The sequence below is a fragment of the Mercenaria mercenaria genome, chromosome 3 (assembly GCF_021730395.1).
Source record: "Mercenaria mercenaria strain notata chromosome 3, MADL_Memer_1, whole genome shotgun sequence".
Taxonomy (NCBI): domain Eukaryota; kingdom Metazoa; phylum Mollusca; class Bivalvia; order Venerida; family Veneridae; genus Mercenaria; species Mercenaria mercenaria.
Genome location: NC_069363.1, coordinates 59963899 through 60018898, shown reverse-complemented (window position 1 = coordinate 60018898; position 55000 = coordinate 59963899). Strand labels below are relative to the sequence as shown.

The following is a 55000-nucleotide window of genomic DNA, read 5'->3' as shown; positions in this document are numbered from 1 at the left end:
ATGTACCGGAATCGTCAAGTCATCACATATGAAAACAATACCATAAAGTTGTCGTGTAATGTTTTTTTATGCAAGAGTAGTGACAATACACGTTTGTTTTGTGTATTAACGTCTGCAGAAGCCCTTGGGATATGTTTGTGACCTCGACCTTCGGTTTCGGTCACAAACAATCCCGCGGGCCTCTGCAGACGTTAATGCAAAAAAAAAAAAAACGTGTATTATCCCTACATTAAAAATCAATAAAATCTGTGAAAAGGTCCTTTGAAAGCATAAAACTCAACCATGCAACATAATAGCTGACTCGGTTTGAGTCTGTTCATGAGAGATAATGATATGTGACACCCCTTACGCCTCCTAGCACCGGCTTAAGCGAAATTCTATTATAGAATGAATGTACTCTATGATCTTAAAGGATCAGAAAATATGACAACACTGAGTCCAAGTACGGGGAAACTTTTAGAGTCACGCGTTTCTTTGACTATTCAGAAACTTATACAAAAAAATAACGTTAAGATAAGCTTACTTGTACCCCATTCTCTGAATACTTCTGCGTCAAAATTACCAAGACACAGACATCTCGTGCTAGTCCTTCAGCCATCTTGCAAAATGTTCAGGGTTAGTTGAACATCTGTGCATCTGTTCGTTGATCTCAATATAATTACTGCAGTATTTGGAAGTATTTGAAACATATCACTCTCAGTCTCTCTATATCTCTGAAAAGAAGGCTCACTTCTGCCCAAAATGGCCTAAAAACTGGAAGTCTCTAAATGGAATAAATTCCAATTTTTCTTTCATCAAGCATATATATCAAAATGCATGCAATATTTTCCAATTTATTTATATCTAATTTAAAATGAAAAATGTTTTAACATTACGGGTATGGGAAATATTCAATTTTAAACCAGTTTTTAAACAAATTAAAAATTTTCAATACTGATATACCTATTGACCACAACCAAAAATGACCATAAAGTCTGTTAAAGAAGCTGGAACTATGATCCATTTTTTGTGGTCCTTGACTATGGTCACAATTAAAAACATTCATATGTATCTAATCTGGCAAAAATGTCTGTTTTCTCAAAAATGTACGATTTAAGCAATATTAAATGATATGCTTTGAACAAATTAATAATTCGGTTTTAAAAAAGCTAAATTCAGTATAGGAGATAAATATTTTGGCACCATACAATGTGTTTTTATTTAAATGAATTATCAACAGTTTGAAAATTTTCTAAATAAATGTCGGCCAAATATTAAGTAAACCTTGTCCTTTCAACTAAAACTCATTTGTCTCGGAATAACCTTTTAACATGCGTATATGTTTAGTATTATTACACAAAAAATATGTAAGAAATAGATAAAGCGAAGAACTAACTCCAGAAAAATACTTTTTACTTCAAAACTAACATGTTTCGTCCATTGGACTTCATCAGAGTATCAAAAAAATATGTAAAACATGCTTTCTATAAATTCGCTCCCTCCAAAGTAAAAAGGACGAGAAGAGTAATAATAATAGCAGTAATAATAACAAATTTACATTATTTGAACATTCGCCCCAAGTATGTCATGCAAATTATTACTAAAGACATAAGGTAACATAAAAATAATTTCTTGCTGCGTTTTAAGCTGAGGTTTTACGGGCACTTTCTAGCTCTTGGCGAAAAGGAAGACCGTCTGAGCATATTTTGTTGAACCGCCGACTTTCTGAAAGCTACATACATCGTATTATTAACTGCAATGTATTTATTCATTTGCTTCAATTATTTTATTAGTTTTTTTTTAAATTTTCAAATACACATGTAGCTTTTATTGTCACAGATACTTTGCATGTAAGGAGGTTTTTCTCAAAAACTACTGCGTATGCTTCCAAACTTCACACCAGTCTTCAGTGATGTTATGTTTTTTGATCCTTTGGGATCATGGAGTCCATTCAATATATAATAGCATTCCACTTCAGCCGGTGCTAGGGGGCGTGAGAGGTGTTGCACTTTCCGTTACCTCTCATGAACAGACTCAATCAATCCGAGTCTGCTATTATTTTGCTTGGTTGCATTCTATGCTTCCAAAGGATCTTTTTACAGATTTTATTCTATATCATGAGATGATCTCACAGGACAAGTAAGGTAACTCTAGCTTATATTTTGTCAAACTAAAGCTTCATTTTAATTTAGAAACTTTGATTAAAGTATTAGGTGTATGCAGTTTCCTCTGAATGCTTTCAAGATCAACAAAATTTTCTGGCATCATTAGACGACTTCACAGGGAAAGTAAAATAATATGTGTCAAAATTATGCCCCATTTTCACTTGGTAATATATATTGTACGTAAGCAGGTTTCAAAGAAACTAAACTATCGAATGTTTTAAAACTCCACACAAATCTTTGTCATGAGATGGCCATACATGACAAGTTACATAATTCGAACGTCTATTTTGTCAAAACAATGCCCCCTTTTTACACAGGAATTTTGTGGACGTTTTGCATGTAAGCAGTTTTCTCAGAAACTACTTGACTGAATGTTTCCAAACTCTTCACGCGTCATAAGATGATTTCTGTTTACAGGTTTTACAGCTCTTGCTTACAATTTGTGAACGTTATTTCCCTTTTTTTTAATACATATATTTTGCCGAAGTTTTGAATGTAAATATGTTTCCCGGAAAGTACTGGAACATTTTTTTAACTTCTTACACATCTTTGGCATCATGCGATTACCTGGCATGCCAGGTTTCATAAGTCTGGCTTGCACTTTGGTACAGTAGGTTTATTATAACAGTAGCTCGATCTGGGATGCTGTATTCGGCTCGAGTGGATTTTTGGGAGATCGGATCTCACGAGGCGCGCAAGCGCCATGTGTGATCCGACCTTGCAAAATCCACGAGAGCCGAATACAAAATCCCAGATCTAGCTACTGTTATAATGACCCTTTTATTATATACCTCCACCATTTGCTTGGTATTTTATTATTGAACGAAATCGTCAATGTTTAACAGTGTTAAAATGGAACTTAGTGAAGTTTTTATGTGTGCTATTTATATAACTGTGTCAGATCATGCTTATCAATGAAAGTAGTCCGGTAACATACAATACAAAAGGTACAATGCGGATTTTTTTTCAGCCTGTTCATATTTACTTGTAAAATTCAAGCCGATTTTTTACAGTATTTATAGTAGGTATATAATAAGAATCTGTATCAATATAGCTGAGTAATGTTTGTGAAAGTTTAAAATAACGAATTACGAACAAATTATATAATCCTTAGTGGTAGAAACTGACCAAAACAAGCTCATTTCATCGTATCTAGGAGGCAAAAATGAAGAAATAGCATTTATGAGACTTACATCTGGAGGCTTCTTTAAACGTAACTGATAAGCCACGTAGTGTTTTAGCTTAGATTTCCAAGACGCATTACCAGCTTTCATAGCTAAATCGCTGGCTTATTGGTGAAATTGTCTCCCTTGAATATACGCTATCGGCTTTGTTTTAAACCACATAGATCTACGTTGCACAAAAGTGCAGTTTGGAAAAAGTAAACAGTTCCACTTTTCGGACACAGTGAATGATCATCTTGTATAACAAAAATATTTAAACCGTCTCATAAAGTATGTGCAGTTGAAATTTTGCTAGGAGCAAATATCCGTAAACATAATTAATTATATCATTGTTAATTAAGCAAACATGGCGGAATACAATGAATACTACGAAGAAACACAGGTAAGATTTAAATTTGTCTTCTAAAAATGTTTATCGATCTTTGCGGTGCAATGCATAAAGAAAATATGAATAGATCTATACACATTTTGTAGATATTTGTATATGTACAGTTAATAAAGACAAATATAGCCTCAACATATTTAGCACATGCCATGAATATACTACCACTTTAGATTTCATACAGTTTGCCGGGTTTTAGTGATGAATATAGCCAGTCTATCCCTCTGATCCATGACATTCCGTGCAAAGTATGGTTGCAAATTCATTCCGTGCAAAGCATGGTTGCAAATTCATTCCGTGCAAAGCATGGTTGTAAATTATCTAAATACATGTACACTGCATTAAACCAACTATCAGTCAAACAGGACTCAAATCGAGTCTGCAATATTTACTATTTGTTTTGTCCTCGTTGCTTCTGAGGGATCTATTTTTCAGATTTTATTTAGGGCCTAATGTATTATGTTGTTATTAAGTATACAGTATATCTATTTCAAGAATTAATAAAAAAAAACATTTCATAATTTTAGGATTTTATTTAATGATAACATCCTTACATCCTTTAAAGATGTTTCAGCAAATAACTTTTTATTTACACTACAGTATGTTCTTTGATTTTAATGCCCCCGAAGGTGGCCATATTAAAATCGCGTCCGTCCGACCGTAACTTTGTAAATTCTTGTCCGGGCTGTAATTCTGTCACCCATGAAGGAATTTTGAAATAGTTTGGCATAAATATATTAACCTTAATGAGACGACGTTTCATGTGTAACACTCTGACCCCTTTCTACAAGGTCAAGGTCACACTTAGAAGTCAAACAGTCTGTTTTGTGTCCGGATCGTAACTTTGCCACTCATCAAGAGGTTTTAAAAGCACTTAGCATAAATGTTTATCAAAATGAGAACCCTAGCTCCAAGGTCAAGGTCAGACTTCGTGTTCAAATGTTAACAGGGTTATTTTTGTGTCCGATCCATATTTCTGCTATCCATGGAGGGATTTTGAAATATCTTGGCATAAATGGTAACTATAACCAGACAATGTGTCACGCGCAAGACCCAGATCCCTTGCTCCAAGGTCAAGGTCATATTTAAAAGTCATATCATAATAGATCTTTACGTGTCCGATATATAACTCTGTTTTCCATGAGGGGATTTTGAAACAACTTGGCATAAATGTTTACCATAAGGAGGCAATGTGTTACGCGCAAGACCCAGACCCCTAGCTCCAAGATCAAGTTTACACTTAGAAGTCAAGTGAAAGGTTAAAAGGGTCTGTTTCATATCCGGTTCGTAACTCTGTCATTAATCATGTTACAATCTAAATATTTCTAGATTTTGTACCAGTTGCAAATTAGCTCAGTGGTAAAGCATACAGTCCAAAACAGATCTTTTGCCGTGTGGGTTCGAAACTCACCATAGACATTATTTTTTTTCCCTCGTAAACATTTAGATTTCTTCATGAACTATGTGACAACACAACAGAGAAGTATCATAAGCCGAAATGGCAGATCAGAAAAGTTTACCATTATATCAAAGATGATATTGACTAAATGCATGCATTTAAGCCATGCAAATAATAAACATACTGTTGTTTTATATAAAGGCATACATACAAATACAAACCATCAAAGAAAGAAACAAAAATACGGGAATGAAAATGAAAACGAAAAGAAACACACACACACACACACACACACACACACACACAAAGACAAAACATGAAAAAAAAAACTCGCGTAGATTCGACCCCACAAAATGATTACGCGCAAGACCCAGACCCCTAGCTCCAAGATCAAGTTTACACTTAGAAGTCAAGTGAAAGGTTAAAAGGGTCTGTTTCATATCCGGTTCGTAACTCATTAATCAAGAAATTTCGAAATTAATTAGCAGAAATATTCCCCGATAACGAGGAAACGTGTCGTGCATAACAACCAGACCACTAGCTCCACGGTCATATTTAAAGGTTAACGGTTTACATGGTGTGTTTCTTGTCATTTCCATACCTATTCCGTCGATGAAGACATTTTAAAATTACATGGCATAAACGTTCCCTATATTGAAATGACGTGTCAGACGCAAGTCCAAAATTTCTAGTTTCAAAGTCAAAGTCAAACTTAGATTAAAAAGTTAACATTTATGTTTCTTGTCCAGCCAATAACTCTGCCATCATCAAACATTACTTGTCACAATTTTCCCCTATGATGAGTTAGTGTGTCATGCTCAAGACCCAGACCCTAGCTCTAATTAAGGTCAAGGTTACCTTCGGAGAATTCTTTTCTCTTGTCGAAAAATTAGTCATACCTCTATTCTGGCATATTTTGCGCATTGAACTGTAGCATTCTTGGACAAACCTCGGGGGCGTTTGTCACTAATAGTGCCATCTCTTGTTTGAGCTTCAATTCTAACTTTGAGAGTTATATATATTTGTACTTATCCCTTTAAAATGTCAAGGTCAGTAGTGGCTATTGTCAAGTTACCTTAAAGACACACCACTAACTAACTGTAACCTTTTGTATTTCCATAATGCTGCTGACTAAAGTACATCTCCTATTAAGCTATACTTAGGATCTGAAGACGTGCTATTGATAGCCTCGTTCTGACGACCATTCCGTTAGCCAGACAGAAGGCTTACTTACAACATTTTGTAAGAATAAAAAATCTATATTTAGACTGGGTTTTTGATAGTTACATTTTGTATGACGTAAAGTGTCAGATAGCCGGTTAGCTCTGTCGGTAAAGCGTTAGCTCTGTCGGTAGAGCACTTGCTCTGTAAGGACTGGTCCCGGATTCGAGTCCCTGACAGCCTACACATTTTTCTTAATCTTTGACATTCGAACAAGTCGTCTGATTGGTTAAAATAAAAAAAAATAGATTTGCGAAAATAAAAATAGCAATTCAGGAAATTAAAAATATACAGAAGACTATTAGCAGACCAAGTACTTCAGTCAGATTGTTCCTTAATTGTAATTATACATTTTTATATGGAGAAATGAGAAATAACAAGTGTCTAATTACAGTTTCTAACCAGACACTAATCATACGTAAAACATCCCTAGTTTTAAAGATATCATGCCCAACACAAGATACAAATGTTGGCCAAAATATTTTCGTAAAAATCATATTGTGTTTTACTTCTTGGCAAATTTCCAAAATATTTTTTTGATGAGTCCTTCCTTGACGATGATGTTCATGATAGGTCTGGATCTTCACTGCTTCCAACAGAATACGCGTTGCAATTGTCAAATTACAAAATCTTCTGACTACTTGAACCGTGGCCCGTAATGACCATTAGAACCAACTGGTCGTACACACTAGGCCTCTGCATATTTATCAAAAACAAATATACGCATTCAGCGGATGATATACATCTTGTATGATGCGTTGTAAGCTAAGCATAAACATATCCTTAACCCTCACCCTGATAAATTTCTAAAATGAACTTGTCCATCTTTCAAATTGGACAGTACCATTAACTGTTATAAGGGGTGCTAACCTACAAGATACTTACTGAATGGCGAACAGTGCAGATCTTGATCAGACTGCACAGATGTGCAGGCTGATCATGATCTACTCTGGTCGCAAAGGCAAAATCAATCAAGTTTCTCTGACGAGGAAAGTGCTTTTAACATAGGTGTTTTTTTGCCATGAGAAAACCTGATACAAAAATTGTTTTAAATGTGTGTTATATTTAATGAATGTTATATGCTTTTAGAGAAAGTAAGTTCAAAACAAAACTATTCTCGATTTAAGTGTTTTATATATTTTAAATTTAAGCAAGGGTACATTAATAATTCCTTGTTTAGATCTATATATTCAGTGATTTCCCCAGATTCAGTTGTTCCACATTGCTTAGGAGAGTAAGAGTTAGGTCTCGCTGTTAAATTCGTATTATTTTTTGGACACGTTCAGTGCGTTATAGATATAGATCTATACTCTTTCAGAATTAAAAAGTATGTAGGCGCGGGCCGGTGCGACACATGGTATCACTTTTAGAGCTGATTAAGTTGTCCTACATCTGCTTTTACACTGAACCTTGAAGGTCATTGACCTACTGAAATGATCCAGAGCGGAACTACAGAACCTTTTTTTTTTTGTAATTATGTAATGAGACACCTGTACCTTGCGATCTTGTTATTTTGATTTTGTTGACAACCAACTGTGCTATAGGATAAAGGCTACTGAATGTCAACAAAATTTCACGATACCTCATAAAAAGCAAAAATCATACATTTGCCTTATAAAAGTTATATTTATATGTTTGCACCTCTTTAGAAATGCATATAAGGGCTGTAAAGAAAATTTATCACCACAACAGCTTTGAAAAGTTGTTATTATACCCCTGTAATATTTCACAAATATTTGATATCCATATTTTACAAAACCTTAAACCTATTGCATATAACTAATGTTTGATTCAATAATCCATTTACGCATATTAATTATGGATGTAACAAACCATGTCCTTGACTTATATTTAACCAGAAGTCTTTTTGTCTTTAACTGTCGAATTACTTGTCTATGTTAAAAAGTGTTTTCAAATAGAAAAGTCAAAATAATACAAAAGCTTGTCTTCGTATGTTTGTGTTTAGTGGGTGGGGGTTCGGGGAAGGTATGTGGAGATTGGTGCTTTCTAGGAGACACAATTTCTTAGCTGAAATGATACAGTTATATTTTAACGTACACTGATGTAAAAGTTTATTTTGCACGAAACTCCGAGTGGGTGACCAGTTCAAGAGCTGCGGAGCAGTGCTTCAGTGATTACACTGAGCCGCACCATGAGAAAACCAACATAGTGTGTTTGCGACCAGCATGGATCCAGACCAGCCAGCGTATCCGCGCAGTCTGGTCAGGATCCATGCTGTGCGCTAACGGTTTCTCTAATTGCAATAGGCTTTGACAGCGAACAGCATGGATCCTGACCAGACCAGACGCAAACGCACTATGTTGGTTTTCTCATGGCGCGGCTCAGTCACTGTCTGACTATGAAACCAAGGTTCGTAGGTTCCAAACCAAAATTATTATTGGGATAAGGGTCCTTTGTGCGGGTGCTTTACACCGGCACGCGAAAGAAATAGTGAAGTTTCTGGAATTAGAGCGTCTTCTGACTACACTCAATTGGAGGAGGCGCACATATGGGTTTCCATTGGCACCTATAAATAAGCTTACAAACAATCCGAATCTATATTCAAGTTACTACATTATAATTATGATTATTATAATTATTATAATTATTGATTATAGTGATGTTTTGTTCTTGAAACTTCATTTCTTCGGTTCAAATATGCTGCAAATATAATAAACTGAATGGTAGTTTATTTTGAGTTCGTGTTTGTACATTGAAGTGGGGCAGTTTTCAAATTGTCGCTTAAGCAACGCGCTCCTGAAAATATAAAATTTGCCTCACTTCTCAGTGTGATATATTCCATATTCACTAAAAAACATATCTTCGCAGTATATTCCATTTATTTTTTCATTCTGAACATGAATGTTAATACTTCAGGGGACAGTGTTTCCACGTGACCCGTTTGATCCAGAAGGGGCAGCTGCTGAATTAAGAAAAGCTATGAAAGGCTTTGGTAAGAAATTACCTCTTTAGTGTTCCTGTATTTCATTTTGACATGTGTTTTGTATGATTCAGTGTTGTCAAAGTAGTTTAATATAGGCTGAAAATACAGAATCCGTAGATTCTATATACGTATCTAGGTTTGTGAATTTTCAATTTCAAATGCAGGCACAGACGAGGATGCGATAATAGAGGTAATGTCGACCCACACAACAGAACAATTAGCTGAGATAGAACTGGCTTTTAAACAACAGTATGGAAAGGTAGTTTGGAAGCTTATTTTCATTTTCATACTTTAAAATCTGAATGTCTTTAACTCTTACAAAGCTTAAGTGATGTGCATAAATCTATGCAGATAGATCTGAGATAAAACATATTGTCAGGAAGACAGACAGACAGACAGACAGACATAAACAATTTTGCTACCTTTACTTTAAATTTTATTATGTGACATAAGTAATTGCAAAGGACGAGTCTTTTAAGAAAGATTTTTTTTCTTCAGGATCTTAGAAAAGATCTGAAGTCAGAGATCGGTGGTAAATTTGAAGATCTCGTACTTGCACTTTTTGAAAAACACGAGGTGTATGATGTGAAAGAAATCCATCGTGCAATCAAGGTAATATACACTGCATTTGTTGACTTTTTATGTATATTACTGGATATTATAGTAGTTGTGTATACTATTTAAAAATATACTAGCTGTTTTGTGTAGACAGCCTTGTATTTTAACGTGCCCGTTATATAGCACCAACACACGCAAATCCCTCTTTTATTTGAAGACCCAGTATTGATCTCTGATATCTGTATCAACAGCAAAGCTTGTTACCATTACACCAACGGTCCAGCCATAATTACTGTTTTGTTCTTAAGGATTCTTTTATCAATTTTTATACGCCCGTTTGAAAAACGGGACGTATTATGGGAACGCCCCTGGCGGGCGGGCGGGCGGCGTCCACAGACCTTGTCCGGAGCATATCTTCTACATGCATGAAGGGATTTTGATGAAACTTGGCACAGTTGTTCACCATCATGAGACGGAGTGTCATGCGCAAGAACCAGGTCCCTAGGTCTAAGGTCAAGGTCACACTTGGAGGTCAAAGGTCAAATTCAAGAATGACTTTGTCCGGAGCATATCTTCTTCATGCATAGAGGGATTTTGATGAAAGTTGGCACAATTGTTCATCATCATGAGAAGGAGTGTCATGCGCAAGAACCAGGTCCCTAGGTCTAAGGTCAAGGTCACACTTAGAGGTCAAAGGATACAAGAATGAAAACTTTGTCCGGAGCATTTCTTCTTCATGCATAGAGGGATTTTGATATAACTTGGCACAAATGTTCACCACCATGAGGCGGAGTGTCATGCGCAAGAACCAGGTCTCTAGGTCTAAGGTCAAGGTCACACTTAGAGGCCAAAGGTCAGATACAAGAATACAGAAAGTAACTTTTTCATTACTAGTCGTAGGGAAAACTCGAGACCACTTTTCTGTAGTACAACATGCATGCTACATCCAATTTTGAGGTGTATTTTGACCAGTCTCTACCTGGTAAAGATTTTAAGATTTTTGTGTGGACTTACAATTTTTTTTTTTTTTTTTTTTTTTTTTAAGATTAACTTCCCTTAGTTGTTACTATAAATAACTTATATTGTAACTTTTTTATAATTGACCGTAGGGAAAAACCAAGACCACTTTTCTGTGGTACAACATAGTGTTACTTTCCAATTTTAGGTGTATTTTAAGGTATCTCTACCTGGTAAGGAGTTTTTTTGTGGACTTAGAAAAACAAAACACTTAGTTATTACTAAACAACCACAAAATTAAAATTCCATTTGCAAATACAGGTGCTAGAGTAAAGAAATTTGCTGTGACGGGCGTATATTGTGACATTCTTGCACTCTTGTTTGATTTGATTCTCCCCTCACAAACATCAACATTAAGCAAAAAGGTACGGATTAATGACAAAAGTGAAATTATCGCACCAGATTCCCTATAGGTACTATGACTAGAATGTGTGCAAATTGTGACAGTTTTAGCTATTCGGGAAATGATCGAGAGTATTTGAAAGGTTTTATTGAATTTGATTGATACACATGTATTTGACTGTTAAGATTGAATTTGAAATACGAAATAGTAAATTATTTCAAATTTTAACTCACTGCATGAAGTAATTATCACACCGGCAAAACAAGTGGCCAGCGAAAGGTATTCAAATGTATTCCATATTCCAGCCAAAGAGGTGCAATTAAAAGAAATATGACATTGTACTGCAGGGTCTAGGGACAGACGAGAAAGTACTGTTGGAAATATTATTGACAAGTGATAATGAAGAAATAGAAGGACTAAAAGAAGAATACAAGAAACGTAAGTTTATCAATGAAACTGTTCAACCACCTTACATCCGGCGGTTATACCAGTGTGCCGACACATCATGGCACTTACGCTCAGAGGGTGGTGCATTTTCAGATAACGGTTAATCTATTTAAGTAACGATTAAAACAGTTGTAGTCTTTTTTTATCTTTAATTAAAGAAGCGCAAGTTGATCTGTCTTACTGAAGTAGCGATAATCAGGAACGTTATTTACTCGATACAATCTGATTAAAATCTCGATCTTCCCGTACATGCGTAGCGTTATTGAGGAGATGATTTTAATTTGATTGTTACTCGATATCACTTACATACTGATTATAATAACTCCTGTTAGATTTGCCTTGTCCGAAACACGAATCTAAAAAGTGATGAATCATTGAATCTTTATTCAAGAAAATAAATATATTCAAATAAGAGGGAGTACAGAGCAGAAGAACCATAACTCTGTTTTGATGCTCTTGATTTTTCCTTAAATCAAAAATACTGAAAAATGTCAATCAAAGTTGAAATATTGATAGGTATTAATAAACAGTTCACAAGAAAAATGACTTTTAATAGAATGATTTTCAAATTATCATCCATTTTGGTACTATTTCTCTCAGTGTAAATATATATCAATGACAAGAAGTAAACAATACAATATTATTTAAAATACTTTTAAAATCATCGCTCCTTTTGTGTTTTTATTTGTCCAGAGAAAACATTAAGAGAAACGTCAGAAGAAATTAAAAAAAGATCATGATAGAAAATAATGAGCGGAAGCTAATTATGCAAGGACAATAATCTTTTTTCAAGTTATTGAGGAATCAGTTCTTATCTTGTGAGTTTTTTGTTATCTCTTTCCGTCTGTAGTCCGTCCGTCCGTCCGTCTGTCTGTCGGCGTGGCTATAAAAAGCAAGCTTTTTATACGCCCGTTTGAAAAACGGGACGTATTATGGGAACGCCCCTGGTGGGCGGGCGGCGTCCACAGACTTTGTCCGGAGCATATCTTCTTCATGCATGGAGGGATTTTGATGAAACTTGGCACAATTGTTCACCATCATGAGATGGAGTGTCGTGCGCAAGAATCAGGTCCCTAGGTCTAAGGTCAAGGTCACACTTAGAGGTCAAAGGATACAAGAATGAAAACTTTGTCCGGAACATTTCTTTTTCATGCATGGAGGGATTTTGATATAACTTGGCACAAAAGTTCACCACCACGAGACGGAGTGTCATGCGCAAGAACCAGGTCCCTAGTACTAAGGTCAAGGTCACACTTAGAGACCAAAGGTCAGACACAAGAATGACTTTGTCCGGAGCATATCTTCTTCATGCATGGAGGGATTTTGATGTAACTTGGCACAATTGTTAACCATCATGAGATGGAGTGTCATGCGCAAGAACCAGGTCCCTAGGTCTAAGGTCAAGGTCACACTTAGAGGTCAAAGGATACAAGAATGAAAACTTTGTCCAGAACATTTCTTCTTCATGCATGGAGGGATTTTGATATAATTTGGCACAAAAGTTCACCACTACGAGACGGAGTGTCATGCGCAAGAACCAGACTCCTATTACTAAGGTCAAGGTCACACTTAGAGACCAAAGGTCAGGCACAAGAATTACTTTGTCCGGAGCATTTCTTCTTCATGCATAGAGGGATTTTGATGTAACTTGGCACAATTGTACACCATCATGAGACGGAGTGTCATGCGCAGGTCCCTTCGAGACCACTTTTCTGTAGTACAACATGCATGTTACATCCAGTTTTGAGGTGTATTTTGACCTATCTCTACCTGGTAAGGATTTTTGTGTGGACTTACAATTTTTTTTTTAAAGATTAACTTCCCTTAGTTGTTACTATAAATAACTTATATTGTAATTTTTTTTATAATTGACCGTAGGGAAAAATCAAGACCACTTTTCTGTGCTACAACATTGATGTTACTTTCAAATTTTAGGTGTATTTTAAGGTATCTCTACCTGGTAAGGAGTTTTTTGTGGACTTAGAAAAACAAAAGAATTACAGTAACTACTGAACAACCACACATTCCATCTGCAAATACAGGTGCTGTTCGCTAATTAGCTGTGACGGACGTATATTGTGACATTCTGGCACTCTTGTTACAATATGAGGAACGATTTTGCTGTGTTCACATTTATCTATCATATATACAATATCTTTAAATGAATAGTAAAATTAGGAATTTGGCTTATCATATATTGTTTACTGGTACTTACACAGCAAACCATAATATATTTAACTTGAAATCACATACCATAACGTTTCCAATCAATCAGTAGAGAATGCTAGGGCCTACAGTAGTCAAATGTCATGGGATAATTGCGTGTGGGCAGTAGATGAGTCCTTTTGTTTTGTTGATCAGTAGGTCAAAGGTCGTGATCACATTGACATAGAGACTGAAATAGTTCCCGCTGAATAACAAAAATAATTTGCTTTGGCCTACAGTCGTCGCACGTGATAAAATGATTTCTTGAGATCAGTAAATGACCCTTACTGTTTTGGGGGTCAGTACCTCAAAGCTCAAAGTCACAATGACCTAGAGACTAAAATAGTTGCTGCACAATAACTGAAATATTTGATATATTCAAAACTGCTACAGATACTGTATCTACAATGAATGGAAATAGTTTTCATAAATAAAATTTGTACTGTTAAGACTTGTAGTGTTACGTTTTCTGAATTGAAAATAAATCTGTTGTATTACAGAATTCAAATCTGACCTCGAAAAGGACATTATGAAAGACACAAGCGGACACTTCCGACGTTTACTTGTGTCCGTGTTGGCTGCACACAGAGACGAGAGCGATGACGTTGACGAGGATCTGGCAATAAAGGAAGCAAAAGAGCTTTTCGAGGTATTCTTCATTAATTATAACTGCTGCTTATGTATAAGAATGAGGCATTTCTGATGGTCTCTTAAACCGTTTTCATTGTTATACCAATGTTTAATTGAAATAATTTTGTAAATTTCGCACTTATTTTGAGACTGCCTCTAATGTTAACAGTAAATACATTTGATATAAATTCCTGGCGTATAGTTCGATTTTGTCGAAAATATACTTGGAGAGCTATTGTACACATGCTGGCATAGGTATCGGCATCGCGGTTACTTTCAGGCGAAAAATTTACGATACGTTTTCCAGGTTCACTTTATCTTCTAAACAGCTTCCTTTATCATCAAATTTTACACAAAGAAGGATAAAGAACAAACGTCGTTTGATTTGGGTAGTGAATCTTAAAGTTTAAGGATACTGTGGTCAAATATTTAAATAGTGTTTCGTTACAGTTTTGTAGCCAGGTTTTCAATATCACCACAAACTGCTGCCTGTATCCCAACAATACTTCACTCGCGGATTGCTCGTGGAAAGGGGCAGACATATGTTGTTTAAGGGGCTGGCTCTCCAACTTCAGCCACTTGGGTCAAATTCTCCACATTTTTACTGCAAATTGTTTCCTACTACCCAGTATATACTATCACCCTTTCTAGCTCTCTCCTGATTTAAGAAATAACTTCTAGCAAATGAGTGTTTTAACACTATTTATACACGATGGGCGGTAATACGTCGGGCGTAATAATTTCACGAGGGCGCAGCCCGAGTGAATTATTTGTACGACGTATTACCACCCGAATGTATTGTAATGTAACACTTGGTCTGTGTACCTGAAGCGTGTCTTGAACACAACGCATTACAACAGTTCTAACATTTATTTTCTACGAAGAGCAATGCACAGTAACTTATAAATGTTCAGTCTAATTTCATGAATATAACCAATATTCAATAAGTCTTTTAAAACAGTTCTGTTTACTGATCTATTTAACAACATTTCTTAATTATAAATATATTTCAAACTAGCTCTTAACAAAGCTTATTAAGTTTCAGCTCTTGAGAGCGGGAACAAGTCCCTTAGCCCGCCACTTGGGCAGCCTCCCCTGATCACAGAGTATACTGAGTTTATAAAGGATTATACAGGAAAACACAGCAGACACATTATTTCACTTCCGTAAACTTAGTAATTAATTCACGGATGTTTTACACCCCGAAGCTACTGCAGAGTTGACAAGTTTTGTCTGACTTTTGAAATGTACAGTTAAAATCTTAATTATCCGAAAGAAATACCAAAATAGAAAATTATAAACCTAGGTATTACATTACAGTATAAATAGTGTTAAAACACGATTTTGCTATAAGTTATTTCGATTCTAATATGCCCTTTATCTGAAACAGTAGATAAAATATAGTAGCCCTCTTTCTTGATCGCAACAAAAACATTGACGTCACCGCACGTTAACGTGACGTCATTCTAGCGTAAGCGTGTTCATATTAGAATACATCCTAAAGAAAGAAAAAAAAATTCTTCATTGTTCCTGCTCAATTAGTATTCATTTTATTGTGTTTCTCTATTTCAGTTCTTAGTACCTACTCCCTCTCTCGAAAGAAAGTTTAAAAAAATAATAAAACATTGAGTAGGCCCCTACGTTGTCATTGTTTAATTCATTGAATGTATGAAGTTTTACAAATCATTACTAATTTTATTTAAATACATGTGTTACCAGTACAAAAGTTGAGAATGTTCTTTTTAAGGCAGGGGCTGACAAAGTAGGCACGGATGAGTCAACTTTCAATCGAGTATTTTGCACTCGCAACAGTTTACAGCTATTGGCAACATTCAATGCATACAAATCTATTTACGGAAAAGATATCGAAGAGGTGATTAAGAAAGAAACAAGTGGAGCGTTACAGGATGGTCTTGTAGCCATAGGTAATGGTAATCTCTGACAGAATACAGTACATGCAAAATGTAGCAAATTGCGCCTTTTTGGGATTGCATTGACCTTTTGCATTTACAATCGTTCAGTTGTCATGTATAAAATCATATCAAAGTAAGGCACTTGTCCTGCTAAAAGTAAGGAAACCTTCAAGAATCTGAGCTGAAATGAGGAAATATTTAGATACAGAGAATTAACGATTTTTAGATATTTAAAAAAGTTCGCTATCTATTCTGTATGATATCCTCATTAAGTTTGTTTCTTTAATTAAGCGGAAAACATTATTAAATTAGGCAGTAAATGTAAGGGTTGTCGAAATAGTGTCATTCCTAAGCTATTCACTAAATAAATAAATAGATAAATAAATGTAAATCCAGTTGTTTGTAAAACCGGATAAACAAGTAACATATAATACAGGGGGATCAGAAAATTTTGGGACTGTCCATTAAAAATATAGAAAAACCTGCATTTAAGGATATTGCTTACAGCAAACCCCTTTAACAGAAGCACACTTTTCAATCCGGCCGCAGAGTAGCCTGCCTTTGGTTATACTATGCAGACACTTTTGGAATAGTAGCGACGCCCAGTCAGCATTTTTTCAGCAAAAGAAAGAAAAAAAAATGTCACAGGGACTTATGGAAGGTGCGGCATTTGCTTGACCTGCTTGTTTTGTTAATCTGTAAATACTGCTGTGCAATATTGCTCTGGTGTACAGATTCGTTGTCATGAATGGGGCAGATGCCCCGTAACCAATTTGTGGGCGATGTTTAACGTAATGTTTTCTAACCGATTCAGAGCCTTGTCCCTGTAAAACATTTCAGTAATAGATCTGCCGGGTGCACTGGGTATTTGTACAACAGAGCCTTTGGAATTGAAAAAAAATGTTTAAAGAATCCGTTTGCAGCTTAGAGTTCCTTTTGCGAAAACTGGTCGTTATTGCCCTTACCTAAGCCACGTTTGGTTGTTTATCCGCCTTTGAGGTTTGAAATAATATACACATTTCGCATCCCTTCTGAGAAGTTCATTGTATGGCCTATCATGTGCATTTGTTAGATTTTTAAAGATTTTTGGAACATTGCACCCTTTTGAATTTTCGCTCTTTGGTCAAAAGATGGGGCACCCACCTTGTACACTCTTTCGATAATTTCAAGTGTTTAGTCAGAATTTCACGAACACTTACCGATGAAATGCCCACTGATGCAACTATCTGAGAAATTGTATATCTCGAGTCTTCTGCCACAATGGCTGCTACAGAAGCAATGTTATGAGAGGATGCTGACGTTTTAGGGCACCCTTCACGAGATAGATCATAGACTCCAGATTCTAGCTTATCAAATACCCTTTCCCACCTATAAACACTGGCTTTAGATGGGGGAAGGATCACCGCAAATAGTTTTAAAATCTTGCAGAATCTTCTTGGTTGGTATACAATGTATTCAGAGAACAACGCATTTTTATTTAGGACCTCATTTCCTTCCTTCCTACCTGAAGCCTCCATACTTACGATACAATAACATCAGTATTTACGAGTATGGTGTGTTAAAACGTATGTAACTCAGCTATAACAGAATCAGTTGTGTTGAAATTTTCAATGTCCCATTCGAAGTCCATGAAGAAATCGTGTTTGTACCTGTAATAGTTTCTGCAGAAGCGTATTAGTCTCAAAATTTTCTGAATTCCTCTCGTAAAATCAAATCTTTGAAAAGATCCTTTGGAAATATAGAACGTAACCATGAGTCACAATTGGCTTAATATATGATAATAGATGGTTCTAAGGTGGTACCCTACTGCGTTACATCTTCATATATGTTTGTTTATTTCAAGTTATTGTTAATGCATTTTTAGCTCGACTATTCATAGAATAGTGAGCTATTGCACTCGCCCATGCGTCGGCGTCGGCGTCGGCGTCGGCGTCGGCGTCTGCGTCCGCGTCCGCGTCCCGATTTTGGTTAAGGTTTTGTATGTAAGCTGGTATCTCAGTAACCACTTGTGGGAATGGATTGAAACTTCACACACTTATTCACTGTGACAAACTGACTTACATTGCACAGGTTCCATAACTCTATTTTGCTTTTTTACAAAATTATGCCCCTTTTTCGACTTAGAAATTTTTGGTTAAGGTTTTGTATGTAAGCTGGTAACACAGTAACCACTTGTGGGAATGGATTGAAACTTCACACACTTATTCACTGTGATGAACTGATCTACATTGCACAGGTTCCATAACTCTATTTTGCTTTTTTACAAAATTATGCCCCTTTTTCGACTTAGAAATTTTTGGTTAAGGTTTTGTATGTAAGCTGGTATCTCAGTACTTACTAATGGGAATGGATTGAAACTTCACATACTTGTTCACTATCATGATCTGACATGCACTAAGCAAGTCCCATAACTCTACTCTCTTTTTTTTCAAAATTATGCCCCTTTTTCGACTTAGAAATTTTTGGTTAAGGTTTTGTATGTAAGCTGGTATCTCAGTACTTACTAATGGGAATGGATTGAAACTTCACATACTTGTTCACTATCATGATCTGACATGCACTAAGCAAGTCCCATAACTCTACTCTCTTTTTTTTCAAAATTATGCCCCTTTTTCGACTTAGCAGTTTTTGGTTAATTTTTTGTATGTAATCTGATATCTCAATATCCACTAATTGGAATGGATTGAAACTTCACACACATGTTCACTGTCATGATCTAACATGCACTGTGAAGGTCCCATAACTCTACTTGGCATTTTTACAAAATTATGCCCCTTTGACTTAGCAGTTTTTTGTTAAGTTTTTGTATGTAAGCTGGTATCTCAGTATCCACAAATTGGAAAGGATTGAAACTTCACACACTTGTTCACTGTCATGATATGACATGCAGTACAGAGGTTCAATACCTCTACTTTGCATTTTACAAAGTTATGCCCCTTTTTCAACTTTTGTATTCATTCAATTGACAAGGCTGTTGAATAGTCGAGCGTTGCTGTCCTCCGACAGCTCTTGTTTTCTAAGTTGTAACTATTGCTTTTTTTGTATGAATGTCTACATGTGCGCAGTCGATATGTATTTGTATACCTTTGTACCTACCCCTTTTTCCATATGGAGTGCTATATTGTCTTTATTTTCTTTTTTCATTTTCAGTGCGTATTATGCGCAATACACAAGCTTATTTCGCTGAAAGATTGTATAAAAGTATGAAAGGTATAGGATCAAAGGACAGTGATCTAATACGAATTGTGGTAACAAGGAGAGAGGTAATTCTTAATAAAATAATATACACGATAGTAAATCATGAATGCATGATGATCTTTCAAATATATCTGCAATTCAGAGAAATGGTGAAAACTTATAAGCGCTTCTGAATTGGTTGACTCATTTAACTCATTTAGTGTTTTCTAACACAAAATTATTGCTTGTTCTTCTTGCAGTTGGATCTGGAGCAAATCAAATATGAATTTTTAAAAGCGTACGGTAAACCTTTGGAGAATTTCATAAAAGATGACACGAGCGGAGATTACCGGAAATTGCTGCTTGCTTTGTGTAAAGAGACAAACCTAAGTGCTGCGATGAAAATGAAGAAACTGTCTATCAGCCAGAGTTAGATAGGAGTTAAGTTAAAAAAGAAAATTCGTTTGAAAATGGGGAAAGATTACAAAGATAATGAAAGATTAAGAAGGAGAGGAGGAGGAAGAAGAAGATAAAAAGGGACTAGATGTTTTATTTTGATATGTTTGAATATAAAATATATTTCTTTGTTTCAGTGTAAGATTGCATATGCAATCTTTTCATGAGTGGCATAGCCACGAATAAAAATGTAAGATAAAGTGTTCATGAGTGAAAGATATTTTGATCCTTCATGTAAAACAAACACTTTTTTTATATTTCTGTTCATGTTTTGACTAAATTTAATCATATTTTAGTTACTTACCAATGAAAAATATATTTGATATTTTTCACTGTGAAAAATGCCAGATATATTTCACCCCTAATATTTCGATAATTCACTGAAAACGTACTAACTGTGACTCTACTAATAAGTAAATAATACCGTTGTTAATAATGTGTATAGTAAGCTGTTGTACTACGATGTGTGAATTTACATAAGCCTTGTTACTTTAACTTGCTCATATTATAAAACCAAGTACTCACGGTGCGCACCCTGTCTTACACGCTTGGCATACTGTTGTCATTATTCGAACCAAGCGTCTTATTATGACTTAGATATTGTTGTTAGTAAAAACAAATAAAAGAAATGAACAAATATAAATCAATGCAACCCTTTGTGAAAGCATCTCGATGAAATCACGACGTCTTTAACGTCGTTGAAATACGATCACCTTTCTTGTAAGTGACCGTTTTCGAGGCGGCATAACCTCTGACTGTATGATCATAATCACGTCAAATTTCCAGTGAAATTAGTAGAAAGATTGCGAATTAAAGTATATAAAAGCTAGAGACAAAGTCTACATTATTTTTGAACAGCCCTCGTAGATGTATGCGAGCTGGAGATCAAAATCAGTGATGATAGGTGAATATCATATTACCGTGCTAAGATTCAAAGATATCTAAAGTAGCATACCCGTAATAGCAGTTGGTAATTCCCCGATTATGTATCCTCCGTGTGCGATTTCGGAATCCTTTGGCCATCAGAAAATTAGGAGAATTTGTATCCGAACGGAAATTTCCAACTGTCATTACGGGTTCACTACCTTAATAGATAAAATTGTGAGCTGCACCATGAGAAAAACCAACATAGTGCGTTTGCGACTAGCATGGATCCAGACCAGCAACCGCGCAGTCTGGTCAGGATCCATTGCTGTTCGCTTTCAAAGCCTATTGCAATTGGAGAAATCGTTAGCGAACAGCATTGATCCTGACCAGACTGCGCGGATGCGCAGGCTGGACTGGATCCATGCTGGTCGCAAACGCTGTATGTTGGTTTTCTCATGGTGCGGCTCAAATCTTATGTTGGTTGAAAGTTGAATATATTGTGATACTGTATAGTATCTTAAAAACCCCAAAACAGCTTGTTATGCCTCTACATTTATGTGGGGGCCATATTACGTTCCTGCTATCCGTACGTCCCGAAATCTTGTGTGTCTAACTCCTCCCACACTGTTAGCCTGACTTGCTTCAAGCTGCAGATGTCATAAAGGAATGAACTTTTGCTATTATTATTTTTACCCCAGTTATAGCCCTTTGATATTTTTACTATATAGAATAGAGAGAACAATCTTGTGTGTTTATTTTTATCCCAGTTATAGCCCTTGGATATTTTGCTCCTCAAACACTGTTCAAAGGATTTGCTTGAAAGTTTCATAGATGATGGATCTTGCCTTGAAGATGACCATAAGCAATGGATTTGTTTTTCTGTGGGTATTCTTTCTAGAATGATCACCTCTTCCTTAATTTCACAAAGTAGGCCATAGTGAAGAACTTGGGCGTGTTCAATTCCTCATACACATTTTGAATGAAGGAATTTTAAATTGTTCAGATGCACAAACTTATCTGAATATGACCATAAAGAATGGCGCATTATGTGGGGACATTATTCTAGTTCTACTCTGGCTTTATTTTGTAAGATCCAGATAGAAATGTAATAAATTGGTGATAAGTACGAAAGGCCCGTGGTGACATTTCAGCTTCATTATTTCACGATTTCTGCTTCATGATTTCACGATTTCCACTTCATGAATTCACGAATTCACGATTTCTGCTTCCTGATTTCACGATTTCCACTTCATGAATTCACGATTTCACGAAAAACTTCACGATTTCTTGATTTCACGATTTCATGATTTCACGATTTCCACTTCATGAATTCACGATTTTACGATTTCTGCTTCCTGAATTCACGATTTCCACTTCATGAATTCACGATTTCACGATCTTCACTTCATGAATTCACGATTTCACGAAAAAACTTCACGATTTCTTGATTTCACGATTTCCACTTCATGAATTCACGATTTCTGCTTCCTGAATTCACGATTTCCACTTCATGAATTCACGATTTCCACTTCATGAATTCACGATTTCCACTTCACGAATTCTCGATTTCACAATTTCCACTTCAAGAATTCACGATTTCACGATTTCCACTTCACGAATTCACGATTTCCACTTCACGAATTCACGATTTCACAATTTCCACTTCATGAATTCACGATTTCACTATTGTGAAATAGTGAATTCGTGAAGTGGAAATCGTGAATTCGTGAAGTGGAAATAGTGAATTCATGAAGTGGAAATTGTAAAATCGAGAATTCGTGAAGTGGAAATCGTGAATTCGTGAAGTGGAAATCGTGAATTCATGAAGTGGAAATTGTGAAATCGAGAGTTCGTGAAGTGGAAATCGTGAATTCATGAAGTGGAAATCGTGAAATCGTGAATTCATGAAGTGGAAATAGTGAATTCAGGAAGCAGAAATCGTGAATTCATGAAGTGGAAATCGTGAAATCAAGAAATCGTGAAATCATGAAATCGTGAAATCAAGAAATCGTGAAGTTTTTTTCGTGAAATCGTGAATTCATGAAACGGAAATCGTGAAATCGTGAATTCATGAAGTGGAAATCATGAAATCAGGAAGCAGAAATTGTGAATTCATGAAGTTGAAATGTCACCACGGGTCTTTCGTAGATAACGACAAAAGTTTTGCTGCGATGCTTAAAATACACATACGATTCTGTCATCAGAAATTTGTTGTGATTACACATTATCCCATTAGTTCTTCAGCAAGAAGCAGTAAGTGATGTTTACAAACTGCCAATTTTGCTAAATCTCTTATTATAGTTGTAAAATAGACTTCAATCAAATACAGTTTCTGAATATCCTCAGGATTTGTCCATTCCAAAATGTTGATCAGATTGCCAATCAAAATTATATTGGATTCGAGTGAATTTCAATTTCGGCAATTTCAATACTTTTTGTACAGATGGGAAGAATTAAGTTCTCTTACCTGCCCAGTCCATGAATCCATGATGTGCATACTTCACATGAGACCGGAAATGAGTGATAACATGTGATAAAAATTGAACAAGTCTGGTGTCTAGTCTGTTTGTACATTTTAGGACAAATATAGTAAGGGCAATGGAACTAATACATGTGTTTGTATAATACAATCTGATATTTGTAAAATACATGTACATGCTTTTGAGTTTATTAAGGGTTCAAGCCTTTGACATCCGCATATTCACCTATTCCAAATGTAGAGCCAGAGGCATAAAATATTTTATGCTTGTCCCGCTGTTTTACCCTCATAACTTGTAAGAAATAAAGTATTGTTGACATAACTTTGATTTTAAGGAATGGTATGTTGCTTCTATCAGCTATGTAAAATTAACACAATTTTTCGTTGGAAAACGGGTACGCACATACAAACTCTCCACTGATCCAAGAAAACATACATTAAAGGCTAACTTTTTTATTATTATTTCAAGTACAGTTGAAATACAATAATATTATGTTACTGTTTAGTGTTTATAGAGCTTTTTTTATTTGTTTAATGGGTATCATCAGATTTATTTATCAAAAAGAAATGAACATGGTAATGCATTTATTGTTATGACTTGCAGAATCAAAAGTATGTCTGTCCTTACCTGCCAATGTTAGATTTTAAAACAAAGAACAACAGAAACTGCAAAATTTAGTCATTGACTTTACAAGTGAATAGGGCCATCAGTGGATGATGGGTTTCCTGGCATCGGAAGAAATTGCATTGAAAGTTGACATATACTTATTATAATATACATGTATAAATCATGGGTACCTAATGTACTGGTGAGGTTTCCATATCGAGGGGCTTGGCCCAAAACTATTGAATCTTGTTCTTTATTTATATACACTTACAATAGTTTTGCACCAAGCCCTTGATATATATAATGCTTTCTGTTCTACACTACAAGAAAGTAGCAGCTTTCTTATTCTTATGTAGTGAGATAAAATCCCTGGAGAAACACCTTGTTAATGTGGCTAGTGCACTGGTTTGCCTAGGGTACAAACAAGGATAAAAAATTAGTTCTATACACTAGGCATAATAAAGAATCCGGGACTATATTCGCTAGAAATATGGTTAAATTGTCAGATTTTCTTGTATCCGCCTGCTGTCACTTCAGCTTGTGTACATCTCTCATTGCTTGTAAATATTACCATATATCGCCTCCCGGTTTTGGAGTCAGGTGTATAGTGGCTGCCATATATTTTTGGATCAGTTTGTCATTATACCTTCGATATTTAAGGATGTCTGGTTCTGTATTTTCAAGCCTTTTTGGTATGTTTGGGCATTGCCTGTTGATTCTTGTGACAAGGTTATTTTTATTTTCTTTTTTCAAATCGCCCCTCGCCCGCTCCAATCCAAAAATAGGTGAAATCAAAAAAAAAAAAAATTAATGTTTTTTTGTTTTTTTTTTGAAAATTCCGATGACCAAGAAATTAATTTGGTGTGGCCTTTTGTATGATATTGCGTAGATGTCATAACCTATCCATATGCCACCCATGGTCGCAAATCATTACAAAGGGATAGCTATTACGTTTCGACGATATCAAAGTATTTGATATCTGTTATAACCTATGGTACCTACTGAATCCTTGTAACAAAATGTAAAAGCTTGTGATAATCAAAACTGAATCTTTCAAAACTAGGAACTGCAAAACTTTATGTGACATAAATTATTCGTTTACACAGAAGGTGCATCACTCGGGCATTCTCCAATTTTATAAATTAATTTGTTCTGCAGTGCAAATCCGACCTTGAATAGAATTGCTTTATCACTGTTACTACGGAAACTCCATTGTTTTACGTATCTTTGTACTGTATACTACTTAACTACCTTGAACATGAATGAAGATTGTTCTAATGCGTCATTATCTTCAACCACAAAATTCAGAAAGTTAACGATACATGTATTACTTATTCATTTTGCTAAAGAGCGCACTAAATATCCATCATCAACAATAAACAAAATCTATCGAAATTCGTTTGTACTTGAGAATCACTAAATATTATACCGTATCTGAAAACCTATCTTGCTTCCAGCGACAAAATATATAATGATCAAGTCAATTTGCGCGGCAGTTTTCATAGAGAAGTGTGTTACTTGAGCACAGATGCCTATTTTGACACCAAAGCGGCTTTAGGTGTTTCCTTTTTTTTGTCCGCAGGACTTCCAGTGCATTGATTTATTTCATTTTTGACGGATAATGTAAGGATGACGTAACCAATCATATATTTTTGGTACAGTTCACAATTAACGTGCCGCATTACATCTAAAAACAAATCATGTTGCATAAAATTGCATACGCATTCCTTAAGGCTAATTAGTTATTCGTGTGTAACTTTACTTAGACATAACATTAGGTTAATTGATTTCAAATGACGGAATAAGTTTAGCGAATACTATGAGCTAATACATTCACCATGGTCTCCGAGGTGGACATGGGTTAAAATTTCTGGCGTGTATGACATTTAGATCATATAAAATAACTGAGTTATACTGATATTATTATGCGCAGAAGTTGTAAGAGTCACAACGACACAGTTTAGATAATATTGAGACTTTTCCAGTTTTTGATGCCGGATGGTAGAGGAAGACCCGCGTGACCTACTTGGCCATCCGGGCATTGTTTCGGGCATGCGTGGACATCTGGGGGGAACCACCGACCCTATATAAAATAGCACATGAAAAATAATTCTACATAGCAAACTTAACCACTCGGGAGAATATGTCACGTTCACTTGTTACAGAGTGACCAGTAATCGTATATTGAAAAGGAAGAGTTATGTGCAAATATGTGTTTTCTTATATGTGTGGGAAAAGCCTAAAGAGTCTTGTTTAAGCAAAGAATTATCGATTGTTTTGTTCAAAAGTCACAGTCAGACAAAAGAAAGTCTAACAGTTATATGATAATATTAAAACTTCTTTTGGGTATATGAAATATTCAGATGTTCTGTCAGCTCAGCTGAAAACATATCTCTGTAAATTGCAATTATTTGCTTACTCGTTAAGAATAGAAACAAGTCGCTATGCACGAAATTGAATTCCTTGAAATGAACGTTTATGTCAGAACTGCAATATACAAGAAGATGAATTCCATTTTATAATTAATTTCCATTTTATTTTTTAAATGGCCAGCTTATTCAGAGTTAAAAAAAGAAATATGTTAAAAAATATTATTATTATTATTAGCAGCAGCATTGTATTACTGCTGTTGTTGTCCCAAACACTGCTAACTTAATTCATACATTTTTTTTTGTAATTACATGACAACGATGCCTTACGTTTTGTAGAGATCCCTGTATTTTCAAAATCTTGCATCAATTACAAGGTGTGTATGCATATCGGATCCCTTTCTGTGGTAAATGAGAAAACGGATCCCTCTCTGTTCGCGCACAGGACACTCTTTCTGGTAAACAATGAACTCCAACGTCAGTAAGCTTGGAAAATCGAAGTTTTCGTCCTGAACACATTTTTGTGCATAAAAAAACATACGAACCACGGGAAGACGTAGCTATATGCCATTGCTTTTTTATCGTTACATTTGTTTTCTCAGTTGACATAAGTCCAAAGGAATGTAGACGGAGGGTACTGGCTTGGATGAACATCGTGCGATGTTTATGAAACTTTAATGCGACTTTTCTTGAATATAGCAAATATCTAGTACCTTAAGCTACAGTCACACATACGGATATGTCCGTGCGTTGAGGTACGGTGCGGATAGGATTAGTCTGTTGGTGTATAACTACGGAGCAGTACGTCTTAGTACGAGAAAAATGATGAGTTATACCCCAGTCACACTTACGGCGCGGATAGCTACGTCTAGCTACGGACAGAAACGTAGTAATCCGTATCGATGCGTACCTGAGCCGTACCTCAGAGTAGTCATTCGTATTAATCCGTACCAAAACGTGGTCAAAACGTATTCAAAACTTATTCCAAACTTGCAAGTTTCTCCAGCTTCTGAACATGCACAAACGTTTGAGCGAACCATAGCCATATGAGCGTGACTTTAGTCCAACTTGGCTTAAACTTATTCATCCGTAGTTAAACGTACTTAAACGTAGTTATCCGTGCTGTTACGTATCTCGCCGTAGCTGAACTTAGTTATCCAAGGCTGCTCGTACTTAAGCATAATTCAACGTAGTTTACCGCAGACCCGTCCGTGCGCTGGGCAAGTTGCAAGTCGCAGTAAGACGTAATTCAACGTAGTACCTCGTACCTATCCGTACTTATTCGCGTCCTGTATTGTTTTGTTTGTTTCCTGTTTCTCACCATTTTTCCCGTACTAAGACGTACTGCTCCGTAGTTATACACCCACAGACTAATCCAATCCGCACCGTACCTCAACGCACGGACATATCCGTATGCGTGACTGTAGCTAAACAGGAAACAAACAAAACAATACAGGACGCGAATAAGTACGGATTGGTACGAGGTACTACGTTGAATTACGTTTTACTGCGCTTTGCAACTTGCCCAGCGCACGGACGGGTCTGCGGTAAACTACGTTGAACTATGCTTAAGTACGAGCAGCCTCGGATAACTACGTTCAGCTACGACGAGGTACGTAACAGCACTGAAAACTACGTTTAAGCACGTTTAACTACGGATGAATAAGTTTAAGCCAAGTTGGCCTAAAGTCACGCTCAAATGGCAACGTTTCGCTCAAACTTTTGTGCATGTTCAAAAGTTGGAGAAACTTGCAAGTTTGGAATAAGTTTTGAATACGTTTTGACCACGTTTTGGTACGGATTAATACGAATGACTACTCTGAGGTACGGTTCAGGTACGGATCGATACGGGTTACTACGTTTCTGTCCGTAGCTAGACGTAGCTATCCGCGCCGTATGTGTGACTGGGGTATTAGATGTGAAGTCTTTGATCCCATCTTACGTGTAAATACACTTTATGTGGTTATTTTCATCATATTTCTTTAAAAACGCCCTACTTTCGATTTCGTTAATGCACGGGATCCCTCTCAAGCGGTGCAATTTGTGCTGTGCGCGGACAGAGAGGGATCCGTTTTCACATTTACCACAGAGGGATCCGATATGCATATACACCGTGTATTACGTGCCCTCAAGATTTTGAAATACAATAATTTTCATAATAAATGAGTGAATTTAGCCATTATATCTGATTCGCGAATGTTATTACCTAGTTGCTCGTATCAAAATTGTATCAAGTCGGTGTCAAATAATGCGAGAAGCTGACTAATTACATATCTCGTTTATATAGCTTTATACTATACAAATGAAAATATGTGCTTTGACATCGGTATGCACTTGTTAAGTTAATTTATCCTAATTTATTCAAGCTCGGCTGTGCAATGAAAACTTGAATCTTATTTGAAACACTTTTCATTAAAACAGAACTGGTGATTTTTGAAGGCATGGTCGTCCCCAATTTAGCTCGAACGCATGTCTTGGCGTTGAGCGGCAGTTATCTCTTTATTCGTTATTTATATGTAAATGAGGTATTACAGTTCAGAATTTGTACAATATTTCATATTGTATTTAATACCTCATCCTTGATATGGAAACCTAACTTTTTAGGAAAGTACTGATACTAAATCGCTAAAGGCGTTTGACTGTTAAATAAAAGTAATTCTTTACTAGGAGTGTGGTTCTTATTGAAGAAACATTAGCAGTAGTAGCAGCAGCAGCAGCAGCAGTAGCAGCAGCAGCAGCAGCAGCAGCAAAAACAACAACAACAACACCTACAACTACAACATAACCAACATTATTACCAGCAGCAGCAGCAGTAGTAGCTTCTACAGCAGCAGTACTGACATAAACCTCGTCCATTTATTAAATTGATGATAAGGCAAACACCCCTCACAGTAAATATAGGTTATAAGTTGAATACAGCAGCTTAAGCCGGTGCTAGGGGGCGTGAGAGGTGTTACACATTTCATTACCTCTCATGAACAGACTCAATCAAACCGAGTCTGCTATTATTCTTCTTAGTTGCATTCTTTGCTTTCAAAGGATCTTTTTACAGATTTTATTAATATCTTAAAACTGCTGTATTCAACTTATAACCGTATTACAGTTAGTCCAGGCGTAGTCTATTAAATCGTAATATTTAACAATTAAATTTGATACATACAGTTGATGTGACAACTGCATGTGAAATAGAGTGACCCTATACGAAATTGAGTATTCCATTGGCAGAGCAACTCGGGTGAACAGTAATTAAGTTCACGGTGATACGACATACACCCCACATTTATTAAGTTGAAACCAAGACAAACCCGTTTTAAAATGATAATGGAAACGAAATTTTCACGAAGTTGTTATGCATGAAGAAACAGGTAATCAATATTATATTTTTCTCGCTCTGACTCATAAATTACATTACGTTGTATTTCATTGTATAAAACAGCGCCAGTTCGTGACAGGTACCTAAATATTAAACCAGCTATACCCGTGATTAGCATTTTTACGCAAGACATAACTTACAGTATTTAATTAACATCATACAAATAGGACTAAGCAAGCAGTAGCACCTGATCACACACAATAGAGTAAAGCGTAATTCTTGTTTTGCATTTATTTCAAAAGTCAATGACAATGCCATTGTCAAATTGTCATTGCCACTGTAAGTATTTGCCAACATTGTAAGTATATATATATAAAGAGCAGAAAGTTTAAGTGGCATGAGCACAAAAAGAATTTTTAATGAAATTCATGTAAATGTGGCTTTGAACTTGTGAAAAGAACTCTTGACAGTATGGCGGCTTCTTTGTGCCATTTCTTGTCTGTCCAGAATATAGGAAATATTGCTGACTTTGCGTGCTTCGTGTCCTCGAGGTTTATCAATTGTTAGCTGAATATTTCTTTTTAGAGAGCTTTAGCTTAAACAAGATTTATTCAGAAAAAATCTAAACGGAACTGCAAAAGTTAGATATGAATTTTCCATGTAGGCTAGAAATAAACGGTTGTGTTATGTTTCAAGTGCATGCGAAAGCCGCCTATTTATTCCTAAATGGAAATATTACGTAACAGCGACTTTGTTTAGCTTTTCCCGTATGGTTGAACACCACTGAATTATATATATTTCAGTAGTGTTCAACCATACGAGAAAAGCTAAACAAAGTCGCTGATAACGTTGACACTTTTGATTTTCAAAGAATCATATATGCAGAAAAAAAGAGTCAATGGTAAGAAAGTTACGCTTCGTTAACTATAACCCTCAAAATTATATTTTCGCGTTTTAAGGACTAAAATTTCTAAAGCAATATTTGGTACATGCATTTCAATAACTATAACAGTTTTGACCGTAGTCAGTATCAGTATAAATAAACCTAGTCCCAATTCGTGACTCTAGTTACCTCCCCTGATCGGCAAGGGGTATGGTCACTTTTCCCTATAATTTAAATATGAAGTGGGAAGTTTATAATTATCTTGTGAGAAACTACAGGGTTACCCTCTACCAGATATACTCAGATTATTTTAATTCGTCCAAAACATATTGCCACAAGTGCCCTTGTTCGCTTTCCCTATATGTAAAGTTTCATTCCAAAGATGATATACAACATGATTACACATCTGTTTCATTATCAATTTGCGACACATCAGATGTTTAATCAGATGATATTGGTATTTGTGTAATGTTATGTTACATGTACGTATATGTACTTCTTTTTCTATATGCCGGGATCAATGCCGGATTGATTGCGAAACGTTAATTCATCACCAAATTGTATCTACTATATTGGTTTTCAAAACACCTTTCGGTCCAATAACTCATGTAAAGCTTTAATATGCCTGCATAGACTGATCATTTGTGTGCCCAAATAATTAAATATTTTTAGTATGCCTCTAGGTCACTTTTTGCAATACCTTTATATGTAATGCAAGTATATCTTCATTTTTAGCTGGTCTAATTCCTGAAAAAAATCTATGAGGTATTGTTCGTCAATCTAACTAGTTAAACAGATAATTAAGATTTTCTGACAATTAACTTAACTTGTTATATTAACATGTTATATAGTTAAGTTTTCGCGACATCTGAACAAGTTAGTCACTTAATTATCTTAGATAAGTAGATAAGTGGTGGCAGTTTTGGGATGGACGCAATTCATGTTATTTTATTTATCTTGCTTGGAAATATTTCATGTAAATATAACTAGATACCCAGATAAATATCATAGATATTGAGTGCCTATCTAGATAATTAACACAAAAGTAAGTTGAATAACCTGTGACACTAATATGCCACCATATTATTGTTATTGCTAAAAGACATTCTTCTCATTTGATTTCATTATAATGACAACTATCTAGATAACCCTCGCCTCAAACAGATGCACCAAGTGCAGCCTCGTTCCCAGAATGCACACAAGTGCAGCCTCGTTCCCAGAATGCACAGAATATATTTGCTAACGAGTTCTGCCAGCACAACCTCAAAGCTAGTTCTTTAAATTTACAAAGGAAACTTCGTAGGTCTAGTAATAAGTTTTATAAGATTTCAAGATGTAGAAAAGGGACTTGTTGAAAATATTGTATTATTTCAAGTCACATGTGGTCAGTTTATGGCTGCATATTGAAATATTTGCAATAACTTGGTCGACAAAGATTTTAGGTGACTGCTTCCTTACAGTATTTTGATTTATTATTAAAACATGGCCAGCAGTGACGTAGCCACTTTTCCCTATATGTTTATTGTGGAAGCTTTAAATCCCTTCTTATCAGAAACTGCTTGTCTGATTTTAAAATAGTTCCAGGCTAACATTTTGTCGGTGATCCTTTGCCAAGATGGATCTAATTATTTTGATATGTTAAAAGCATGGTCACCGGAAGTCAACGTTTCCTTCTCCACCATTGGGCTGCTTTTAGGAATTATTTTTTGAAATATTACAATGAAATGTTCCTAAAGTAGCCCAAAAGATGACAGCCAGAGCTAAACATATTAAAACATTCTGAGGTAATATCTTTCAAAATCACTGGTCCATTTTGAAATGATTTCATATAATTGCCCCTTGGATGACCTTCCATTATAGTTGTAAAGAAATCTGGATTGATTGAAAAAAACTGGCTGCCGGCGTAAAGCTAGTTTTCTTTATGATACTTGACGAAGGACTTTCCTTGTCGTGCCCGAAGGCTAGCTCAACCCTTCTGCCAAATATTTATATTTTTCTGGTAGATGTGGGTTCTTTGGGTGCTACACACCTGGGATCACTTATGTTTGTTCCCAGAACAATCACTGAAACAAAGTAATGATTATCTTAGATAATATTTATTACAATAATATAAAATTTATGCATATGCTTTACAATAAGAAGGCAAGTGCAATCAAGCATTTTCATTTATACAATACATTGAAATTCCAAATATACATGTACACTTGATGTCCTAACAATATTACAAGAAATACTAATTTTAGAACAATTTACATCAAAGTCATAAAAACTAATACACTTATAAATAAGTTCTGTAACTAACGAAGTAAAAGTACTAACCTGAAAGAAAGTAATGATTATCTTAGATAATAATTATTACAATAATATAAAATCTATGCATATGCTTTACAATAAGAAGGCAAGTGCAATCAAGCCATTTACACTTGCTCTGGAATTACAATACAAAGACATAGATTAAAGGTTAGTACAATTCAGGTCGGGGTAGACAAGGATAACTGAAATTTATTATGTCAAGTATAGGGTTATAGGATGGAAAATATATACGGATTTATAGTAAAGAATATTTGGGTGAAAATTGTTACACTGAATCTTAAAAGGGGTGTACTCGAATTAATTACAACAAAAACGATTTTAGTAAGCTTTATATTTTATTTAAGAAGATGTAAAACAATTAAATTCAGAACAACACTGTCATGCCCTATGACATACTTCCCCTGCTTTAAGAAATGTCGTCCTCGAAATTTAACTCCCAGAGCTGAAAGAAAAAAAATCTTAAGTGTACAAGTATGTGATAATTAAAAACAATATATAGTATAATTATACTTACCTTCGGTAATTAGTTAATTAGCACTCAAGTACTAGTAGCAACACAAGGCTTAGGTAATGTAGTAATTATACTTACCTTGTATACTTACCTTGATCTAGTTGACAAGTTTTAAGTAATGTAGTAATCATACTTACCTTATATAGGTAAGTATATGTACTATTAAAACATCTAGCTAAATACAGTACACAATATCATGTCAATGGTGTACGTGGTAGCTGGAAAAAACATCAGTGATATCGAGCTCAAATATCATTGAGTTTCCAACAGGTAAGTAGCAATAATATAATACAACAATCATTTGCAGATGCACATTTTACAATTACAGGTAAGTACTTATACTTGATCCACAATTTATCCAAGGTAAGTATCTACCTTATGGTTGTACTTATAACAATGTAATATGTTCTAAGAACATATAGATACATATACTTAGACATTTTAAACATTAACAAAAGTGAAATATACTCATTGTGTACACATACATGTAGTCAACAGAAATAAAACATTACTGACTAAAAGGTACAACTAAAAACAGATATCAATCGTCAGTCACACTGCTGCATCTGATTAATATGTAACAAAGTCCCCTCTGTTCATCCAATAAGGCTTCTGTCTTTTCCTATTCGGTCGCTTAGATGGTGTTGAAGCTGTTTCCGCTGGTGTTTCTGATCTCAGTACATCACGCCGAGTCCTTCTTCCAGGAATTACATATTTCTGCCGATCTTCTACTGGTGTGTGGGAAGGAAACGCACTGTTGGTCTCTTCCGAAGTAGGTGCTGCAGTAGGTGCTGCAGATAAAAGTTCAATGTTGTCTTCCACATCATCGGAAGTGTTACCAGAAGGAAGGTGGTCTTCGGGATCGTAGCCATCTGCAATGGACATGAAGGGAAGGAGAAGATTTCGGTGTAGAATCCTAGATTTCTTATACCGAGCTCCTTCCCTCCTGACCTCGTACACGGGAATGTCATCGTGTACCTTGCGCACAACTACGTATGGTTGCTGCTCCCAACGATCAGCCAACCTCTGTTTTCCTCTGATCGATACATTGCGCACAAGCACAATATCTCCCGGATGTAGGACCGAAGTTCGAGCCTTCTCATCATATAGCGACTTATTGGCTAGTCCTGTAGTCCTCGCAGTTTGGCGGGCTTTGTCATATGCAAGCTTCAGACGGTCGCACAGCTTATTCACGTACTCAGTTTGTGATGCATCTGAAAGATCATCAGCTGGTAGCCCTAGAAAAGCATCAACTACTAAACGAGGATGCCTCCCAAACATTAGAAAATACGGAGAAAACCCCGTACTTTTATGATGGGTTGCATTGTACGCATGTACAAGGGTGGGTACATGCGCCCTCCAGTCGGACTTTTGATACTCCTCTAGGGTACCCAGCATCTTTAGTAACGTCTGATTAAACCGCTCGACCTGTCCGTTACCCATTGCGTGGTAAGGCATGGTTCTTAAGGAGTGGAAATCTTCTCCTATGAATCTGTGGGTCAGTTTTTGTAATAATTTGGCTAACACGTTCCTGGCCGACCACTAAAATTATTAATCTGTTTGAGCTTTGAATTCAGGTGAGTGATTGTCGCTTTTGTTAAATATTTACTACTGAGTGTTAAACTGCATCTTATTTTTGATACAGTTAAGTGTCATTAACGTGTTACATTACAAAACATATTTAGCAGGTTACTTCGCCAGTGAGGTGCATACGCATTCATGAGGAAAGTTAAATTTGCTACGGGCAAATAATTATTTTCATCCGGGGATAAATAATGTAATTAGATGAAAAAATGGCGGAGTACTGTGAATACTACGAAGAAACGCAGGTAAAATTTCATTTATATATGAATAAGTTAATGGCAGTGTTTATTACTATTTATGTGTCCTACATGAATTGTTGATGCGTAGGAAATTATAGACTCGAGAATGTTTACACAGTATATGTACATAGATGAAGTAATTTGATCATTTGATGAAATAACTCGATCATTTTGTCACCAAATGCAACGGAATGTTGATGCTTTAAAACCAAATGATACTTTACTCATTTCTTACTCATTATAAGGTCATAAGATAAGTAACTTCCTATAAATATTACATGCAACATCAATAGAAATACTCATATTTATCTTAATATAATATTGATTAATGAGAAATGTCGTCTGCATAGGTGTTTATATTGACATCGTTAATCATGCAGCATAGCACACATAATATGATTGATTAACATACTTTCAAATGATGCAAAGCTAAAATGTGCTATACAATGTTGGATACGTTCTTGGTGGGTGGGCTAGCTCATTAATAGTTTAATGCATTATTATTTTTATTATTACTTTTTTGGTGTTGATGTCAGATAATGATGGTGATGATGATGCGGTGTTTAATGATGAAGAGCTATATCATTATTATGATAATCATTTTCACCATTATCATTATTATTATCATTATTATCTTCTTTGTAAAATAGGTATGATTGTCCCAAGTCTTGGTCATTTGTTTAGTTTTATCGAATATGATATGTATGTTTTATAATAATATTTAGGCTTTCCTGTCCTTTCATATGTCTGCACATACAACTGTACAGATCAGTCAAGATTAATAAGTAAAAGTGTATTGAAAAGGTCCAATAAACTCATATGTTTATATCTTATTAGTAAACCTGTAGGACGAGCAACTTCATAATTACATAACACCTTAGCTAGGTTACATGATCCAGCGTGTGCTTTGATATGAATACTTCTACTAGGTATTCGCTAATATATAAAATACTTTTACTTTGTAATCTCTAACAGATATAAATACTACAACTTCATATTTTCTTACTTCAGGGAACGGTGTTTCCACGTGACCCTTTTGATCCAGAAGGAGCAGCTGCTGTGCTAAGAAAAGCTATGAAAGGCTTTGGTAAGAGAATGTACCGCCTTGTTGATGTGTACATGTAACACCTTTTAATATTGTTAAACTTGAATGATAGAAAAGGAAAACATGTATATATCAATTAATACGCATCCGTGTATTTTCAAATGCAGGCACAGACGAGGACGCAATAATAGAAGTTATGTCGACCCACACATCTAATCAAATAGGTGAGATAGAGATGGCTTTTAAACAACAGTATGGAAAGGTAATTTGGATGCTTAGTTTTCTTTTCAATCTTTAACGACTATAATTCGATTTTCCTTTACTTTTACATTTCATACACAAGTAACAGCATATGCTCAAGTGTCTTATGTTTAAAGCCTTGCTTGTAAAAACGTAATATCTTATTTTTGTAATTGTATTTGCATTTACCATTATCAATTAAAGTAATTTACGTGTGACTCGGCTAGAGAGGCAGACACTTTTTTTCTTTTTTTATTCAGGATCTTAGAAAAGATCTCAAATCAGAGATCAATGGTAGGTTTCAAGACCTTGTTCTGGCACTTCTCGAAGACCCTCTTGTATATGATGTGAAAGAAATCCATAATGCAATCAAGGTAATAAACATTAATCTATTGACAATTTATGTTATTCCAATATATCTCTTGGTACTTTCTGATCACATTAAGCTTTTTCTTGCTGAGAAAGAACGTTGTTCCCAAGAATCTATTTCAATATTTTTTTATTCTAATCCTTCCAGCACAAACAGCAATGCGTTATTACATATCAAATTAGCACATTAGATTGATTTATTGTCTCCAAAGCATTCAGTAGGTCACGTGATTGAAAGCATTTAATTAGTTTATATTTGAATTACAATTCGCATGCATTTGTGCTGAATGCATGCATTATTCTTTACACTGACGGTGTCGGTCCAGTATCATTTCTCATTCTTTGCTATGTAGAACGACAAGAGTTGTGAATTTCGCAACAAAATTACAACAATGGCAGCTCTGTATTTCTGAAATTTAACATTGTACAAGTAAATCAAGACCAGAAAACAACTGTCACGAACAATGAACTGTTTAGCTATACTTCACTGTTTACAATCACTGTTCACATTTTCATACACATCCGTCAAGGCCGACTGGTCCGGAATACCTTTTTTAATCCTTTCAACACAGATATATAGTTCTACAGTCAACAGACAAAACAACATCAGAAATGATATAAAATGACAAATTGTCAATAAATATATTTGAAATGTAACTAGTCAATATACGGATGGCTTCAAATTAGAGACTTCACAATTTCTATGATACAATGACCAGGAAATCCTTCAATACAGGGGTGACACTTGAACTACAAATGGCTCCTACCACCAAACAAATGTAACGGGACACTGAATACAAATTGTAATGGTTCATTGTATTTAAAACATTCCAAAATATTTCTACATTCCAGTCGAAGAGAAGCAATTTTATGATCAACTGAAATATGACACTATATTTTGCAGGGTTTAGGGACAGACGAGAAAGTTATTTTGGAAATACTATTAACAAGTGATAATGAAGAAATAGAAGAGCGTAAAGAAGAATACAAAAAACGTAAGTTTACAAAAGACAACATAAATCTTAAATGTTCCCATTAAATCGCCGTACGAGTTAATGAATTTTTAGTGCAATCATGAAACCATTACACTTTTTAATCGGAACACCAGTAACATTCTCAACAGTTACAGAACCACAGGTTAATCAGTGTTACTAATAAGGAACGCAGTTTATTTGGTATCACACATGCATTGCCGATTATGAGAAGCCCTATTGCTTTCGGATCACTGACAGCAAATATGTGGGGCACACCATCACTGGAATCACTGACATCAATTAAAAAGAGGTGTTAGAGCTTTGGTTCCACAGACAAATTGGTTTTAGAAAGCGTTATTTCTTCGGTATCACCATTTTCGCATTTTGGATGTTGAGCATAGTTCCCTGGTCTCGGGTACTATGCTAAACATCTTATGAATGAGAATGCAGTGTAACGAATCAATGACATTCCGATTGTGTGTAGCGATAATTTTCAGGAAACGCTCACAAACATACTATATGAAACGCATTTTAGTGATATCACAGACATACTGGTTACAAAAGGCTTTTTCTTTGAAGTCTCTGACAAATCGATTATATGAAGTGTTACCATATATCTTGCTATAAACAGTAACACCATAACACAGGGCAGAAAACTGCAACTAAAGCCAATAGATTGAAGCAAGCACAAATTACACAGGATAAAACCTTGTAACCAAGGCTATTAACCAGGAGAGGGCGCAATAACTGTTATTGGACCGCCATGTGTGCATGACATCATTTTACCGTGTGACGTCGCGTTTAAAATTCGTTCTTTCTGATAACCACTCCACACACGCATTTGCCATTTAATGAATATAAATTATATTAACGGTATCACCCACATATCTATTACCGTTTTGTATATGAAGTGTTTTCTCCCTTTGTAAAACTCTCATTATGGTTGTGTTATTTCTTTGGAATCACTGACCCCGTTATGCTGTTAAAAATATGGCTTAGTTTAGTTTAAATATATTGAAAACACATGAAATCACTGACATGCAGATTATACGAGCAATTTTTATCAACATCACAAACGAAGTGCTAGTTCTTTTGGTGTCACCAAGCGGGAGCTTGTTAAGTGTGCGGATTGCAATTATATATTCGTAATACTTAACACGTCGTTCATAAAACGGATATTTTCATCGGTATCATTGGCGCAAACAAATCTAGTTCTAATAATTAATTAATCAAGTCAGATAGCAAAACATGAATATTTGAGGGCTGAATGCAAACCTGTCCTAAACCCTTCTTTTTAATGAGAAGTTTACGTTCAACCTTCGATATAACTCAGCTTCTATCTTTTATAAGAACTATATTGGCATTTTAAATGTACCCGGAGAGCTTTACGGATCTTTTTTAAAATTTGTGTAAATTTATTCATAATCCGTGGTCATTCTTGTGGTCAAAATAATCATTTGACAGGAAATATACAATTGCAAATATTTTGTCCACACTTTCCTGTAATCTTCTGCATTATTTAAGAGCCCCGTGAGACCTTTGGATATGAAATATCATTACAAAATTTACTGTTAATACTTTTACGGCAGTGTTTTCTGAATGAAAAACCTGTTTTTTTGTTTACAGAATTCGGGTCTGATCTTGAAAAGGACATTATGAAAGACACAAGTGGACACTTCCGACGTTTACTTGTGTCTGTGTTAACTGCCTACAGAGATGAGAGCAATGAGGTAGACGAGGATCTAGCTATTAAGGAAGCAACAGAACTTTTCAAGGTAAATTGTATATAAGATTATGTATAACGCATCCACCTTTCCCGATGATCCAAGATTTAAAAATAATACAGGGTTTAGAGTGACGTCGGCACAGTTTAAGTCAAACGGCGGCTTTTCATGCTTTAAGCTGTGGTAGAAGACGACCTCGTGTGCCTCTCCAGCCATTGTTTAAGTCATGGGCAGGCATAGTAGATCAACCGATTTTCCATAAGGCAATTGAATATTTTCCTCACAGCAAGAATTCTACACCTTAAGCGAGTTATCGAATCCACATCGGTGTGGACCTGTCTTCCAAAACTCTAAATGCCGCTTTTACATATTTTGTTTTTCATAGATGCGGCTTTAGAGTTTTGGACCAGGCCTACTAAGTCGTCCAACTTTTCATCGCAAACGTAGTCAAACTGAAATTCTGAACGGAAACGTATGGGTATTTTAATAAAGTAATTACTTCTACATCATTTAACACCATTTACCTAATTCTGCAAGCAAATCTTGCAGTATAATCGTCGATTTTTACAAGTCACTTTCAGATCTGCATCATTTCGGAGGCCATTGTTGAAGAGCTACGTGGAGATACGTATGGCAGTTTTTTTCTTATTTTATTCAGTAACTATATGCCGTAAACTGAGACTGATAGTAGTGTTTTTTAATCGCCAAGGGAAGCATTAATTCTTCTTTTTAGATATATAATTTTTATATCTTTGTAAAGAGAAAAGAATGACGAACACTTCAATAGGATAATAAATATTGTGTGTTCATTCTAATAAAAACAATATTTGTTCAAACTTTTTTTCCTTCTTTGTTTCTATTAGAAAATATCAACCTGATAAAAATCGATATCGCCCAGCCAGGTGATTTCAAGGGGGATAATTTTACCGATAAGGCGGCAAATTTTACCGAATTGTTGATCATGTTGACGTGTGGGTACCAGTGTTGAAATATCCATAGAAATCTCGTTTTCGCTTATTTTTCTTTGAAACTACTACAGACCATTGCAGATACTATAGACTACATAAAGACGCCTTTCCGATCCTATGCACCTGTCGCTTTCCACGCCAGATGTAGTGAAAATCGGCCAAAGCACCCAAATTTTATAGACCAAAAATAGCCTAACCGTGCCTCACTTTGAACTCTGCCATTCATCCATTTCTATTTTTAAATCCAATTTCGTAGCATATATTTATAGTACGAACATAGTTGCATACCCAGGTGGTGTGGAATGTGTCTGCCAACCACCACTTTATTTCCCTAATTTTCATTTGAAAAAGGTGGATGGATGACAGTCACGCGTCTGGCCGACTTTTTGTTCTGATATTTATGTTTTAACCTCAACCGGAAGTACGGAGCTAGGAATTTTAAAACACCCGCCATGTAGAATCATTAACCGTTCCACATTCCCCAGATATATTAAAGAATTAATAATGATAAATAACCAGTAAGAGAGATATGCCTTTATATCTACCCTGTCCTGTTTATACAGGAAATCGACCGAGGCCAAAACTACGAAACCGCTCCCCTGCCACCTACAGGCAAGTTCGAAATTGTCAGGTATTTCTGCCTGCAATTATGGGTTTGTTTGATGCGTATAATATGGCACAATGGTAGATCTTACCATAGATTAACGGATTAAAAAGTACTGTTGCCGATTTCTTTAATATATACAAACGCGAGCGTGTCAGATTCTGACACGATTATTGGTATGATTTCCCTACGGAGTACACTTCAGCGCTCCCGTCCAAATCCAGCATATAAACCGGGTGCGCTGAAGTATCTTAAGCTAACATCGGTGAAGGCCAAGCGATATGAAGTCAGGCACTTTTATCATTCTGGCGCAGAGGCATCTACCAATTAACACCGGACCGTTAACATTTTCTTATCAATAGCTGTTAATGAGACATAACAAAATCAATTCAAACATTGCACTGTCGTTTGGAGAATATCCGCTGGCGCCGTAATGGTGTTCAGTATTGAATAACGCACGTTGAAAAATCTTATTGTGTTGAAGTTTACTTTAAAATGCTATATAAGCCATGCCATGGGAAAACCAACATAGTGGCTTTGCGACCAGCATGGATCCAGACCAGCCTGCGCATCTGCGCAGTCTGGTCAGGATCCATGCTGTTCGCTAACGGTTTCTCTAATTGCAATAGTCTTTAAAAGTGAACAGCATGGATCCTGACCAGACTGCGCGGATGCGCAGGCTGGTCTAGATCCATGCTGGTCGCAAAGCCAGTATGTTGGTTTCCCCATGGCGCGGCTCATTTAGTATTTGTCTACTGGAATTCTGTATAAGCCGGTGTTAGGGGGCACTTTTATCATTCTGGCGCAGAGGCATCTACCAATTAACACCGGACCGTTAACATTTTCTTATCAATAGCTGTTAATGAGACATAACAAAATCAATTCAAACATTGCACTGTCGTTTGGAGAATATCCGCTGGCGCCGTAATGGTGTTCAGTATTGAATAACGCACGTTGAAAAATCTTATTGTGTTGAAGTTTACTTTAAAATGCTATATGAGCCATGCCATGGGAAAACCAACATAGTGGCTTTGCGACCAGCATGGATCCAGACCAGCCTGCGCATCTACGTAGTCTGGTCAGGATCCATGCTGTTCGCTAACGGTTTCTCTAATTGCAATAGTCTTTAAAAGTGAACAGCATGGATCCTGACCAGACTGCGGGGATCCATGTTGGTCGCAAAGCCACTATGTTGGTATTCTCATGGCGCGGCTCAAATTATTGTGTTGAACCATATACGTAGGCTCTTCTGTGGGCTTTTGAATGCCTACCTTACAAGATTAAGATCGAGTGTATCGTGTTATTTTCATTAGACAAGAATCGGGTTAATTTTGGTTACGCTTTGTTTCAAGCGACTCAAATGTAACCACCAAATAAAATCGAATTAATAAAAATTTAACTTGCACGAAAGAGATATGTATCATGCATTCATTTTCAGAAGTCTAACTATCTGAAATTTCCTTTCAAAGGCTGGGGCAGACAAAATTGGTACAGACGAGTCCACATTCAATCGAATATTTTGCACCCGCAATGAGTTACAGTTATTGGCAACATTTAATGCATACAAATGTATTTACGGGAAAGACATTGAAGAGGTGATTAAGAAAGAATTAAGTGGATCAATACAAGACGGTCTTATAGCCATAGGTAATCTACCAAATTTACGTGTTTTCCAGTGAAAAGCCATTTTGGGGATATCAGTTTGTCTTTTCTCTTTGACATGATAATCAAACAATTGTCGCATTGTCTTGCGTAAGAACATATGGAAGTTTACAATTCCGATCTGAATTAAAGAAACATTTAAATACGAAATAGTCAGCAATTATGAATTATAATTAAAGACGATTTTTTCTTTTTCCTATTTTTATTCTGTACAGTATCGATGTTTTTGTATGCGCAGCACATTTATAGTGTCAAATTTTCAATGTTACCATGTTCTCTATAACACTCACTACCTATGTAGTTGATGATGTTAACAAATTAATATGAGCATTTCCATTTAGCTATAAACTGCCATGACATAAGTCATTTTTTTTTCATTTTCAGTGCGTATTGTACGCAATACACCAGCTTATTTCGCAGAAAGATTGTATAAAAGTATGAAAGGTATCGGATCGAAAGATAACGATCTAATACGGCTTGTGGTAACAAGAAGAGAGGTAATTTCAATTTTTGTTGTGCTTATGGGATTGTAAGTCACACTGACATAATATATGTCATATGTCATCTTTTAGAGGAAGCTCTCATGAATTTTTAAGGCCTTTTGCCACCAACTTTCCGTAAATCAAGGTTTGAACCCGTAAAAGTAAGGAGCAAGTACATTGAAGCCAACAAACATAACCACAAAGGCCTATCAAACCAAGCCTTTAATATACATAACAGTGTCATGAAATTATATGTTTGAACCGAACTGACAAATAATTCTGCAACTTATACAAATTTTGTACTTTTAAAGTGGTATTGCTTTCTTACTCATGTTTGTTTTTTTCTACTTGTTTATGATTTATCTTACAGTTAGATATGGAGCAAATCAAATACGAATTTTTGAAAATGTACGGTAAACCACTGGAGAGCTTCATAAAAAGTGATACAAGCGGAGATTACCGAAAGTTACTGCTTGCCTTGTGTAAAGAGACAGACCCAAGTATTGCTGTTAGTATGAAGAAACTTTCAATGAGCCAGAGTGTGACACAAGTGAAGACCAAGTCCACCAAGGGTAAAAAGACCAAGTCCAAAAAGGGTAAAAAGATTAAAAAGAAATTAAAGAAAATCAAAGGGGATAGTAGTGAAAGTGGAGAAAGTGAAGATGATGGATCTGAAGAAGAGGAAAACGAGGAGGAACAAGAAGAGGAAGAAGAACAACAAGAAGAGGAGGAGGAAGAAAATCAGGAGGAGGCAGAGGAGGAGGCAGAGGAGGAGGAAGGGCAAGCAGACGAGGAAGAGGAAGGAGAAGAGGAGGAAGAAGAAGAAGAAGAGGAGGAGGAGGAGGAGGAGGAAGAAGAAGAAGAAGCAGAAGCAGAAGCAGACGAAGACTAAAGGATATTTTAATATTCATCTGGTCGAAAATATATTATCTATTAAAATCAAATCGTTGTCAATAAAGAACATAATACAGAGTGCTGGTATAGTTAATGAACTACGAACAAACAACTGTCTTATAAACTTGATTCAGCATAATATAAAATTTTGAAAATTTTTAAGTTATAATTTATTATGCACATCGAAAGCTGCGTAAAACTCGTATAAATGAGGAAGGTATCTTCAACATTTTCTATTGTTTTTTTTTCGTCTACCCTGGTATATGAGTGCAGCAAATTTCCCCGGTGCTGGTTTGTTTCGGTTTACTTTAGGTACTTTTCTCTTTTATGAAGTTGTTAACAAGATCATTCTCTGTTTTTACATTATGCGTCTTTTGTAATAACTACTTGTGCCAGGAAGTCGTCTCTGCACCTTTTACTTTGGAGTACATTGTATTGTAAAAGTTTAAGTGTAGTTTGCTGCATCATTAACCTTTATTATTATTATTATTATTGTTATCATTATTATTATTCAAGATTTACATAGCGCCATTTTCATGATAAACATGTTCAAAGGCGCTTTACATATAGCAAAACGCAGCCACACATGGCGCGAAATTCATTCTCTACTAGTACAGACACAAAGCAATCTGACCATAGGAACAGAGTGAGACAAAGCCCCCAGAACAGAGAGAGAGAGAGAGAGAGAGAGAGAGAGAGAGAGAGAGAGAGAGAGAGATCCTTTTTAGATACAGGCTTGTACGGTTAACTTAGCCTAGCTCCTTTCGAATATACAGTCTGGTTCTTTAACGTGCCCGATGTATAGCACCGATATACGCGAAGCCGTCTTTCATGGGAAGAACCAGTAAAGGCCTTTTAGTTAGGTGGGAGACACTCAAGAGCATCTCAGAAATTCCCAGTGCCTGGACCGGGATTCGAACTTCGGACCTCTGGATTGACAGTCAAGCGTGTTACCACTAGACCACCGATTTCAACTCCTTAGTTGTAAATTTGCAGCTAACTGTTCCAGCACGATGTGCAAGTATATTCCTCCATTTGTCTGTTTTGTCCTCGTTGTATTTATATTTTTAATTTTTTTTCTATTTATTTTTATGTATATGTGTATGTTAATTATGAACATATCAACACATACACTGATGTATAGTTCCAGTGAGGGAGTGGAGGGGATGACAGCATTCTTAGAATGTGGGTAACCCATTTTGATCATTTCTTATTGTTTATAGGTTATGTATATTCCCTGTGTTGTTTATATTTACAGATATTTAAGAACTGATGCCCTTCTTTGTGTATATAGGTTATTTGCTGGTCGTATTAGAATATATATTTTGTTTCTTTGTTAATTGTCCTCTCTAGAAAATCAGTTATGAATTGAGCAACTTACCCAAAATTTCATTCAGCTGAAATTTTCTTTAACAACATAATTATCTGAAGCAACAATCATCTTAGATAGGTAGTGAGTGTTTTGAGTGTTCAAGTGCAATGTGACGACCGTAAAATACTCTCTCTCTCTGTACTTAGACTCAGTGATGTTATATATTTGAGCCGTGCCATGAGAAAACCAACAGTGGCTTTGCGTCCAGCATGGATCCAGACCAGCCTGCGCATCCGCGCACTCTGGTCAGGATCCATGCTGTTCGCTAACGGTTTCTCTAATTGCAGTAGGCTTTGAATACGAACAGCATGGATCCTGACCAGACTGCGCAGATGCGCAGACTTGTCTGGATCCATGCTGGTCGCAAAGCCACTATGTTGGTTTTCCCATGGCGCGGCTCATTTAGTATTTGTCTACTGGAATTCTGCTTAAGCCGGTGTTAGGGGGCGGGAATGTTTAACTCGGTCAAACCGAGTGTTCTTTTATTCTGCTTGATATTTCTCAGTGTCATTTTCTTCATTTTTAAGTACATTATTTTATGCAAGTCTGGGATAACTTGTCATTGTATATTAAAGAATATACACCTTTGCATGTCTTTAAACGAAATGGAAAATACATTTAGTTGATTTACATCGACACGTGTGTGTCTGTCAAAAATTAATTATCAGTTTTGTTGCTTTTTAACAATATCTTAGTGGTAATATTTCTGTATACTTGGTATACACAATACTTGTGTCTTAGTATATTACCTTTATCAAATAAAGATTTTATTATTATTATCACCAATACAAGTATCACTTTTATTTTCTTTTAGATTTTATTTACTATCATGTGCCGCGTGGCGGCTGTTGAATGATTCCTTGTATACTAGATTCGGTGTTGTGTCATTAACTAGTCTTCATCGTGGAATCCGTTCAATTATATTATCGTAGAGTTAAGCTTGTGTTTAAAAGAAGCGGGGTGTGGGGTTCGTGACTGGAGTATTGCACATATCTCTAATGAATAGATTCAGTGAAATCAAGTCTTCTGTTATTTTGCTTGGTTGTATGTTGTGCTTCCAAAGGATCTTTTCTTAATTTTCATTAATTTATAAGATCTTTTTTATCAATGAAACATATTTCCAGAAATAGGTTACAAACCTTGCACAGTACTTTGTGTTTTGAAGGAATGAATCACTGCAATTATAATTTATATCTATACTTTAGTAAAAGTCTGTAACAAATTATTCATGTGTCCATAACATCGTTTCATAGACAAAACTGTACAGGCAGTTAGGCAGTGTTACTAGACATCCGCATGAAGAAGCCACCTGTATTTTCTACTAGAAAGGCCCATTATTTTCATAAGATTCACTGAATAAGGTATTGTAGGAGAGATAGGAGATTTATTTCAAAAATCATATATTTGATTCAAAAATTGGTGATATTGAAAATCAGATAGCCAGTATTTGTCTGCTAAATATCTTTAACCTCGGAAGTAATTTCCAGTTAGTTGACACAATGAAGGTTATAAAAGCCCGTATATTGGATTTCGATTGGCATAGTTTTAACAGATATATTATTGCATATGTACATTGTATTACAGTAATTGGTTTTGTTTAAACAAACCAGTAAATCTAAGATGTTGTAGATGTTGTATTTTAAACATAATCAGGCGATATGGTCCAAACGAGTGTATATCAAAATCCCCTTGATCAAAAAAATCCCCTCCACTGAAAAATGACTGGGTGTTACAAAATCCCCTTCATACTTTTGCAGGGGGTATCATAATCCCCTCTGTGATTTTCATTATAGATATATAGATACCAGTGCTCCAAATTAAATTATGTTTGGTAAAGGCATTGTATTTACGTGTGCTTTTAAATTGTGTATAGTTTTATTTGAACTTGATGAAATAAGTAAAAATCACAGAGGGGATTATGATACCCCCTGCAAAAGTATGAAGGGGATTTTGAAACACCCTGTCATTTTTCAGTGTAGGGGATTTTGATCAAGGGGATTTTGATTGTCTCCCGGTCCAAACATTAGTGCAGAGTGTCATTATAAAAGCAAACAGGACGGGTAGACCAGCTTTAAAACACGCATAGATCATCATGCTAAAAGCTTTTTTGAAGCTGTTCTATTCCTAGAACCAATAAATAATTAAACTATATGTTTTTCTTCGCTATTAAGTTTAAAGACGGATTAATATGTCTTGTCTGTATATCGGTACTAAATATTCTTGAACATTATGATGCTTGTGAAGAACAAGAAAAGACTGCGTTTACGAGGATGATGAAGCTGTGGACTGCTCTGGTTAGCCAGTCAGGTATAACACTCAAATGTTTAACACAAAGCCGACATCGTCAGTAGCAACATGCCCTACACCCAAAATTATGAATACGCCGAGGAAGCTTTTCAAGTATGTTACATCAGTCAAAAAGAAAAAAAAAACCCCATAAAACATTATGCTGCCTCTGAAAAGTGGTTTCATAGGAAACACTCAAGGAATGTAACTATTCACATTGCCGGTATCAGTGTAAAAAGCATGCACTGAGTAGAATGAAAGAAACAAATGTTACATATAATGGATAATGTGGTCGTTTGAGAGACAGATTACAGAAACATTTCACTAGTAGTTTGTGCCAGAGTTCAGTAAATAAAACGTGTTGACGAAAGATGGTCAACCTGTTATAAAAAAGCAAGTAGCAGGAATTTATACGTTTAAAATCAACGGGTCTGCAAAAACTATTTTCTTAAAACATTGGATATTGTAGTACACGTGGCATCTAATAATTGAAGTTGGCGGTTATTTTGACGGAAATGGAGGACGTGCAAAGTACCCATAACTAACAAAATTTTAGACGTAGTATGACAGCATACTGGATCCTTCCCCAGTGTGGCTTCACATTATGTTAGGCAGCAATCAAAACACAAGTATTTCGGTAAAAACAAACAGCAGTGGAAATATTAATGAATAGACATGTATATTCAATGAAGTTAAATCCTTCATTCAGTTCATGTCCTTGAGATAAACTAATCTAAATATTATAAAACCATGTAGAATCTTCTATTAGCTTAATAGAGATCTACGGATCGCGGGCTACTAGTTCGATCCCGGCAGAATCAATAAAATCTGTAAAAAGAGCCTTTGGCGGCATAGGATGCAAACCAAGCAGAATTATAAAAGACTCTGTTTGACTGAGTTTGTTCATGGGGTAATGGAATGTACAACACTTCTCGCGCCCCTTAGCACTGCTTAAGCGGAACTCTATTAAACATCTATTGAATAGACTCCATAATACCAAAGGACCAGATAATATAACAACACTGAATTCATGTACGGGGAGACGTTTTACAGCCACCACACGGCACTAACAGATTACTGTTGTGACAGTTAATAATATCTGTAAAAAAAATGACAGCATAGAATTCAACCAAACAGAATAATAGCAAACCCAGTTTGATTGAGTCTGTTCATGAGAGGTAATCGAATGTGCAACAATTATCACGCCCCATAGCACCGGCTTAAGCGGAACTCTATTACACACACAATGATCCCAAAGGACCACAAAATGTAACAACACTGTATGTTGTTAAAACATTCGGGAATATTAAACAAACAGGTAACAAAAATGTTTGAATTCGGCAACACACGAATGAAATGCAACACCATGCACGCTGCAATCGAGTTTGATCAAAAAGGTATGCAATTAATGTACCAAGTCAGAGGAAAACTGTCAAAAAACATGACCAGACATGACAAACCAAACACTGTTGCGCCAATAAAATGCAGGGACTTTTTGAAACATGTTATCATTATTTCATTTTATAAATATAATCCAGACAGGTTGTCTGATGTTCAGTTTTATTTTATAATCCAGGCAGGTTGTCTGATGTACATTTTTTTTTAAATGGCTTTCGGCTCCTCTTGTAATAATCCAGACAAAGTCTGATGTGTTATCATTATTTAATTTTATAAATATAATCCAGACAGGTTGCCTGATGTTCAATTTTATTTTATAATCCAGACAGGTTGTCTGATGTTCAATTTTATTTTATAATACAGACAGGTTGTCTGATGTTCAATTTTATTTTATAGTCCAGACAGGTTGTCTATGTTCATCGTTAAATGGTTTTATCCGACATATATGCCGTGTTAGTACAACGCAGTTTTGACATCTGTTGTATTAGTTAAAAATATTTTCGTTTTCAGGGACCTACACAACACCACTAGTACTTATGTGGGTCTTTGGTATAGTGAAGCTCACACAAAGGTGGCTAACCTATAAATTTCATAGTTTACCGCTTATGTTTTAGTTTTTCTCAACAAACACTAGGGTCCATTGTACATAGTGTTGCTCACACAATAGTGGTTAACCTATTTCATAATTATTACCGCTTTTATTTTATTCCTTTTCAACCAGCACTTGTACTTTTCAGATGCGGAAGTCTAAACGTGGCCCAGCAGCCACAAATACAAGCTGCCCATGTTGTCCCCAGAGTGATGAGCCTAGTAGGAACAAAAAGCGTAAAACAAACTCGCAGTCTGCAACATCTAAAAAACAAACAGACTCGGCGTGCAACAATAAGTTGAATAACTCATGTACAGTACGAAATACAACAAAACCGAAATCTGTGCCCACTAAAAATAAAAACGGGAAATCGACAAAACAGCCCGTATGTGACAATACACCACAACAGTCCAAGTCTAACAGAAATCCGCCTAACAGAACAGTGATCATGAGATTAGTAGCGATTCTGAGGACGAATCAGTTCAACATCCTGGACCAATCGCTGAGGACTCAGACCATAGAAACCAAAGCGATAGCAGTGTTGAGAGTTTCAGTGATGTAGTCGCACAGCATACAACGGACATTATTTGGGGGGGGGGGGGGGGGGGGGTGCAAACTGGTAATGTCACATCGTTTGTAGAGCCCCTTTCTACTCCTATAATTAATACAATTCCAAAGAAACTTCAGAAACAAATCACCAAAAATAAGTTTATTGACTTCTCGCAACTATTACCAACCTCAAACTTGCAACCACAACAGAATTGTTCCTTCACATTTAATGGCTCATCCAATTTTTCCATAACCCCCACTCCCAAACAACGCAAGCCATTAACCATTGACCAATGGACCACGCCATTCCTTAGGTTTGTTGCTGTTTATTCCTCACGTTATCCCCATGAAACACAGCAACTCATGAAATATGGGGAAATTGTGAGTGACCTGGCCCAAAGACGCCCCGGCCAAGCATGGTCATTTTATGACGAGCAATATAGGAGGTATAGGGAGAACCAAATTATTCCATGGGACAGAATGCATACCAAGTTCTATCTTATGGCTTGCTCTCAGCCAACCTTCTCTCCACCAAGCACTGACCGGCCCTTTCGGTCCGGCTCCAACAGGTTTACTCCCCATAGCAGGTAAAAAAACCGCAACAGGTTCCTGCCAAACACCTGTTGGACATACAACCGTAGGGGGCAATGCAAGCAGCCCACATGTACACTGCCCAACGTATGCGGTTACTGCCGGGGGACCCACTGTGCCAGTAACTGCAAGTACAACAGTATCTGGGAAGCAAGCAGGGCATCAGATGCCTCAAAACTCACCGCACCCAAACATGGCCGCACCAACCCTAAAAACCATCAGTAACACTGATTCAAACCGTCCAGTCACACCCATTTTGGTGGGACACCTTAACCCTTTACTCACTGGGCACCACGATAAAGAATATCTTGTCAATGGCTTTACATCAGGTTTCCGGCTCGGTTTCATAGGTCCTCGCCACCCTTCCACCTCCCCTAATCTCAAGTCTTGCAAGGAACTGCCCCATATTGTTAAAGAAAAGTTGGAAGCCGAGGTACTCTCAGGTCGAATAAAAGGTCCATATCATATTAAGCCTTTCCCTTGCTTCAGGATAAGCCCTATTGGTTTAGTTCCGAAAAAGGCCTCTAATCAATTCCGCTTGATACATCACCTGAGCTACCCAAAAGGGGACGCCATAAACGATGCTATAACTCCATTCTCGCTACAGTAACTTGTGCAAATTTTGATAATGCTATTTCTTTGCTATTAGGGCTAGGTCAAGGCGCATACTTTGCAAAAACAGACATTGCGAATGCTTTCAGGTTAATACCCATACATCCTAAGGATCACGAGTTATTAGGAATTCAATTTGATAACAAATTTTATTATGATACCTGTCTTCCAATGGGGGAATCTAGTTCATGTGCCATTTTTGAGCGTTTCAGCTCAGCCCTACAATGGATTGCAACCTCCCATTTTCACATAAGATACATGATACACATTCTAGATGATTTCCTCATCAAGGGCCCCACTAATTCCACACAATGCGAGAGGGATCTTAAGACCTTTCTTGCCCTATGTAAGTTCATTGGAGTCCCTACTTAACCAGAAAGGACAGAATCTGCTTGCCAGGTTATAACATTCATGGGTCTAGAACTAGATTCGGTGTTAATGGAGGCACGCCTTCCGGCCGACAAAGTTGTCAAACTCAGGTCATTATTAGATCAGTTCAAAACTCGTCGTAAGATTACCCTCAAGGAACTTCAATCTCTTATAGGTTTACTGAACTTCTGCTGCTCAGTAGTTCTGCCGGCCGCTGTTTCCTGCGTCGCCTGATCGACCTTACAGTAGGGGTCCTGAAACCTCACCATAAGATCAGTGTGGAGAGCAGAAAGGATCTCAGAGCCAGGGACCTCTTTGCTCAACATTTTAACGCATCGTTGGGTCACGTCTAGACAATTACATCTATTCACTGATGCTTCAGGCACATTTGGATATGGGGCAGTCTTTGACAAAAAATGGTTTTACGGGTCATGGCCTTCCCACTTAGCCAGTTATACAATTACATTTAAGGAGCTATTACCAATTGTCTTAGCTCTCGAAATCTGGGGTTCCTCCCTTAAGAATAGGTGTCTCACTTTACATTCTGATAACGAAGCAGTAGTCTACATCATTAACAAACGAAGTTCTAAAGAATCAGCTGTCATGGCCCTGCTACGTCGTCTAGTTTTGACATGCATGCGTAACAATATCTTGGTTAAGGCCTGTCACATTACGACATGGAGGCACATGCCACTGTTGTTCCAGACCATTTACTAAAACTGGACTGAACAAGTCAGTATATAGGATTCTACGGAATGGTTTAGCCCCTGCAACAAGGCTAAGTTACCGCAATGCGATTAAACAATACAGGAGGTTTCATGATACATTTTACCCTCATCACAAGCTCTTCCCTGTGCCTGTTGACAGGTTGGCCCAATTTATAGCTGTTTCTCATGATATGGGCTTGAAACCTTCTACCATTACATCCATGACATCAGCACTTTCATATGTTCATAGGATTCATAAATTTCGTAATCCGACTAAGTCATTTATGGTTAATAAGCTGTTATACAGTTTAAGAAGGGCCCAACCAGCAGATAAACGCAAAGGTTTTACTCCTTCCTTACTTAAACAGTTGTTACATTCATTGAAGTCACAAAATTTGACCCACCATGATAGGCTACTTTTCCCTGCCATGTTTTCTTTGGCGTTTTTTGCGCTGCTGCGGGTAGGAGAATTTACTGTTACAGCAACTGGTTATTCAAATTTAGTACAGATGGAAAACATTACATTCCATAAGACCAAGGGTCGGGTTCAAAAGCTCGTAATCTCGATGCCGTTCTTCGAACATTCAAGGGGCAAACCTGCCTCGGTAACGGTCCGCACTTCTAAGGATAGGGATATCTGTCCAGTAAAAAACATGTGGAAGTACTGCTCTCTACAGGGTTTTACCCCAGGTCCACTTTTCCGCTTTCAAGGCGGTAGTGCCGTTCATTCTTCACATTTTAGGTCTGTCCTGAGGCAATGTGTTGTCAGTTGTAACCTCAACCCTAGCCTATATACCACACATTCCTTTCGTATTGGCGGCGCAACGTTCTTTGCTCAGCATAACTTGCCCACAGCTGAAATCCAGAAAATAGGCCGATGACATTCCAAGGCTTATCTTAAGGATATCCGTCCATAGGAGCCCATGCGTCGTTGTAAGTATCAAATCTCTGCAGTCATAATTAGTCCGATGTTTACCATTCTGCCCTCAGTATAATGATGGTCATCCTATTTATACCTTATTTCCATTGTTTTTCATTTGCGGGATGGTCTGACTGAGGCAGCCTTTTCGTACCTACATTTATAACTGTCATATTAGAGTCTATATGATCTCACAACATGACTATTGGACACTCAGCTGGGGAATCTGTTTCCTATATCAGCTTACAATTTAAGTACCGGGTTGAACTGGCTGAGGCAGTCAGCCTCGTAATAGACAATTCACATGTTCGGTGGACCGACTGAGGCGGCCATCAGTTACAGCGGGTACAGGTTGTCTACTTATACCTATTTATATATATATATATATATATTTTGTTTTTACATTGCGGGATGGTCTGACTGAGGCAGCCATTTTCATTAATACATTTATAACGTTTGTCATATGCTCACTACGTGATTTCATATTGTTACCATTGAACACCCAGTGGGGGGAGTTGCTTCCTCAGTACACTTAAATTTTAAGAACACAGGTTGAACTGGCTGAGGCAGTCAACCCCTCGTACACATTCGCATGTATTGGTGGACCGACTGAGGCGGCCATCAGTTACAAGGGGTACAGCTTGACTATGGTCCTTTAATTCAGTTATGATACATGACCATATGTATATATTGCTTGCTTTGTTTTTGTTTAATCACTGTTCAAATTTACTGTCATTGTTTTTATATCTACACCATGAGGTTCTTAATTCTAAGTCCTATTTTTCTGTTGCACATTCTGATATACGTATTAAATTTATGTTGTGACTAAGTCACTGGTTAACTTAAACTCGATACTATTCTAGTCGCATTTTGTTTTCCCAAATTATTTTATCATATTCAACATAGTTGACAGTTAGTGTCGAGGACATTATACATTTTACACCAGATTGTTCTTTTACTTATTTTCTGTCTGTTTTTCATATCACAGTTCATATAAGAGCTAGATCAAGATTACTAACCAAAGCCAAGTCAACTTACGCTCATAGTTTTTCTAGTCAGACTCTATTTTATCGAGTCCTATCATGTAAAACCACTGCCTTTAATGTACATAATTTTGTTTATTTTTGATACTCTTTACATTTTACTGGTGCCTGTTTCCTTATGTCAGTGGCATATACTTGCTTCATTACACTTGACATGTTTGTGTTTTAAATATTTAATTCATTGTTGCAATTGGTGTAAGCTACATACAACAGGTATATGTAAACATAATCATATTTCGTTATCTTTTCATACTTTTATTGTTGTTCATTTTGACTTGTCGTGTAAATATTAAATGTATAGCATAAAATCCTTGTTAAACATCTATAATTTGGCATTTTTTTAATTCAGCGAGTACATGCTACATCCATAGTATAATACAAGTACTTTTGTCTATTGATCCATCTTACAATTGTTCAA

General features: G+C 36.3%; 1 protein-coding gene across 1 annotated transcript; it reads left to right on the top strand.

The window, feature by feature from the left end:
* The first annotated feature begins 3459 nt into the window (after positions 1 to 3459).
* On the top strand, positions 3460 to 46310 carry LOC123524607 (annexin A6-like). The gene is made up of 18 exons (XM_053539725.1): positions 3460 to 3710; positions 9208 to 9283; positions 9439 to 9533; positions 9773 to 9886; positions 11540 to 11630; positions 14345 to 14493; positions 16222 to 16399; positions 19538 to 19650; positions 19825 to 19993; positions 23971 to 23978; positions 36197 to 36272; positions 36398 to 36492; positions 36731 to 36844; positions 37744 to 37834; positions 39440 to 39588; positions 42579 to 42756; positions 43156 to 43268; positions 43624 to 46310. The coding sequence occupies exons 1-18, from the start codon at positions 3675 to 3677 to the stop codon at positions 44143 to 44145; spliced, it is 2367 nt and encodes a 788-aa protein (XP_053395700.1). The 5' UTR covers positions 3460 to 3674; the 3' UTR covers positions 44146 to 46310.
* Positions 46311 to 55000: the final 8690 nt, after the last annotated feature.

What these genes read in the sequence shown, in the direction of transcription:
- LOC123524607 (XM_053539725.1), top strand. Translation starts at nt 3,675, where the DNA reads ATGGCGGAATACAATGAATACTACGAAGAAACACAG. An exon ending in AAAAGAAGAATACAAGAAAC is followed by an intron (nt 11,631 to 14,344) that starts GTAAGTTTATCA and finishes GTTGTATTACAG; the next exon opens with AATTCAAATCTGACCTCGAA. An exon ending in GGATGGTCTTGTAGCCATAG is followed by an intron (nt 16,400 to 19,537) that starts GTAATGGTAATC and finishes TTTCATTTTCAG; the next exon opens with TGCGTATTATGCGCAATACA.